Below are 62,230 nucleotides of genomic sequence, written 5' to 3' on the forward strand. Positions count from 1 at the left end.
TCTTAATTTGTCTTTCACATGAGCGGGTGAGAGGAACTGACGGTTGCCGGCTCACGCGCGGCTAATCAAAGACGCGAACGCTACCCTGCTGAACCACGCATGCGCGAGCCGGCGGGGCACGGCTATGAAAAGTCTCCAAGCCGCGGCGCCGGGACGGGACCCGACACCTAGAGTGGAGCACCCACGGGGCACATCTCAAAGAACAATCGTTACTTCACAGGATGAGTAACTTCTTTTTTGCAACTCATTTCTCCCTGTGCAAATAAAATGACAATAAGACCTCTCTGACTCAAGAGATAACTCATAATGGGTGCAGGACAGATGAGGGAGAAAGAGAAGGTGAGACAGAAAGCCAATATGAAAGACATCAGGCAGAATGTGAAGAAGCCGAGGTAGAACATGGGTGGTCCTGTCCTAAGACACATGACAAAGATCGGGTATCCTTATAATGTAATGGAAAGTAGAAATGATGATAAGAACAAGAGCATCAAGGATAAAGCTGGAGAGATGGAGTGGATGTCTGTGGAAAACCTTACTGGTCATAGCATATCCATCTGAGCATCCTTTTCTGCTGCACCATGACCAAGGGCTGCCTTGCAATGAGCAACATACGAATTTGAGGATGATTATGTGAAAAGGTCAACAGGCAATTCAGAGTCCCTCCCCTGCATTCACAGAACAACATGGAAACAACCTGAAAACAGGGCGGCGAAAAGGAAAAATGACATCTAGTATGTGGTGGTGTCTGCTTTTATTGCTGGCATTAAATTATGAAAATCTTATTTGGGCCCATTCCTTTGTCATATTCCATCAAAATTGTAGAATACAGTCTTCTGCGCAGTATTCTTTGATATCCTCCTCCTGGTTCAATACAGAATAATCTGCTGCAAACCCCTATGACAGCATAATAAAAAAACATGTCTTGATTTTTGGCAACTTACACAACACTCTTGTGAAATTTCAGATCATTTTAATGGATAAGAGGGAAACAGTCTCCTAAATCCTTTCTGGTATAGTCCTTTGTTTCCGTATTTTCTCAAATAAAATGTATTATTTTCTATTGCACCAGGCAGCCTAGGTGAAGTCATTATGCAACTCTTTCCAATTGGTTTTATTCTGAATCTTCTGGGTGTTTACCTAAGCTGTGGATGGTTTATCTTATCTGTGGGTTTGAAGTAGATTTTTGTAAATGGCTTTGTTTCCACATTATGTTCCACTTCTGTCCTAAAGACAGGGCAAAATTGTTCTTGAAAGTTGCAGGGAAAAAGCAATAGCTCTTGTTTTTCTACTGTGAATGAAGCAATAGTCTCATGAAATAGAACATATAGGCTGTGTCTACACTGGCAAGTTATTCTGGAAAATTAGCCGTTTTTCCGGAAAAACTTGCCAGCTGTCTACACTGGCCGCTTGAATTTCCGGAAAAACACTGATGATCTAATGTAAAATCATCAGTGCTTTTCCGGAAAAACTATGCTGCTCCCGTTTGGGCAAAAGTCTTTTTCCGGAAAACTGTTCCGGAAAAGGGCCAGTGTAGACAACACAGTAGTGTTTTCCGCAAAAAAGCTCCGATCGCGAAAATGACGATCAGGGCTTTTTTGTGGAAAAGCGCGTCTAGATTGGCCACGGACGCTTTTGCGGAAAAAGTGCTTTTGTGGAAAAGCGTCCTGCCAATCTAGACACGCTTTTCTGAAAATGCTTTTAACGGAAAAATTTTCCGTTAAAAGCATTTCCACAAAATCATGCCAGTGTAGACGTAGCCTATATACATAAATTAAATAGTGGAGCCAACCTCATGCTTAATCTATATGACTTGGGGGAGAGAGGGCAAATATGACTCCATGTCATCTTTACACTTCCTCTAAACCAGTGGTCACCAACCAGTAGACTGGGATCTACTGGTCGATCTGGGAGCCTGTGACAGGTGATCCTGACTGGTTTGGCCAAGAGACTATCATCAAGGGCAGGCACTTCAGCTGCCCCTCCCCACACTGCTGCGCTTCTCCTGCCCTTTGCCTTGGAGCTGTCCCCTCAGGAGCCTCCTGCTTGCTGTGCAGGGGAGTGAGAGGAGGGTGCTGATGTTAGGATACAGAATGGGAGAGGGAGCACCTTATCTCCACAGAGCAGAGAGGGGGCACAACAGGGCTTAGGATGGAGTTTGCTGGCTGCTTTTGGAACTGGTGCAGGGCCAGGGCAGGGGTGAGCCTGCCTTAGCCCCACTGTACCAACCCCAAGTAGCCACCTGAGGTAAGCAGGGCCCAGCTGGAGACCACATCCCAAATCCTACCCCAGTCACGAACCCTCCTCCTGCACCCCAAGGCCCTGCCCTTGCCCCAAGCACCCCTGCAGCCAATCACCCTCCCAAAGCCTGCACCTAAAACCCCCCTCTGGCACCTCAATGGCCTGCCCCAAGCTCAGCTCAGAGCCCCCCCTCACGCTCCAAATGACTTAATCCAAGACCAGAGCCTGCACCCCAACCCTCTGCCCCAGCTTGGTGATAGCGAAGAAGGATGGAGGAGGGAGTGAGCAGGGCAAAGGCCTCAGAGAAGGGGTACAAAGGAGGCGGGGCAAGAGCATTTGGGTGTGAGGTAGATCTCGGATTGCACTTCAATTCAAAAAGTGATCTTGTGCTTAAAAAGGTTGAAGATCACTGCTCTAAACTCACAGCATCTGGGGGCAAAACGAGCCCACAGGGCCAGTTGGAGAAACAGCTGGACTTTTATAACTTCTGCTGGCTAGAATAGTCCTCTGGGCTTTATACCACCCCAGAATTTACAGGCGGAATCTGCTGAGAATTCTTGTAAGGTCCTTTGCACTTGGTGCCACAGACTTGGAAAATCACTACCTCACTTGGATGCCATGAGGCTGAATTAATTGATGATTGTAAAATGCTTTAAAAGCCTTGGATAGAAAGTGCTACATTATTGAAAAAGACTAAGGGCCAGCTCTCCGCTGTGTTTAAGTTCTGCCTGCATGCAGCAAAATGCAGGGCCAGCCTGAAGCTGGTGATCACTCTGTAATCTTGAGCTGTATTCCTGGGTGCAAGTGTGTCATGGAATCTTCCTTAGTTAGACATTCTCCGTGTCCTACCTCAGAATGCTTCTGTAGTGGGCAGAGCCACCTCATCAGCCTTCTTCTGGCAGAGAGTTTCGTTCTACTAGGGGAACTCTTAATGGGGCATTTTCAGTCCTTCAAGTCTCCTTTGCACCATGTAGGTGTAAGCAGTGCAAAGTAGACTGAGCAAACTGAAGAATTTGGCCCTATTCCTCCATGATAGTTGTAACTTCTGCTTTTTCAGTTCTGGAATTCCCTACTCATAAAAAATAAACATGAGTTTATGGTTATCGACAGAGATCTTTAACCTGGAGGGACGGTGACCTTCCCTACTGTCCCCTGGGCTGCAGTTAACTCTGGTGGTTCCTCCAGCATTTGTATTTTCATTCAGGGACTGAACCCTAAGCCTAGTGAAGTCAGTAGAAAGACCCCACTGGCATCAACAGACCTTAGAATAGAGAATTGGGAAGGGGTAACTTTTTCTCTGGCTTTTCTTCATTTTCTTCTCCTACCCCACCCTGCTAGTAGTAACAGCAGTAGCTTCTTCTTCCAATTCTGTCTTTGAAACTCTGTTCTTATAAGTCAAACACCTTCTCTCCCATTCCAGGACCTCTACAGAGCCTAGACTTTCAGCGTTGCCAAATTGTATACTGAGTTGGAGAGATGGGCAAATAAACACAAAAGAAGGAGGGGGGCTGTGACGTCGTGGGGATGGTATTCACTCTGGTTGTTTTGTTATACAATGCGTGATTCCTACTGTTCTGCGCTGCTCTGTAGTGACTGTGTGTGTGTGTGTGTGTGTGCGCGTGTGTGTCTGGTGCCCAATGGGGGGTGGGATCTTTTTTGAGGACTCCTGTGGGAAGGCAGGTAGGGAATGTCCCTGGCCTTATGTCACCTGATCCGAGGGGAAATGCAACCAATGATAGTCAGATGATACCTTAGGCAGGACAAAGGAGAGGTGGGGCAGCCTGGAGAGCTGTGACCAGTTGCTGGGGAGCGGGATTTAGTTTTCGGCTGCCGTGCGGAGAATGGACAGGACTGTACTGAATGCTCCTGGTTCCTGTCACAAGAAGTCCGTGCTACGCTGTGTCCCTGTCCATGAATAAGCCTTCCGTTCTACTTGCTGGCTGAGAGTCACATCTGGCTATGGATGGGGGTGCAGGGCACGGTGACTCCCCCATGCTCCGTGACAGTGGCCAAACTAATTATCACTTGCAAACTAATCCTGAATGAGAACTCAAACATCCAGAGGTGAAAGACTCTGCATCAATTCCCTGGCTGTAAAGAAGACATGAAGAAACCAGACCTTTCACAGAGCAGGGAAGAGGAAGGAGGGTCCTTTTTGAACTGTAACAGCAGACAGGAACTCCAGATCGATCAGGCTCCTTGAGCAAAAATTACACACACCTAAACATATACATTTTGGAACCTTTAGTGGAAGGAAACTTCCACCACTGCTACCTGTCTTGTATCTGTAACTGAAGGAAACAAAAGACAGGATTATGCAGCACTTTAAAGGCTAACAGGATGGTTTATTAGGTGAGTTCTCTAATGTGGCAGTTTTCATGAGCACTACAATACACTTATTTTAACAATCAAACAATACAGAAATCGCAGATAGGATTTACTATAACTACCTTCTGGTATGTAAAAAACTTGACCAGCTTTATCAGAGTTCTGCTAAATTGAAGATCTGTGTTCCACAATGACATTCAATGCTGAAAACATGTGATTTGGATCATGGCCCAGTTCAACCGTATCCCAAAATACAAAAGATTTCCAACAGCCATTTGCTATAGGTGGTAAAATATCCTATTGTTAGTTACTAGAAATCAGGTTCTTGAGTGGATTTTTGACTGAAGCAGGATTGGGGTATGAAAACTATGACATGCCCAGCTACCAACACCAGCTTTAATTTGGAAAAATATACCACAGCAGGGCATCTATTTCTTTTTTATTTTTATTAATAAAACAATGGGCCAAACCCCCTCAATAATATGCAACAGATTATATATCATCTCTTAGCTTCAACAATTAGACAGTATACAAACCTCAATGGTCTGATCTTTGATTTCTTTTTTAGGTGCATTGTTTTTGTCCGTGTCCAGATGCTGTAGGTGTATGTTGAGGAATCTATCAAAAGAAGGTATCTGCAGGCTAAAAAGGAGCTATACTCAAAGCACATCAGTAGTTATAAGCTCAATACCTTTCGTCACCATGCAATTTTGACAGGTGCCCCGCCCCCTGACGTCACCTACACCTGCCCTCCTCATGACGTCAGGATGACGTCAGGCCCTGACGTCACCTCCACCCGCCCGCCCCCCCGACGTCACCAAGCGCCGCCCCCCCGACGTCACCAGGCGCCGCCCCCCCGACGTCACCAGGCGCCGCCCCCCTCCCCCCAATCGATGAGATTACCTATCCCCGCCCCTTTATACAGAGCGGGGTTTCAAGATGGCGGGGCCGTCATTTTTCCAGGGTTCGGGGGACCTCCTGCGAAAAGAAAAGAAAAGGGAGCTCTCGGGCGGCCCGTCTCGACCCGCGGGGGCCGAAAGAGGGAATGGCCGGAAGCCTTTAATAAAAGCAAAAAATCTTAGTGTACACACAGTAGCAAAAAAGCCCTAGCAGTTCCACACACCCCCACCCCAAATCAGGCAATAATAAAATAATAAAAGGAAAAAGAAAAAGCCCTAGCTGCAAAAAAAGAAAAGGGGAAAAAGCCTATTACACATACACACAGGAACAAAAAAGCCCTAGCAGTTCCACACACACCCACCCCCAATCAGGCAATAATAAAATAATAAAAGGAAAAAAAAAAAAAAAAAAAAAAAGAAAAAGCCCTAGCTGCAGAAAAAGAAAAGGGAAAAAAGCCATATATATATATATATATATACACACACACACACATACACACACACACAAGCAAAAAAGCCCTAACAGTTCCACACATCCACCCCAATCAGGCAAAAATAAATTAATAAAAAAACCTAGCAGCAAAAAAAGAATCTAGCAGTTCCACACACACCCAATCCCCAAGCAGGCAAACAGCAGCAAAAATAAAAGAAAAAAAGAAAAACCCTAACTGCAGAAAAAGAAAAGGGGAAAACCTATTACACACAGTAGCAAAAAAGCCCTCGCAGCTCCACACCCAACCACCCCCAAACAGGCAAACGGCAGCAAAAAAGAAAACCCCTAGCACGCCCCGGCACAATAAGCCCCCCCAAAAAGAACCCCCCCTAAAATACAAAAAGCCCTAGCAGTTCCACACATCCCCCCCCCCAAGCAGGCAAACGGCAGCAAGACAAACCCCCCCAGCACCCCAAAGAAAGAAAAGGGGTAAGAGTTGTCAGGGAAACAAGTCAACGTCACTCACCCAGCTCCCGCAGCAAAAGAAAGAAGCTACAGCTTGTGAGCCTCCTCGCCCCCAGGCGGGCGCATCAGCTGACCGGGAATGACCAATTACAAATGACTACGGTTTGACCAATGAGAGCCCATGTTCGGGTCAGCCAATTAGAGGGCCGGTAGGCTGGTTCACGGGCCAATCAAAACAAACCTTTACCCCCGCCCGGCACACCGACTTTTTTTAAAAATTAAAAAGCTTGTTTTGTACCATCAACCCCGTTTAAAGCGGTTGGTAATTTCCAGGCTGAGGAGAATAAAAGGCGAAGCCGGAACGCGGCTCTAAGCAAAAATAAGAAAGAGAAACACCCAGCGGCGGGTAAAGCCTTAGGCTGAAATGGGGCCGGGACAGCCGGAAGGTAACTCAGCAGCGGTGTAAAACGTTGTTCCTCAAGGACACAACAAAAGTAGGAAAAATAAAATAAACACGCAATTAAAAAAAGTATAAAGTTTACGCCAACGAGCTTTAAAAAAATCGGGGGTAAAGCAGCCCTCAAAAGAAAAAAAGGGGGGAAAGGAATAACCCAGCATAGCTTTCAGCAGCGGTAAAACAAACCCGTCACACAAAACCAAAGCCACATGCGTAACAAAAGTAGGGGAAAGAAAATAAACATGCGCTGAAAAACGACCCGTCACGCAAAAGCAAAAAACAGATGCCCAGCAAAAGGGGGGGGGGGGCTATAAACGGAACGTAACTTTCAGCAAACAAACTTATAAACGCCTTTTTTTTAAAAAAGGACATGAGCAACGGCTGTTTTTGTAACCCCCCCACCTGGTAACAAACAAAATCTTATACCCCCTATCACACACACAAGACACCCCGACTTTTTTTGTAAAAAATTTAGGGGTATAAAAAGAGAAATTTTGGGACCCTTTAGGATGGCTTAAAATTTTGACTATGGAAAGCAACACGATGGTAAGAGCTTTTTAATTTGCGCGGGCGACTACGCTTTGTATGCTTGGGGTTTAAAAGTTAATAACTGCTTCTACTGGGATATATTTTATGCCCGGTGTTGTTAGGACTTAAAAGCTAACAACTGCTTTTTAACAGGAGGACGCCTTTTTACTGGATCTGTCCGAGGCCGCCCTGGCCGCCTTATATTTTGGTAAGTTTGGGGTTTGTTGTGCAAAGTTACAGCGGCCGTCGGTAAAACCTAAGGAGAGGGGGTAGGCTTGTTTTAAAAATGTTACAGGCACGGATTGTAAAAATCAAAGAGCGTTTTTTGTTTGTTTGTTTTATTTAGATTCGGCAGGGGAGCAACCCGGCGCTTTATCTGCTATTCCTGACCAAGAGGCCGTGCGAGGTGGGGTGTGCGGGAAAGAAGGGGAGGGGGGATTACTTTGTGACAGATGGGGCCCCTTTACCGTTCCGCCCCTTTTTTTGGCTTGATTTTTAATGGCTAGTAAAGGGCCGGTGTTAAAGCAGGTTGTTTGTGTGTTGATAGATATCCCCGCGGCCCTTTTAGAAAAAGAAGAAAGGGTGCAGAGATCCCTGAAAAAGACCAAGAAAGCCGCTTTCAACGTAAAGGTCTGCTCGTAGCCCTTTTCAAACACCCCCTTTGTTTTAGAAATTCTCACGTGATCTCCTTTTTTAAAAAGGGGCTGCGCCGTTTTTATTTTAAAACTATCCCCGTAAATTGTTTTCCAGATGCTCAGAGCGTTAGCGGGCGTCACGTCGACGGGGCGTCTTTTTATGGTCCTGTGATAACTCCCATTGTACCCGTCTAGAAAGGCCTGCAACACGTTAACGTACCGAAAGGTGTTACGGGCGGTAAAATACCTCCACATCTTGGATTTCAGAGTCCTGTTAAACCTCTCCACCACCCCGGCCTTCACCTTGTTATTGGTAACAAAGTGGCGCACGCCGTATTGTTTTAGTAAAGTTTTTAAAGCCCGGTTTAAAAACTCTTTTCCTCTATCTGTTTGTAATTTTTGAGGCACGCGGCCTTGTTCAAAGACCGCTTTAAACGCCTTAGCTACTTCGGGCCCCGTTTTGTTTTTTAGCGACGCTGCCCAGGTGTGCTTAGACAAAATGTCTATCGCCGTTAAAATATATTTACGGCCGTCGTTGTGACCGGCGTAGGGGGTCATGTCGACCAAATCCGCTTGCCATTGCGCGTCCACGTTGGACACCACGGTTTTATTTCTTTTAAATTTAATTCTTGCCGGCTTGTGTAAAGCGTCAGCATCTTGGTCCGCGAGCCAGTCGGTGACCTGTTTTTTACTTAAAGCCACGTGCCGCCTTTTAGCGGCTTGATATAGGGGCGTCACACCCCCAAAACTACCAGCTTCCCCGGGAGAATAATACACCGCTTTTAGCCCGGAGGCCATGTCTAAACCCCCGCACCGCCACTCCGCTCGCTTTAATAAGCACACTGGCGTCGGGATGTTTCTCGTGAATACAACGTTTTTCTTTTGCTTTATTAAATACATAAGCCTTCGGCCTACACATCACGCTTTAATCAAAACACAACTTTTTTTTGAACCCCCTCAACCCCGCGACGCAACGCGTAAAAAGTGTCGGGGTTAATTTTGCCGATCCTTCTGCATGCCGAGCGGCCCGCCTTTATCATCACCTTTTTTGACAGGTTTATCAAATAGGTCGTGGGGTCTGCGCTCTCTGCTACCTCCCTGAGCGTTTTAATAACGTGTGCTACCATTTCGGAGGTTACGTTTAGCTTATCCCATTTGTGCCCTTCGGCCATAATAATGTACAAAACCCGCGTGACATCCAACTTAGTAGCGATACGTCTAAGTTGGTAAAACTCCTCCGAGCGGTTCCAAAACAAAATGTTAAAATTAAACGGATTGGGGTATTTTTCCCACACACGGCGCGCAGATTTCAAACATCACCTTTTTCAAACAATGGTAAAACACTTTTACTATCACGGCTTTAACGATATCGTCCATAACCAGCTCTCCCTCGTCCTGGCTGTTTTCTTCGTCGCTTTTTTTTTTTTCTCCTCCGTGCTCACGCAAAAGCAGCAAGTGCATATCACGGCTACCCCCGTCCGAGCCCTGCTCTCGTCATCCTCTGAAGAGGTCAGCTGTTACAAACAAACAAACACACCAAAAATTACATCTTTTTTTTTGCGACCCCCGTTTTACCGTAAAAATAAAGCCTTTTACCTCGATCACCCCATCGTCTGTGTCATACCCCGCGTCGGCTTCCTGTTATTAAACACGAGATTTAACTTTTGTTGTTTAGAGCCGTATTTTATTTCTTTTTAATAAAATAAATTTTGCTTTTACCGTCTCTCGCTCTTCTGCCTCTGCCCCCAAATCCGGGGAGTTTATCGGCCCCTCGGACGGCGGCGGGTAATTTTCCTTATCGCTCACCCCGGCCTCTGGCTCGGGACCCACGGCCCCGTATACTTTTTCTGTTTCCTCGGGACCCATTGCCGTGTCTGCGCTTTCTCCTTCTTTTACAGCAGTCCGTGTTTCGGGGGCCACGTCCTCGTACACGGCGTCGTCTTCTTCTTCCTCGGGGATCATCGCCTCGCGCGTGCTCTCTGCTTTTGGAGTGCTAACCTATAAAAATATAACATTAGTGTCGCGCGACCGCTTTTGTCCGCCTTTTGCTACAAAACCCCTCCCCGCCGAGCCGCTTACCGCTGTTTTCGGCTCTTCGTCCGCCGTAGACGTCCTAGGGTTTTCCTCCGCGCAGCTCTTCTTTTTCACGGGCGTCAAACCGCCCCACATTTTCGGCTCTCTGTCTATAGGAATGTTTATTTGAGCCAACGGCATAGCCTTCAGGGCGCCCCAAAAGCGCTCGGTTTCCTTAACGTCTGCAAAATCCTTTAGGCCGGCCATAGATCTGTTTTGGGGCCCGCCCGTAGGTCCGTGTCGTTTGGTTTTAAAACTAACCCGCTTTTATACACAATAAAAAACACAACTTCTATTGGTCCGGCCTCGAGGGCGGAGATAAAGTTCTATTGGCTCCGCCTAACAGATGGCTAGGCCTCTCCAGCCGCCCTCCGGTCATTCCCTCTTTCGGCCCCCGCGGGTCTCATCGATGGGGGGGGGGGGGCGGCGCTTGGTGATGTCAGGGGGAGGGCGGCGCTTGGTGATATCAGGGGGCGGGCGGGCAGAGGTGACGTTGTCAGGGGGCGGGCGGGCAGAGGTGACATCAGGGCCTGACGTCATCCTGACGTCATGAGGAGGGCGGGTGTAGGTGACGTCAGGGGGCGGAGCACCTGTCAAAATTGCATGGTGACGAAAGGTATCGAGCTTATAACTACTATCATAGCTCTTCTGGGCAGGGACTGTCATTGTTTAGTGGCAGGTATAAAGAGACCCCATTCCACAGGACTCCTCTGAGCACTAGTGCAATACTAATAACACCGTAATAATGACACATGCAGATTTTTCAACATCCTTTTCCTTTCCCCATCATACCTGCAATGCCAGCAAAGAGCATGATTTAAACCTCAATATTTATAGGAACACAAATACAAATCCTTGTTTTGGTATCAAATATACCGTTGGTACCTTAGACCAGAGATCTCCCACTCCCATCCCCTTGGCCAGTCCCTGATGGAGCAATTGTACAATCTGGCTGTGGACTCATAGGGTATGTCTACACTACAGCATTATTTCTAAATAGCTTATTTCAAAATAAGGCGTCTAGACAAAAAATGCATTTCGAAATAGCTTATCGCTATTTTGAAATAGCACGTCCACTGTGCTTCAGACAGTTCTCTAATATTGAGCATGGCCACATGAATCCTGACACCCCAGGCAGCTGCCCGTATGCAGCATGTGAGGACTAAGTGATGAGAATAGAATCCATAAAATGTAGGTGGACTCCCCGAGTTAAAACAGCCCCGTACTGAGTGACCGTAGTACCCGATCCAAACATAAGCCGTTCTGCCTTATCCCAGCTGCAGAAAAAAGGCAGCCAACTCATCACAACCTCAGAAGACCTTTTCGATTAGTGAAAGTGAAAACACAGGTCCAGTTTCTAAATAAAAGAGCCCCACCAGTGCAAAGTGTAATTTATAACAGCTGTGCATGCCATAAGCTTACATGGCTGCAGGCAGAGGTCCACGTCCTCATGCATTAGAGACCACTTGTGCAACACCCCCACGCCAGTCAAATTTACTCCAGGAATGGCTTGAACCATAGTCCATGGGGGAATTTGTAGAGATGAATTTTATTTTAAGGGGTGGGGAGGAGGAAGTGGGGGATACTCATCACTGTAATTAAAGTGCATCATGGGCCACAACCATGGAAAATAAAAATACAATAATCACCTACTGGAATGGGGGGCGTGGTTTGTTTTTCAAAGCAGCAGCCTCTGTGGAGGGATCCAGCCCGGAGAAGGAATCTGAAGGTGGCTCAAAGCCATCAGCAGCTACACGATCAGCACTGTAGCCCTCAACTTAGCTCCCTATTACTGAACGAGTGCACTTACACGGCTTGCTATTTTAGGTCCATTCAGCCAGACTGACGGCTGCTTTTTCATACGAAGAGGAAAGAGTTTTAGGAACCTTTAAACACCATGACATCAGAAGCCACATTTGGCATCAGGCAGAATGACTGGTTTCTGTTTCTCTCAAGCGCTGCTTGTTAATGGCTTGATGAGATGAGCTAGGGTAGTCTCTTGTCCCCTCCCATCGCTCCCCCGCAGCAAGCATACCACAGGGGTGGTGTTAACATTCCTCCTCCTATTAACAGGAAGCAGGGCTGGCTACATGGCAGCTGGGAAGCAGCCTCCCAGCCCAGATGCCTACAGCATGCTTAAATCCATGTGGATGTTGTGGCTCGGGGGCAGCTAAGGCCATTTGGCCCATCCCACCTCATGGGGCTGGGCATATGGCAACATTGCAATAGCCCCCACTGCTGTTGGGGACACTGCAGCTCGAGCTTTATAAGTACAAATCCTCTACCTGGGTCCTCTACTCCCTCCCAGCTGCAGTGTCAACCTACCCTTTGCTATCATGTGGAATGCAAGGACTAGAGAGCACTGGGGCCACCATTAAAGTCAATGGCAACAGTGTCCCTGAAAATAAAGGCTTCTTGAAGGACCTTCATCATCCCACTCAGATTCTGCAATGAAGGGAGCTGTTACGGCAAGAGCCGAAATGAGGGAAGTGAGACTTGCCTGCCCCTTCAACACTGGAAGAGCTCAGTAATCTCCCCTCTAAAGAGAGATTGGTGGTTTAATCAGTCCAAGTTTTGCCACTGCTCTAAGCTCCCTGGTCCTAACTAATTGGCACCCTTGGGCGACTGCCTAGCTTGCCCGTAGGGTTGCCAGATGGTTAAAAAAAGGGGGAGGTGTCAGGGAGTAGCCAGGGAAACTTGGTGGTAGGATTCGGGAGGTTGGGCCGAAATGCAGTTGTGGCCTACACCAAAGACCAGCTCTGTCGGCCGTCCCTTGAAGAGGGCAGCCCCGGCTGACCACCCGGCTTGCCTGCCCCTAAGATCAAGACCCAACTGGCTGCAGCCAATTTTGAACAGCTGGGCTACGTCTACACTGGCATGATTTTACGGAAATGCTTTTAATGGAAAAGTTTTCCGTTAAAAGCATTTTCGGAAAAGCGCGTCTAGATTGGCACGGACGCTTTTCCGCAAAAGTGCTTTTTGCGGAAAAGCGTCCGTGCCAATCTAGATGTGGTTGTGCGCAAAAGAGCCCCGATCGCCCTGTGCAGTCTACACTGGCCCTCTTGCGCGAATGATTTGCGCAAGAGGGCTTTTGCCTGAACGGGAGCAGCACAGTATTTCCGCAAGAACACTGATGATCTTACATGAGATCGTCAGTGTTCTTGTGGAAATTCAAGCAGCCAGTGTAGACAGCTGGCAAGTTTTTCCCGCAAAAGCAGCTGATTTTCCAGAAAAACTTGCCAGTCTAGACACAGCCCTGGAATGTTGCACTAATCTGGTGCATTTGCTCAAGAAGGTATTATTGCAGGTTGTGCCATGGATAGGATGGTCTTAGACCTCAGAATGCTTTATACTAGGGATGTAAGTGACTAGTCAACTATCTGATAAGCATAAGCTTATGGATAGTCAACTAGTCGCTCCCCCCCCATCTTGCTGCCTCTATCAGAAGCAGCAAGGGCAGTGGAGAGCAGGAGCCAGTTCTGGGGAGAGCGGGCTTAAAAGCCATTTCCCTCAGCCCCGTCTCCGCAGGTAGTAGGGGAAGCGGAGGGGTAGCTGATTCCCAGCTGATGCCCAGCCCCAGACACTGCATCTCTGCCAGCTCTTAATACATTTAGGAGGCAGAGCCGCAGTGGGGTTAATTCCTGGGGCCAGGAGCTAACCCCGCTGTGGCTCTGCACTCTCCCCTGCTTATCAACTAGTCGATTCTTTGATTTGACTAAATTTAACATCCCTACTTTATACCACCTCACAAGGTCCAATTGGGGGATCCAATGTGACTGACCCAGCCTGAGGAACAAAGAGAGTCAAGTCAGTGCTGCATGATCCATTCTTCTAGCATTAGTCACTTATACCCTGGTCTACACTAACAAGTTATTTCGTAACAAGTGGTGCATCCACACTACGAACCCTGTTAATGTGACATAATGGGACGGTTATTTCAAAGTCTGTATTCCTGCTTTCCTTGAGGAATAAAACTTACTTTAAAATTATTTATTTTATTTCGATAGTTATTTCGATATAGCAGCAGTGTGAATGCTCTGCTGCTGCTGCTGCTGCTATTTCAAAATAACTACTCCAGAGAGTAACGCAAAGTAATTACTCCCCGATGATTCCTGGGTCTCTAAATTGAGGTAGTGCATCCACAGTAATGGAACCTGCCTCTGATTAATTTCAAGGCTTCCCCACCACCCACCAGTGGGGATATGCTCTTTGATTTTGCTATTTTATTTCAAAATAAATAAATGCAACTTGTTTCATAGTGGAGACGTGCCCTATCACCTCAGCATTGTGCTTCTTAATTCCTAATCTCAGTTTTCAACAATAAAGTGAAGTTGGATTTGAGGAATGTGGGTTACTGTCATCCACTTTAGTTCCAGAATGAGGGACCCTTGAGATTGTGTCCTGCTGTAAACCTGAGGAATGAACATACCTGGGCTGTGTCTAGACTGGCCAGTTTCCCAGAAAATCAGCCGCTTTTCTGGAAAAAGCTTGCCAGCTTTCTACACTGGCCACTTGAATTTCCGCAAAAGCACTGACTTCCTACTGTAAGAAATCAGTGCTTTTTGCAGAAATACTATGCTGCTCCCGTTCGGGCAAAAATTTCTTTTGTGCAAAAAAGGGCCAGTGTAGACAGCTGAGATTTGTTTTGCGCAAAAAAGCCCCAGTCACGAAAATGGCGATCGGGCCTTTTTTGCGGAAAAGCGCATCTAGATTGGCACGGACGCTTTTCCGCAAAAGCGCATTGTTATAACGCAAACTCTGCGCCAATCTAGACGCTCTTTTCTGAAAATGCTTTTAACAGAAAACTTTTCCGTTAAAGCATTTCCGGAAAATCATGCCAGTCTAGACGTAGCCCTGAATATTTGAATTTTACTGACTAATGCCCTCAGCTACTGGACTTGATAGAGATTGTTCAGCTGACCTGTCCCCTATCAGGGACCTTATTTTCCCCCCACTGATTTTCATCATTAGCAAGGGCACAGTCACCTCCAGTTTCCAGTGCACCGATTCCATTTGCTCTATACTTTGCTAACAAACTACATTTCATTCATGTCTAGGTTATGGGAATGAAGAACAGTTGAAAGCTAGATTAATGGTGCCCTCTGCTGGCTACAGAGGACAACTAAAATCCCCAATAGTCTTTTGCCTGGCATTGGAAAGGGTCACACACTGGTGTGAACAATGCATGAAGCTAGGCAGCAGCCTTTCACAGCTGAAATAGCTGACACTGGATTAACTCAACAAGAGCAATTTCCTCCAGGATCTCAGTTTGTATCCTAATTATATCCACCATTAAGAACATCACAATCCTGCCAATTATACAATAAAATGAGCCAAATTCTGAATTGAAGCTGGTTCCCTCCTCAAAATGGATTTAAAAGGCTTTTGAGGTTTAAAACATTCCCTTTTCAGGTTAGTACAAGTGTTTAAACTGGGCCCAATCCACAGGTTAATTAACAATGCATGTTAATGCCATTATGGGTTTGTAATGGAAATGCAGACACCCTTGTAAGTACAAGAGGTCACACTTATTCTGTGGTAGCCCTGAACTCTCAACACCCCAACCAGCTCCGCTGATTAGCTTCCAGAGAAAAAGGATTTTTGCATTTCAAATCTCAGTTCTGCATAGTGAAATAATAGCCCCTTCCTTTGCACCAGACAGCTTAATTGGGTCACCTAGATAGAGCCAAGGCCTATTAGGTGCACGGAAACATGGAACCAGACAAAGGCTGTAAGTGACAAGGCAAAGGATACAGCTGATATGCGTAAGAGGAGGAAGATAAGGCTTGAGTGAAATAATACAAAATAGTGTGGTTCTGCTTACACCTTAAAAGAGAGACAGAACGTTTTTGCTGGAGACTTTTGATGCCCCAGACAGGGGAGCTCAGTTTTGGGAGCTACTCTGAAAGATAGCTAGAGATCACTTGATTGCCCACAATTTGCTACTGGAGTAAGAGGGCTAGTAGACCACATAACCCTACCATCTGATGATACACGCAGGGTCTTGGATCCCAGCCTTGATGGAATGTTGCACTAAAAGCACTTTGTTTTTCACAGAGTGGGCCTATAGTCTTAAAAATAAGAGAAGATGCTTTTATTCCAAAATGTAAAATATAAATCTCCAAACTTAGCAAATCATTTTTTCCAAACCCATGAATAAGTAACACTCTGCAGGCAAATGTTCTTATGTCTCTGCCAAGATCTAACAGTTGGTTAAGAATAAAAAAAAAAAAAAAAAAAAAAAAAAAAAAAAAAAAAATCACAATTCCAGACAAGTATCATCAGTTTTCGAGTGAAAGAAGTTACCATTCCTCCTGTTAATGGAGGACTTTGAGATGAATTTTTCCATAGTCCTCACAGGCAGGGAAGAAGCCCTGCAGGACACTTCTAGGAAGAGGTCCAGTAACCCAGACTGCTAGCAAGACTAGGAACGTCATTTCCCGTGAGATATCCTCATGCAGCACCTTCTGGGAAGGAGAAGGAGCTGCCATCTGTGGAGGAGAGCAGAGATGGGAAATTCTGCAAAGACAGAAGAGCTTTCACAGTCTGAGCTTTGTGAGGATACAACCCTCCATTTAACTTATCTGGTCCTTTCCCTTCCCCCATGCAGTTGGAGACCTGTTCAGAAAAGAACTTTAATTCTTCCGTGGAGTCCTAGGCTTAAAGGCATCCTGGCTGCAAAGGCCCTCTCCAAGAGGAATTGGATGACCAAGCCAGATCAGAACAATGATTAGAAGCTTTGTAGATTCCTTCAGTGTAGGGTTTATACCAGAAAAACATTTCTAGACAGCTACCCAATCCCCAACCAGTGAAAAATTACAAGGTCTCAGACTTCAACAATCTGGTCCTGCTATGAGTGTCAGGGACTGGATTTGATGACCTCTAGAAGTCCCTTCCAATTCTATGCTTCTATAAATGTAGTGCTCTTATCACCTAGTGCCGAAGCAATAGAATTTCCCTTTCCAGAATAAAAGCTTTCCAAGTTTAGAGAAGAAGAGAGGCATTCTCCCCCGCTCCTGTTTCCAGCATGTCCAGTAGCTCAGGTCCCCCTGAGAGCTACAACTCAGTGAAAAGTCAAGGCCAGGGGGTTGTCAGCTGTAGTGCTGGGTTTACAATGGTGCTGGTGGAGCTAGGGAGCCAGGCCCAAAAGGGATGTTAGCCTGCTACACTTGCACTGCACCCTTCCGGCTTCACCTTCCCATCACCTGCTCCTCTCAGCCTGACCACTCACTGGCCAAAGGCTCCTCTGTCCCCTCTTATTGGGGCCAGTCCCCCATGCACCTCTCGCTCTGGGCAGTCGCTGCTTCCTACCACTCGTGGGGCCCTATGTCTCCCTGGAGCAGAGCAGCCTGGGATGGTACAGAAGCCTGGTAAGTCTCAGCCAGGTGTGGGGGAGGGAGGGACAGTTATGGGAGGCTTGGCTGGATTAGAATGCTGGGCCCCTCCAGGCAAGCGGGTTATGAGGCAACCTACCAGGCAAGCAGGTTCCAGGGCCAGTGAGCATGGCCAGGAGGCAGGGCATGGGGGAGTGGGTTTCTAAGGCGGTCTGGGCTGTGAAGTGGCAGGGAAGGTGTTGGGGGCACTAGGGAGGTTGGGTATTTGAGATAGGGATGTGGGCCTGGGCAGGGATGAGATGCTGCAGGATGCTGTGCATTTCTGGGGGGAAGCTTAGTGGGTCTGTGGGTGCTGGTCTTAGGGAGTTGGAAGGTAGGGTTGGATGGGGCCAGCTTGTTGGTGTCGTTTGGGCCCATCCATGAGGGGAAGGAAGGGACATGCCACCAGCACAGGGCTGAGCAGGCCACTGTGCATCTGGCCACTGGCAGTTTGTGATGAGTGCCCTCACACTGGGTTGGGCTGAGCGGGGCTGTCCTTGCCTTGCCATGCCCCATTACCCCTGGCTGGGCCTTCACTCTAGGGACTGACCTCCCCACTCTATTGTCCCCATGTAGGCCCACAAGTATGTCTGGCACTGGGCACACAAGAGGTTAATCTGGCCCTGGTTAACTGGTGCACAGAGTCAGTGCACAAGTTCAGACCACAAATACTTACGCTGCTTTTATAAACACAAGAATGGCCACACCAGGTCAAATCAAAGGGCCATCTAGCCCAGCGTCCTGTCTGTTGACAGCGGCCAGTGCTAGGTGCCCCAGAGGGAACGAACAGAACAGGGAATCGCTAAGTGATCCCTCCCCGGTCTGACACCATTCCTACCCATCCTGGCTAATTAATAATAAAGCACAACCAAGACCCTTCAATCCAAGTCCATTCTACATGAGCCATTTGAACAAAATGATTCTATGCCCCCCCCCCCCCCCTGCACTTACCTCATGGCTCAGGACATGAAAGTCCTCACACTTCCCCTGATGACTGTCCTGCAGATGGGGCACCGTCTCAGACTAGGGGCACACTCCGCACACACCACCAGGTGGCCACAAGGGACAAAGACAATGGACACATCTTTGTCCATGCACACTTTGCACATCCTTTCCTCCTGCAACTGCCGCAGCTGCTCCTCAGTACTCTGTGGAAGCTCTGCAGGACGAGACACCCCCAGGTTGTGTTAGAGTAGGGTTATCGGAACACTTTCTTGAACTATGGCCTGGAAAGACCCTTTCAAGAGCTGGTCTGAGAGCCATCATTTTCCCTCTACTGCTCGAAAGCCCATCTGAAGGACATCCTGCACTAGGGAAGACTGATCCAGAGGAGAGGACATGTCCCGATTCCCCACAGGATCTGTAAAGCACAGCAAGGAGACACTTTAGTGGTCCCTTTATTTAGTGAACAGGCTACAAAAGTAGCCACTACCCTATGTGGCAGGATAGAGCAAGGGACTCTGATCAAGTTCTCTGCTCATTAGACTATTCTGCACAGAGAAATGGCCATTTTGTGTTCTAGATAAGCAAGATGAAGCTCCCTGTTTCATGAGGAAAGGCTTCTGAAATTTATATTTCCATCACAGCAATAAGCCAATATTTTTTGTTTTAAATGTATAGCCATTTGAATGCTACAATTTCTATATCCAATACCTCATTCCTTCTCCTAGCCAGTGCTGCAGACCCACAAGTGGCCCTGGAATAAAGGATGAAATCCTGGCCCTATTGAAGTCACTAAGGGAACGTCTACACTGCAACGCTATTGCGAAATAACTAGCGCTAATCTGAAATAACTTAATCCGTGTCTACAGCAGGCAGTTATTTTGAAATAGTGCCAAAATACTGTCAAGCTGGAGGACTTCTTACTCCTTGTACAATGACGGGTACAATGATGGTTACAGGAGTCAGAGTAAGGGAAGTTGAAGGAAGAGTGCTCCATTTCAAAATAAGAGCTGTGTAGATGCCCAATTTCAAAATAAGATACGCAATGGATATAGCTCAATTTGCGTAGCTTATTTTGAGTTAAGCCCTGCACCCTAGGAGAATTGCAATTAACTTTACTGAAGTCAGGATTTTACCCTAAGCATCTCAGGTGCTCAGACCGAACTTTCACTCAAATTACCATTAAACAGAATTTACAAAAAGCATGGAAGGAATATTAACCTGCATACTTCAGATGCTGATAGTGGGAAGGAACAAAAAGCAGGTCCCTATAGATCAGCTAGGTCCCTTCAGCTACATCTAAAGCAGCTGGTCTAATCCATCAGAGAGGACATTGCATTAGCACAATCAGCTCTGGCATGACAATTCCTAGCTTTCAGACAATTACTCCTTTTTGCCATTAGGCAAGAGCTCTATTTTCACTGGCTTTTTTTTTTTTTTTTTTTTTTAATAAAACTGATTAAAAACAGCATTTCACATACTAAAACAGACGACTCTGAACAAAAAGGCTGGGGGAAGGGGGCGGGGGGGGAAGAGGAGAAATTAGCAGGAAATCTCCCCCTATGATCCAATCCATCCCATTCAAGAAAGGGCCTTCCATGTGATTCTGAAACAAGCAGTCCCATCCTAAAGGGCAGGCTCTCCAAGGCTATGTCTATGCAGCAGCGTTATTTTGGAATAACGCAGTCCGTGTCTACACACAAGCAGTTATTCTGACGATGTTGAGCTGGAGGACTGCTTTCTCCAACTCCTGTAACCTTCATTGTATGAGGAGTAAGGGAAGTCGGGGAGGGGCAGGGGAGAAGAGGGCATTCTCTCAAAATAACTGCTGTGTAGACAGCACCAAAAAAGTCAAAATAAACTATTTCAATTTAAGTTACACAATTAGCATAGCTTGAGTTGTGTAGCTTATTTCAAGTTCAGCCCTGCTGTGTAGATGTGCCCCAAAGGTCCTCCTTGTGAGACAGGCAGATTGAACAGCTGCACTCTTCTTAATAGAAGGCCCCATCCTTGAGTTGGAACAGTATGAAATTCACATTGCAGCTACTTAACAGTTGGCTTCAGTTTCTCTGCTAAATCCTACCCAGAACCACTCGTAGACAATTGTAAATGAGTTACGTCCCCAAGTGCCTTTCATTCTCAGTTAAGGGTTTAATGTATCCTCTTAGACTTCAAACCCACTGGCATATCCTTACCAAGAGCAGCTCACATTAATTTTGTGCAAGATTAAAGGGATTGGAGTTGTTCCAGTTACTCAGCAGTTTAGTCCCTAATGTTTTCTGAATCTTTAAGAGGTTACTTTCTGCAGTTTGGCAATACCTGGATACATTTATCTAATTGGAGGGCTTTTCCAGAAGAACTGCAGTTCTGTCTCCTCCTTCCTAAATACATGAGGATGTTCCCTGTGACCTATGTCCTGTAACCCTTCTTATGCATGTCCATTTTGAGGCATATTTTACTCCCAGAGGAAGATCACAAGGAAATAGAGTAACAAGCATGTGCATAATACTTTTATAACAAAAAAGGAGCTGATCTTTCAGTAAATTGTGTGCAAAATAAAGTGTGAATGCTTCATGACAAGCAGGACACCAGAGATCTAGGAACCACAGAGCAGTCAGCTTCCCTAATAAATAAATATTGCCTATCTCCTAGAACTGGAAGGGACCTTGAAAGGTCATTGAGTCCAGTCCCCTGCCTTCACAGCAGGACCAAGTACCATTCCTGACAAATTTTTGCACCAAATCCCTAAATGGCCTCTAGAAGGATTGAACTCACAACCCTAGGTTTAGCAGGCCAATGCTCAAAGCACTGAGCTATCCCTTCCCCCTCAGAAAGCTGACTACACAATTTAAAGCACTTGTTTCATATCTAGCTTAGCTAAAGAAGTCCAGTTTCACGCCACATCTTCATAACAGTTTGAAAGAACACATGCGAAAAGGTAGAATGAAAAGTCACGAGTGCTGCATTAGAATGCCCCTGGAGGTACCTCAAAGTTAGTTTAAAACAAGACTGACAGTTAATATCAAGTACCACAGTGGTGGGTATTCCATTGCCTGCTACACGCGGATATGGAAACTGTTTGCTCTACAAGGCAGGGCTGCAATTCCCCGGCTTGAGTACATATCTTTGTCACAGCTCAAGGAAAGCGACTGCAAGTGTAAGTGATAGTCCAGCTGCAGCAGCATGGATAGCAGCAGACACAGCTGGGCTGTGCTAAGCACATACCCATCTGAAACAGGTGGGTTGGTACTCAGCATCTCATACCCATGCCTCTGATGTGTGTGTTCTAGTCCTCACACGGTGAATGAACGTATGTTCACATGGGCTGGAGAAATCACCCCTCACTGTAGAGTTACATCATTTCAGATTCATGGAGAAACCAGGGAATCTCTTATTCAAGGTCTCAACTCCTGCAGAGGGTGTGGAACCACCTGAATTTGATCCCTTTTCCTTCCAAAGCGTGAGCTTCGGATACGCTTCTTTCTGGCCTCCCCCACCACCTGCCTTCATTTTCTTCTCCACAGAAACCAGGTGTCACAAAGACAGGCCTATAGAAAATCCTGTCTGCTTAGCACACCCATGGCATAGCATACAGTAATTCCTCATTTAACACATTTTCACAATAGCATGATTTTTTTTTTTTTTTTAGGAACTTTTTTTGAATTACACGACCATCCCCGGAATAACATGATTTCCCCAGCTGGCCAGTTGCTGGCAGCTGCCCAGGGCTTCCCCTGCCTCTCTGCAAAGTGACGGAGGGTTCGCTGCACCATTCCCCGCTGACTCCCCCTCGCCGGACTCACCGTTCCCCATTGACTCCCCCTTCTGCCCCTTCTCCTCCGCCCCAGCTTGCAGGCTGATGGCTGGGTTTCCCCAGCCGGCCTGTAGCCAGTGGCTGCGTGGGGCTTCCCCCACTTCCCTGCAAAGTGGCGGAGGGTTCAGCGCTCGCTGCGCCGTTCCCCACTGACACCCCCCCCCCCCGCCGGATGCAGTGCAGATCCCGACAGACCCGCCACAGGGGCATACTCCCAACCTAGCCTCCCCACCCCTGTTCTCACCTTCCCTTTCCCAGAGCCAAACACCTCCCCTCCCTGCTGTAACCCAGTCCCTTTTCTCCCGCAACCTTATGTCCCGGTCCCAAGAGACACCACCACTTGAAACGCAACCCTCCACCTTTTCCATTATTTTCAATGGGAAAAATTGACTCCGCATAACACGTTTTCACTTAACACGATCTTTTTCTGAAACATATCTATAGTGTTAAATGAGGAATTACTGTATATAACTGAGACAATCAGTGGAAAAATCCCCAGAAAGAGCCTGTTCTAACCTAATCTCACATTTACATGCTGCTACCACTACTCCCAAAGCCTGTAAAAAGGTAGCTTTCTTCCCTTACTCAAAGCTTAGAAATGCAGTAAATTTATATCCCCAACTTCCAAAGGTCTGTATTGAGGATCTAGCCACAAGCACCATTTCCAGAAACAGCTTGCTTTAAGAACTCTCCCCCCTCCCCAATCAACCTCAAAAGGCACAGAACCACCACTGGCAAGCTCTCCTATTGGCAGATCTACTTTTAAAAGTGCTAATTGCAGGTGCTGAGGACACAGGCAATAGGAGCCTGAAGAAATGGAGTTGAGCACCCAAGATTCTGAATGCTAACTAGGTATCTGTATAATCGGGCTTAGTCATTTGGTTGCTTAGGTAACGAGCCTTAACGGATTCTAGTTCACTGGCCATTCTGAGAAGTTAAGAATAATTTGGGGCAATATGAAATGTTTTGTAGGAAAACAAAATTTCATCAAATTTAAGTAACTGGAATAATAATAAAAAAAATCAAAACATTAACACAAGTATCATAATTAAATGTTACAATTTTTTTTTCTTCAAAGTGAGAGAGGTTCCTGCCCCTGAATTTACCAAATGGTCTTGGTTTAAACACATTTGCTAGATGTTTTGACCAACCTGGATCTGTATTTTTTGGCAAAATAAGTTTGGCTGAAAAGTCTCATGCCGCTTTAGCGGGCACTTCCACCAGCAAAGGTCACCTTTGTTTCAGGTCCCAGGGGAAGTTTCCTTAAGAACTCTGGAAGCGGTTTCACACATCAAAAATGCAAGCATCTCAGAAAGGGGTTCAGCCTGCAAACACTAGACTATGCAGAAGGCCAGAGTAAAGCCACAGCACTTTCATAAAAACCCCAACACAAAAATAAAACATGCATCTCCACACAAACCTTGAGGTGCAGGGGGATCTTGTTCAGCCTGTTGCCAGGAGGCACCCTGAAAACATCATAAGACAAAACAATCACACAAGGGAAGGAACTCCTTAAACCTCCTCCTCCACTGCACCAAAAGAGGCATAAAATTCACTGACTACCGGAGAGTTGTAGTAAGCATCCTGAACGCGGCTCACAAATTCTCTGCCCCTTGACCGCAGCAGAAACTCACATCTGTGGAGAAAGACAAATACACGGTGAGGGACAGTAGAACTGGTGTGGAATTCGACATCACGAGGATGCTAACCAGGCTCCCCAATGATGCAGCTTGTATCTAGCAACATACTTGTACAAAGCATAAATGGCATCTTTGCCACGGTAGGCAGTCCCTCCCTGTTGGGCAAAACCCTTCCTGTTCCAAATAGAAAGGATGGTGATTTGAGGCTCCTGCTATGGAGAAAGTCAGATCAGACCACATTCTAGACATTTGTGATTGGCTTCTGCCAAAGAGCTTCTCAGATACCTGGAGCACAGGGGAAATGGGTCTAGTGGCCTCTTGTCTAAGAGCCTCCATGCCAGGACTAAGTGTACAATACCCAGGGCTGTCCTTGCCCATAGGCAGGCTATGCACCTGCATCGGGCACCCAAAAGTCTAAGACCTAGTGGTGCCCCAGTGTCCCACCTGCCTCTTCCTAGCCCTGTTCTGTGGCTCTGCTTCCAATGGAGAGGATCTAGTAACTTAAAAGTGAGAAAGCCTGTTACGAACAGAACACTGACCCTGTGAAAGCTACTCAAGTGGTCATGAAGCCATTTAGCAAGCATTTGCTATTTGCGGTCAGATTGTCACTTTAAAAATAAGGCCCTGTAGACTAGCACAGTAAAACAAATTTAAAATTTTATTAGTGTTGAAGATTATAAAAAAAGTTACATCTCTTAAAAAACCTCAACCCCTCTCCTCTCAGCTGCCGTCAGCTTAATAGTACTGTGTATGGCCCTATAAATCCGAAAGACGTCCCTGACAATATCCTACTATTTACACAGGAAGGCCAATCTCAGTGGAAAGCACGTGCTGCTCCAATACCAGTAAGAGACAAGGGCAGTGTTAAAATCTTTAGGAATCAATGGTAGAGATTGATTCACCATAGGCAAAACTACAGAAGCAGAGTTCTGAGCTTTGCAGGTCAGGCTTGGTTTTGGTTGGGAAAAAAAAAAAAAAAAAAAAAAAAAAGCGCATTAGATTTGTAGACACACATGCTGTGTGTTTATGTAAGGCCAAGCCCTGCGTCTCTCCATTTGGTTGGGACCTCTCAGATCTAACATAAGGGTATCAAAAAAACACCACCATCACCACCTCCTACTCCTGAGTGGGGGGAGAGAAGACTGCAACACTAACACAGCTTGTTAAATTGGGATCTGCTGGGATAGGTCTCAGGAATTACCAAGAGACTGAAATTCACTGTTGTTCCTGCTTTGACTACAAGCTGGTGTTTCTTAAAATTTATTGTGGAAATAGCAATCTGGTGGCTTATAGCCTTTCATGTAGGCTTACCAGATAGCAGCACTTATCAGACAGTGATAGGGCTGTATTTGAACGGATAACAGATTACTTTGTAGCATTATCTAATTAAACCTCACCTGGGATAGGAGGTGTGTCTGTGTAGCAAGGCTCATTCAGTAAAACATGGACTAATGATTTGTAGGCCAGCCAGAGTGAGTATTAGTATATTGTAAGTTACCTTGGAAACCATTTGGCATGTTCCCTCCAGGGGTCATCTCCAAGCTCCCAGTTCCTCAAGCTGCCATCACAGTAAACACGCCTCACAGTGTCTCCTTGACCTGAAAAGTGCATTAAGAGATGACCGGATGTCAGGTATGAGCAGCTAGTTATACTAACCCAGGGGCAATTTGATGCCACTATGAGGAGAGCTGGTGGAAGTGCAGGATATTTACTGGTTACCATAACTGGATACCATACAACACATCCCATGATGCCTCTGTCCCTGTTCAGAGACAGGGAGTCAGGTCAGAGCACCAATTCCAAATTAGTGCAATGTAGGCAAGCCAGCTAGAACTCTTATTAGGGTTCCAGTGTTGGGTCAATGGATTCTCTGCACATCCCCTTTGTGGGCTCCCAAGTATGCCATAGGGCCACTCCCACTGCACACACTCTGTTTCTTCAGCCAGCCAAGTGCTACCCCACAGGAGACCACCAACTTGAAGGCCAGTGAAACGGGTGCTCACCATACTCCCTAGCAATAGCAGTCCTCATTATAGAGGTCCCAAGCCATCCAGTCCAGGGAAGAAATAAAAATTCAGTGGGTTGACCGTTAGCTTTATTCAAAACCATGCACTGTAGCAGGCATGCTATCTAGGAAGTTGTACCTTCCCAGTCAGCAAGTTACATATGGACCCCACTAAGAATTACTGGAAGGTCTATCCACCTGCAGACATAGGACCCTTTAAAGATTTTCAATACAGCTGGTCCAAATCTGGGCTTTCAGAATCTTTGAATGCTCTAAAACAAGGGAACTCTTTGGATCAGCTAGACTGGCGACGCTCTGGAATTAACCAGCCCAGTGACCTCTGGATTTGCCATGCTGTTGGATTGTTTTCCTGATGGATCCCCATTCTCAGTATTATGTTTTCAACAGCTGGTCTGCAGGTAGAAAAAATTCCAAAGCAAATCTGACAAAAGGATCCTAGCTGCAACCTCTCCTTTCTGGCTCATTCTGGTTTCCTGAACTGGCTGTTCTTTTGTCTTTTTTTTTTTTTTTTTAATTAAAGTAACAGAGCCCAAACATGGAAAAAAGATATCGCAAGGCATTTCAGCTCAACTGAAACAGGTACATGTATTCCCAGCCCTATTTACATTCAAGGTAGAGTTTATTTATTTATTTTTTAACCGGAGCTACAGCAAAACCCAATTCATGTGATTTTGGTAAGACTCTCAGGCAATACATATGCACGGAAGCTAACCAGTCCTTTCAGCTAACAGTCATGTAATGAATGCAGGGCATCATCCAGATAGCCTTGCTGTCAGAGAGCTTTGGGATAGAAATTGCTCTCTCACCCCCATTTTCCCTAAGTCACATTTCCATTTTATTTAGGCAGACTCTTATGCAGGGGCGGGAAACCTTTTTTGGGCTGGGGGCCACTGACCCACAAAGACCCAGACTCTCACTGATATGTCCCTCCCCCCCCCCGAAAAAAAGACAGACAATTCCCCTCAAACACCAGAGCCTGGGGGGAGGGGGATCCCCAGGCTAGTAGATTGTGTGCTCCAGCCCCACACAGGAACAGCAGGGTGTGGAGGGAGGGGGGGGAAGGGGATGGAGCACCAGTGCAGGATCTCCAATGCTGGGGGGGGGGGAAAAGGGAGGAGCCCCAAGCCTCAGGGGCTTTTATCCAGGCAAACCAGGGGCTGTATCCTGCCCTTAGGTTCCCCATCCCTGCTCTAGGGGAAAGAGCACAGGACTGGTGCTCAAAACTATTCTGAGCTCTAGCTTGCTCTATGATCCTACTCCAGTTACTCCACTCCATATATTAGCTTGTTAAAATCGGCAATATGGGAACACTGCCTACTTCTGTCCCTGGGGAAAGGGATCAGCTGGGAGGTGTAATATGGGCATGCAGTTCTTGGACGGCACTGTACACGGGCCAATCAGTATACCAGTAATGTCCCCGCACCCCCACTTTTCTGAAATTAGTTATGAGCAGTGTTCTCTGTAAGCTGTGAACTTGTGGAGCACTCAGGAGAGATTCACATACCACCCAGCTGATTAGCAAAGTGCCCACTACTAGCATTTTGTTTTCTATGGGTGGTGTGCATTTGCACATGCCTGGGTGCACAGAAAATTGTTGTGCATGTGGATGAAAAAAATCCATATATGGAAAAAAGTTAGAGGAAATATCGGTTGAGCTAGTACACAGGAAATGTCACCTCGGGTTGCTCAGTCCAGGACCAGTTATAAGATGTACCTCCTCACACCATTTCTTGTGAAGTATACGGCAAAGCCTTCACGAAAATGAAGGAACATCATTAAGCTATATTCATGTTGGGGGTGGGGTAACACAAGTACTGTTCATATAGTTACACTATAGAAGGGAAAAACATATCCCAGTTCTAGGGATTTTATCGATGCTATGCAAAGAAGACCACCACAAATTATTCAAGGCCTAGAAAACATGACCTATGAAGGAAGGCTGAAAGAACTGGGCCTGTTTAGTCTAGAAAAGACGACAGAGGGGACATCATAGATATTTGAAAACTGCTAAAAGAGTGTTACAAAGAGGAGGGAGAAAAATTGTTCTCCTTGGCCTCTGAGGATAGGACAAGAAGCAATGGGCTTAAACTGCAGCAAGGGAGGTTGAGGCTGGACATTAGGAAAAGTTTCTCAACTGTCAGGGTGGGCAAACACTGGAATAAATTGCCCAGGGAGGTTGTGGAATCTCCATCTCTGGAGATATTTAAGAGCAGGTTGGACAGACATCTTGCAGGGATGATCTAGATCAGGGCTACTCAACTTTGGAAGCCCTGGGGGCCAGAATGATACTCACAGTACATGCCAAAGGCCGCAACTTGAGTGTGGTTGTATAGACATGCAAATATATATGCAAATAGCTTCTCTCACACTGACAGGCATGAATACAGAATACTTCCCACAATGTCACAGTGCACTTCCTTCCTGGGGGCTAGAAACCCCGACACCTTATACCGATCTGTTCCAGCCAGCCCATCCACTTGCGACTTTCAGTGCTCACCCCGCCTGGGAGACGCCTTGCCATTGTGGAGCGTGTTCCCAGTGGAGACCACGTTGAAAGGATCCCATCCACGGGCCACATGCTGAGCTCCAGGTAAACCCAAACCACACCACGGGCTGTAAACAAACAGGCCGTGGATTGAGTAGCCCTGATCTAGATGGTGCTTGGTCCTGCCACGAGGGCAGGTGACTGGACTTGATGCCCTTTCAAGGTCCCTTCCAGTGCTAGTGTTCTATAAATCAGAATAGCAGCTCACTGGATCAACCTCTACAGAGCTACAGGTTCAACACAGCGTGAGGGAGGCATGGAGATAGAAATGCAACGCTTGCATGTGTAGACAGATTCAATAAACTGTCTCAGAGCAAGCCAAGGAATTTTAAGACATCTCCAACCATGTGCAGCTGTAGCTTGTAGCTATTAGGAACAGATTGCGTGGGGGGAAGCTCACACAATTCTGCCAGAAGAGCATGAGTCCTTCCACTGGCAATGCCTGTATGTAGGAGACAAGAATAGCATTAAAAGACAAAGTAAAATTTAAAGTTTTAGCATTAACTCAATTTACTAACTGAGCAGATTTTAAAGGGATTCCGCAGAGGAAAAGCTCAAACTCATTAGATTTCTGTTCATGATTCAGAATTATGGGCCATTGGGCTCTATCTAGCTTTCCAAGCGAGAGTTCTCTATTGAAAAGCATGACATTAGCTGGGATCGACAGAGTCCCAATCTTCAGAAGAGGGGACACCTACAGACAGCTAAGGGTCTTAAATGAAAAAATATAAAACAACTCCACCCTGTCCCCTCCATATTACAACCAGTCCCCAAATTACAAACAGGTTACGGACCAAACAGTTGGCCGTAACTCAAACTGTTCCTAAGTCGGACCCCATTGAGTTACATTGCAACCATGCTGTTACAAACGCGACCTGTGCTTACGAACTCGGGGACCGCCTTTACGACTGCTTAATGCGAGGTTTGGTCATAAGTACGAATGGTCATACATCAACCGTTCATAACTCGGGGACCGGCTGTATATTTACCTGAACTGTTTGCATGTCATGACTCCGGTTAGATTTCACATTTAAACCAGATACTAAAGGTGTATGGAACAAACAATCGCAAATGGTGCGCACAGCAAGTCTACAGTCACGGCCTCTCACTGTTCCCATGATCTTCATTGGTCTGTCATACTCCTCATTACTCCTGGTCTTAAATTTGAAGTAAGCTCTTCAGGGGAGAGAGTTTCCATTACAAGTCTGGGCTGAACTTGGAGAGAGCCTTCATCAGTGTTTAGAGCGCTCCTCTATGCCCGGCTCTGATGCAGTACAGGTTGTACCTCCCTTAACTGGGACTCCCTGGTCCGGCATGGACCACAGATGTTCCTGGACCGAAGAGTCTAGGAACAGGGAGGTCTGGTGGCAGGCAGGAGGATGGTGGGGAGCACCAGAAACCCTGTGTTGGCAGTGGGGGAAGGGGACAGGCAGCACAGCGGCAAGTTCTGGCCTCAGCAGCAGCCACCATGGAGCTCTGTCCCCAGCAACAGTAAGGGAGCTCTGTCCCCAACCCTGGCTGCACAGCTCCGGCCCCTGCCATGGACCAGGCAACTGCTGAGCTCTGCCCCAGGGCTGGAGATCTGGCTGTTGCACTCCACCCTGGCAGCAGGGGGGCCGGAGGCATCTAGGGAGCCCTGGGGCAGCAGTGGAGGCAGGCTGGAGCCCTAACTCACTGGTAGCATGGGCCAAGAAGGGAGGGGCATGGAGGAATACTTGAGGGTGGGGTTGAGTGCCATTGCCAGCCCCACAGACAGGGCTTGAGGAGATCCTGAGACCTCCATTCCCAACTCACCTTGCGAGACACTGATCTGCAGGCTAGGTGGCAACTGCCAGTGCAGCCACACTGATTTCTGCTCCAGAAGCTTCCTCGCCTCCCCCCGCCCCAACTCATCTCACATCCTTCTCCCCCGCCCTGAAGACATGAAGTGGGAAGGGCAAGTATTGTGCAATGTCAACACACAAAGCAAAATGTCCTTAAAGCCAAAGTAATCAGTTTCAAGCAACTATTTTGCCCTTTGATTTACCAAAGGAAATATCATTGTGCATGTGCAGTGAAATTAACGTGTATCAACACTTACCAAAAAAAGTGTCTAATCCTGCCAAGCCTACCTGTATAGAAGAAGCCAGCTCTGGCCAGATGCTCAGGATACAGATCTGTGTACGGTGGCCAGTTCTCAAGAGTAGTTAGTCGCACTGCTTCTGTTTCCCTCTCCGGGTATTCTGGTTGACTGGGGAGGGCTGTGTCTTCCACATCCATCCTCTGCAGGAGGCTGAGGATCTTTCCATTCACATAGTCCAAGATTTTCTCAAAGAGGGTCATCCGCTGGTTGCCAATGACTTCACCACAGATGAACTTACAGGTAGGGAAAAATGTCCTGTGCTCTCGCATGGGCTCATTCTCAGCCTCCCATCTCCACAAGATACCACCACAGCAGAAGCACTGCACTCTGTCATCAGGACTCAAGAAGAAAAAGCCAGCTTTAGCCAGGTCTGTGGTAGAGACGGGTGAGCTCTCTGGCCACTGCTGGAAAGTCCTCAGTCTTTTCTCCTCACTCCGCATGTCGGCCTTTGACAGCTGAAAATGCCTTGGCCCAGACCCACTCTCGTATGAGAGAAAGCTGGCCTCCATGTCTCAGCACTAAGAGGGGGAAAAAAAAATACACAAGACACTCCCTCAGTGACCAGCTGTATTTCCCGATGTCAGGCAGCACTCCAACTGCCAGCTGCATTCTCATCCCCACAACTCATCCTGCTACACGTTCTGGAAAGCTCATGGTCTCAACTAAGCCAAGCATGTTCCTGAACTGCAGTCAAAACAGATCTGGATTTTCTATGCCCTGCTGCTGCTTTTTCCTTCCCTCCAGACACTAGCAGGGATTGAGGAAAAAGGGAAAAGACCAGCAGTTTCTCCCTTGCTTTTCAAGCTGCCAAGAAGCCTAAGTATTTTTGCTTTTCTTGTAAACCAAAGCAAGACCTAGTCAATGCACTTGGATAAGGTCTCTCAGTTTTCAGTCTGACCTGAGCGGTGAACCTCAGTTGTTCCCTGGTCTTTAACAAAAGTATAAAAAGAATTTAATTCCTGTGTGCTATTCCTTTTATTTCAAAGAAAGCCTATAGTTGCATATTCTATGAGTAGGCTTCTCTTTCCATCATGTGCAAGCATTAGTATGGCAGTCTGTGGCCAGGAGCTCGATTAGCAGCTTGTGCCTTCATTCCTACCCATCTCATTTCACAGAACACCCCACACCTCCAGCAGAGCCAGCACAGAAGTAACCCAAAATGTTGATGCCTGCTTTCCTACATGGGTTTCCTTAAGTCACAGGTAATGGTGGTCACAGTTTGTGGCCTTCAGTCTTCTTTTGATACAGAACTAGTGAAACTAAAGAAAGTGTTAGTTTTCCAGGCCTCCTCCCCTACTCCAACTGAATTAATATTCCAAATGTGTGAGCAGTTCTGCAAAGCGACCGCCACTTCCGTTTTTGCCAGCAAAAGGCAGCACTGGGCCTAAATCTTCCCTCACACAGGTGAGAGCCAAGAGTGACTCTGCAAAAGGTAAGCAAATTATTCAGAAGTAGGGATCTCCATATACTTGGCAAACAGCCGTCATCGAGAGAGCCTCTTTTAATAGAAGCATACCTCAGAAAACCTGTCAGCGTTCACGTCACTAATTCACAACAAGCAAGTATTGACCCCCTGTTGGCTATTAGTGGGGTCTTGTAGTGTAAGTGGATAGCTCTCAATACAGTAAACGATCATAAATTAAGATAAAAATTGATTTTTTAAAAACAAGAGACTTTGCATTATAAAGACATTTACTGTCAAGATGTGGCCAGCCATCACCTTGATCACTTTATTGCATGGTACACCCCTTTGGAAGCCTGAGGAGAATTAATCAGCAATTAGCACATAGTACAGAATGGGGACTGCAATTAGTACCTTGCTAATAGCACCAAGAGACCAATGACAGAGGTGACATGGAGTCCTAGCAACCCTAGTAAAAAGCCCTGGAGAAGACAGTTGCAGCACATGGGAGACTGTGTGTGGAAAAGCTTATTCTGGGATTGCCTGTGAGATACAAGTCTCACAAGACTGAAATCACCATTACTAAGAGTCCAGTATTTCATGGGCACTCACTTCTCATTGAGCAGCTGCGGCTGTCTGTCAATAGACCCTGCTCAGCCACACTTCTTCTACAGAAAGGCAGGCAGAGAAAACGCTGTATTTAGCAGGGTAGCTAGAATTTCTTTCTATAGCAAGACAAGCCAAAGTGGTGGAGAGAAAGGCCCTGAAAAGCCTATGCTAGAAAAAGTATATTTGTGCTTCATACACCAAACCATTGGTTTGAGAACAGGCCCATTGGTATAAGAGAAACCCAGATAAAGCAGCGAGAATCTAGGAGATTGAGGGGGATTAGCAGAGCAGCTAAGAGTACCTGAAGTCTGCTTTAACCTACATACCAGATTTCACTCTGGGCTAGTTCTGCAATTCCAGCACTATTTGAGTCCTGGGAGCTGTCAAAGCAAAGTCACAGTTAATGTTACACGTAAGCAGGCATTGTTCTCTGCTAAGGAGATATCACCAGTTATTGTCACTTACGTACCATGTATTGGAACACATTTACCCAGCTGAGGCAAGGACACAATAGCAGAGCTAGACTTTGATTTTACACTAGGACAAGTGTAAGACCCTCCAGTTCACACCCACCTGGTCATAAAACACAGCCACCTACCTCTTCTTTACACACACACATTCACCTCTGTTGAAATCAAATATTGAGTCTGCCAGGGAGTCTTAAATAAGGAGCTTTCATAGAAACTGAATTCCTAGAGAACCGATTAAGATTTCAATAACATTTCACAAGTCAAAATCACTACTTCCCACTAGCCAAGACACACCACCATGGGGCATCAGGAGCATAGACTGAGTTACCACATCATCTTCTCCCAAAACACTTAACTCTGGGCCATTGACAGCTAAAGCTAGACACCCTATTCATTAGCAGGCCTATTCCAAAGGGGGACTTTAGACAGAGCACAAATACCACCTTCTAAATCTACTCAGCAGAATATTAATGGCCAAATAAGAATATAACTAACCAGCCACTAATTCTCAGCCTGTAGAATGTTTCTAAGATCCAAGACCATCCTAAAGAAGCTAGTTTGTCAGCTCAGTCCTATTTAAAGCTACTAGGGCCCATTGCTTTGGGCTGAACTGCGACAGCTGAGCTTTGTTTCTCTTTTTTTCTATATAATTGCCCATCTGGTGGGTGTGGGATGTCTTGTAAGATGAGAGTGACTTCACCTGTTGGGAAAATGCCTGTGGCTTCTTTCTCTTGATTGGCTAGTTCACCTTTTATCTTCCTCTGGGCTTATGCGAATATTCATCTGTCTCCTAACAGTCTTTCAGTACATAAATGTTCAGGCTACTAGAAAAGACCTCACCCCATGTGTTGCTATTGGGAGACTCCTCATTTGTGCCCACAGGAGTCATCCCTTCCCCCATACTTCTGAAATTTACCCCTCAAGACCATTGCTACTGTAAGTGGTGACAGACTAGCAGACACAGAAATTCTCTGCAGAGAAGGATGTAGCGAGGGATGTTTCATGTTGTGTGCTGGAGGATTTCTTGGAGATTCATCCTTAGCCCCTGCAGCACACAGGAGATCAATTAGGAGCTAGCAGACAGACTGCAGTTCCACATCCCAATACTGTATATTTCTTTATAAAAATTCAAAAAGCTATTGAAAAATTGGAGATGCACAAATAGTGACCCAAACTATGATGCAAATTGCTTAGCAGCAATGAATATTTATATTGTGGTAGCATCCTACCTTAACTGGGGCTGCCTTATTTAGGGAGGCTACCCCTTGATTATGATGCTTTGATGGGTCTTATTCATGTGTGCAAAGTTAGGTAAAGGTTTGCAGGATCTAAGCCATCACCCCTCTGTGCCTCCATCTGTAAAATGGGAATAAAAACTTTCCTTCATCAGAGGGGATGTGGGGACATAATTACCACCTCGAGTGAGGCTCCCGTAGGCTGTTCTAGAGCCCCAAAGTGGGTGGAAATGACATTTACATCCATTTTAAGGCTACTTTATGATGCCACAGTGGTGTGAAAGGTGTAATGTAACTAAAGTCAGGCCTAGTGAATAGGTCAGATGCATCAGTGACGGGTAGAACTTTTATTCCAAAACCATTTTGTTGGGAGATTCTGGACTGCTACGTGGTGGGTCACCGTGAAAGATTTTAGAATGTCAGTACGTGGTGGTCGCATAACTGGGTAGCTTTGTACATGTGGATGTTCTGTTCACTTTGTATTGGTAATCCTTCTCTGGATTGCTATGATTCTGAAGCAAATCAGTTTCACTTTCTTTTAATAGATGTTGGTATCCTATCATATATATTGTGTTTTTCTGTCATCCATTTTGAGCCTTCTTCTCGTTTTCAACAAAATATATTGGAAAATAAGCACATAATGGGAAACATAAAAGGAAGAGGACTTGCTCAAAGGGGTTTGCATGGTTTAATTCAGCTATATTTTAGCAGAAGTGAATGATTTTCATTTTCCCAATATCCCTGAAGTCTGAAAAAACTCCCTCTCTCTTTCTTTGTCCTGTGGTGAAGGAATGATTTTAAGGTTGCTCTTGAATGGAACAAGGTTTTTGAAAACTTGTCTCTCTCCTTCCACATTTTTCATTTGGGAAAACGCAATGTACTACTAGTCATCTTAAAGCAGAAATTTTTGGATCATGCACTGCCCTTCATTAACCCCAAATAGGCAGACATTTTTTCAACCCCCTTCTCTCCACACAAGACTATAAAAGCTTGTGTGCTTGTGTGCTTTTTAAATTGAAATGCCAGCATAACCACGTTGTCTTATTTTTTAAAATGTACATTAAAATACTGATGGTGAAAACTTAGACATGCTACAAACAGTAGAGGGCAGTGCATATTTACAAAATGGTTCTGAGAATCTTGTGGATGGTGGTGCTGGTTTGTTTGTTTTTTAAATCTTTCCTAAATATATATACACAATTGCCCACTAGCTTCTGTACCTCACAAGAATATGTGGATTTTGTAGAACATCAATTAAAAACATAAGACACCTGCAAAAGCCATTTGGATACGTTCCCAATTACAAGGAATATTTTGAGGAGCTATTGAAGAGTTATAGTTAAGTGCATATCAATAAATAATAATCATAATGATTAATTGTGGTTTGCTTTTATGAATTATCTTTTACTCAAGGATCGTAGGGATGTAAAAGTGTAACCATTTAAATGGTTAACTGAGAAGCATCAGCTTATCAGTTTCCCTTGCAGTTACATGCCCGTTCCCCAGAAGGAGGCCTTGTTTCCATTACTGTACATGCTGGCTCCCCGGGAGGAAGCACCCCTCCCAGAGAGGCGTGGTTGTGGGTTCAGCGATATAAAAGACACTTCCCTGTGAGCAGGGCTGGCAACCCCTGCCAGGCCTGCTCCTGGAGAGCCCACAGCACATGTAACTGTGTAACCACTAGGATTTTTAGTGGTTAAACTTTTAAACAACTTTTTACATCCCTAAACGTGCTTGGGGAGACTTGGCAAATATTACTATCTGCATTTTACAGACAGGGAAGTGGAAGAACAGTGAAGTTAAGTAACTTGCTCCAGTTCACGCAGGAGCTTGGGCATAGTGAAGCATTGGCCCAGCCTCCTGATTTTTAGGCCACACCTTTAATTATCAGGCCTGTTAAAAAGGGGGAAGCTGTAGAAGGCTTTAAAGGAACTGAGAACTAGAATGGAAGAGCCATAAGAGGAGGTAACTTTTAATGCAAATATTTGCTATAATACAACCGCCTTAATTCTGTTTTACCAATGTAAATACCCAATGGCCTCATCCCATATTTTAGTCAAATGTAATCACAAAGACGTCTCACATTATTAAGACTTCACTACTTTTACAAAATAAATTGCAATGCATTTATTAGTCATGTAAAAAGTATGAATAGTAATATTTAAAACTAAACCACAATTGCCCTAAGATGGTGGAAAAGATATGCCATTTCCTTTTTTTTAATTTTTTTTTATTTTGTATTTACATTTGATGATTCAGCCATGATTCAGGAAGGCTCTCCCTCACCACGCCATGGAGTCAGCCTCTCCTATTGGAGCTGTTCCGCTTTGTACAAATAATTAAATAATTGTGGTGCCAGAGGGAACGTGACAGACGCCATGGGTTTGTCTACACCCCAATAAAACATCAGGGACTGCCCAGTTCACCTGATTTGGGCTCATGGAGCTATACAGTTGTTCTGAGGACTGTTCCCTTTGTGGGGGTCTCAAAGTCTGTGCCCAAATGTCAGCACTGCACTTTTATAATTCTACAACCCCAGCCTGAGTCAGCTAGATGGGTCAGATGCAGGATTTTTATGGCAGTGTAGACATACCCTGACTTTGTCACCCAATAAGTGAGGCACCTGGCACAAGCAATACATGGTAGCACCCAGGAGATGCACTGCTCCCCTGTGCTCTGCCAAAATTTTGATTCCTAAATGGGGTACTCCCTCATGCCCTCTCCTTGTTCCTCTGGGTAGCCCTCCCGGCATCTCCCCTTACAGGCACCACTCTGGGAGATAGTGCTTCAAGTCCCTATTTTGGATCAGAGAGAGCAGGGACTTGAAGCTGGGTTTCTCACATGGCAGGTTTTGGTTTTGTTCCTGTGTGGAATGAAAACTAATGTTGAAACCTCAAACGAACACCCTCATCACTGGCTTATCGATAATTCCGTCTCTGACATTTGTCTTGTTTTGACTGGAATTTCTGGTCTGGTCTGGAGAAACCTGGAGGTTTTCATTGAAACGGAGACATTTTGGCCAAATAAAGTTTTGATTCTGACTAATGGAATTTTCCACCAGAAAAACATTTCACTGAAAAATGACTTGCCAACAGTGTTCATGAGAACTGGGATTTGTACTTAGGGTGGGAACATGATGGAAGGAGATATGGGAAAACCCTGGAGTGCAACTTTTAACTAGACTGGGACAATGTGGTAGGTCATGAAATTTGGGGTTTTAGAAGAAGGAGCACTAATTAAAGCTTTTTGTTGTCGCTGTTCCCATTTATGAGTGTCACTTTCCTGCCTGCTGGCCTTATCCACATTCAGCTCCCTTCAGTTCTGAATGGCCAGCTGATTGTCATCCTGGAGCAGAACAACACCCAGGCTCCCCTTTCCTTTGGGAGCTGAGGACACCATCTCTCTCTCATCAGTAAAATCTTTGATGGTGCCTGCCTCTTGGCAGCACCCATCGGAGCTTACCAGCTAGCACTGATAGACCAAAAAGCGTCACTGTCTGACAGGAAATTCCAAAGTGTTCATGCAAGAGTCCACTGTGAGAAGGCAGTGCCTTCCAATCTAGCGAATAGTAACAAGGTGCGTTGAAGTGACTGTATGTTCACTGACCACCAAATTGCTTCTTCAGGCTGAGGGGCAAAAAAAAAATCTTGCTTTGATTTCTATTCCCCCTCCCAAAGGTTCTTTTATTTTTTTGTCCCATCACAATGCATGTTAATACATGTGAAGAGCACTTCTCCTTCCCAGTCAATATTTGCATTCAGGACTTTCCACCTGCTTAAAGTCTTCCCACAGTCTGATAATTGATCATAATTTGTAATTAATCACTGGATTTTTCAAAAATAAAATATAATAAAATAAACAATAAAAATAAGCAAAGCCAACGTGTGCTCAAAAATTAATTATGAATCAATTGTCCAGTGAAAGAACTTTACAAATATGAATTAATTAAGCCTGCCAAACATACTGTGAGTTGGTTATATGGTATCATAACCATTGCATATATGATGTAAGCTAAAGTACAGAGATGTGGTTTTGAGACTTACCAAGGAGTCCTAACTCTCAGTCTCTTCGCTTAAGAGTGCCTCCTGAATACTCTATTAAACTTAGGTAATGCTATAAACTGCCCTTTACTGTACTAACTGAACACCTCACCATTTTAAAAGTATTTTTTCTATTGTAATATTTACAATAATGTTGATTCAGCGTGCCATGTTAGGCCACACCTGGGGAACACAGTCTCTATTAAAGGAGAAGTTTGAAAAGCACAGCAAATATCTGAACTCCTGCTACAGGAAGTGTCTTCAGAATCTTACTGTGGTTTTGAAGAACGGGAAGCTAACTTATTTAGTCCCGATGAATAAAACAGACTCAATAATCATATTCGGAACACTTGGAATCACTAAGCATGCTTAGAATTCAAATAGAAGAGGAAGTGTGACTGGATGCCTATCACATTGCAATTACAGTCAGCCTCTTGTGGAACTGTAAAGAATTATAGTATGAGTCCTGGTCTTCCACTTCCTATTTTGGAAAGAAAAATAGTCAACCCCTCCTCCCCCGCCAAGGAGTGAAGAGAAATTTGGGGCATGAAGGGACTTTGGAAACATCTGTACTTACTTTATCTTTCTGTTGTGAGTAATTTTTCTACTGGTTCACCTGTCTACTGTATATGAACAATTAAGTTGGCAATTTGCTAGAAATCATTGTTACTTAACTTAAGCATGGTGACTGTGTAAAAACAACTGAGTTACTGCTGTGTTGTTGTATGATTGCTGTACACCATTTAGAATGTGTATAACATTGCTAAACTGTTTGACACAATAAATTTGGCCTGGTTCCTTTGATCCTGATCTGATGTTGTGGTCTTTGGGGTCTATTGTACCAGCTATCTGCACAGAGCTAGTACAATATACAGAGGGGAGAAGCACGCAGCTGAATGAATAACATCATTGGACAGAGCAAGATACCTGTCAGGACACCACGCTGGTGACTTCTGACAATGACAGAAGGTTCCACAGCAGTCAAGACTTGGACAACTGGGATGATAGTTAGGAATAGCAGTGGGGAATGGCATTTGGGAAGGACAGTTAAAGAGTGAAGCTGGAAACTGGGCAGCTGCGAATTACCCTTTCCCTCCCTGCCCTCTCTCAATAGGACTGTGCTGACTTCTGCCAGAAGAAAATTAACAAGACCCCTTTTGACCTCCCACCTTCGTCCTTATTTCCTCCTCTTTGATTTTTTCCCCTCCCAACAATCACCTACTTTGTTCTGCCTTTGACATTGGGGTGTCTCACCTGCTCCAATGACAACCTGATGGAGAAGAAATAAGAGTGAAAATTGTGTCTGTAAAAGCAATGTATTCAAATATGGATCCACAAATAGTAGCATGTCTTGTTCATCAGCATATAGTTACTACATGGTGTTGCCATTTTTGAGTTACTGCAATATCCCAATAAGAACATAAGAACGGCCATAATTGGTCAGACCAAACACCCATCCAGCCCAGTATCCTGTCTTCTGACACTGGCCAATGCCAGATGCCCCAGAGGGAGAGAACAGAACAGGGAATCTTCAAGCCATCCCTCTCCTGTCACCCATTCCCAGCCTCTGACAGAGGATAGGGACATCATTCCTATACATCACGGCCAATAGCCGTTGATGGACCAAACCTCCATGAATTTATCTAGTTCTTTCTTGAAACCTGTTAAAGTCCTGGTCTTCACAACCTCCTCTGGCAAGGAGTTCCACAGGTTGACTGTGCACAGAAAAATTTCCTTTTGTTTGCTTTACATTCTTAAGCTACTGACACATCCTAACAATCATCTCTCCACCTTGTTGCAGTTTTTTCTATGATTATTTAACCATAGTTTCAGAATTGGGAATTTTAGAAAGGGGAATCCTAGAATCACATGGCACTTAAGAAAAGCAACCCTCTACATAGACTTATTGGGGAATTGAACCCAGTACCGCTTGCTCCCAAAACCAAAGTCATGCCCTTAGACCAACAAGCCATGCTAGAAACAGGAGATTGGTTACAACTGAGCAGTTGGTGAGGAAAAGAGGAAAACTACAAAGAGTAAAGTGAAGGTGGCAGAACTCCCAAGGCTGCTGGAGACAGGGAAGAGTCAGGGCTCAGAAGTTAACAGAAAGAGCATGGAGATGGTGTGAGAAAACTAGCATGTGTGAGAAAAAAACATTTTAGGGAAGTAAAAGAGAAAGGAAGTAAGAGGGTAAAGAGGGCTAAACAAAAAACCAAAAACAAAGGAGAAATCACCTGAAGCAGGGAGCAAGTGAGAGCACAGAAAGAAAATCAGACACTAAGGCTACGTCTAGACTGGCATGATTTTCCGCAAATGCTTTTAACGGAAAAGCTTTCCGTTAAAAGCATTTGCGGAAAAGAGCATCTAGATTGGCACGGACGCTTTTCCGCAAAAAACCCCAATCGCCATTTTCGCAATCAGAGCTTTTTTGCGCAAAACAAATCTGAGCTGTCTACACTGGCCCTTTTGCCCAAAAGCTTTGCGCAAAAGGACTTTTGCCCGAACGGGAGCAGCATAGTATTTCCGCAAGAAGCACTGATTTCAGACACTAGGAAGTCAGTGTTCTTGAGGAAATTCAAGCGGCCAGTGTAGACAGCTGGCAAGTTTTTCCGCAAAAGCACGTGCTTTTGTGGAAAAACTTGCCAGTCTAGACACAGCCTAAGGCTATGTCTACACTACAGGGTTTTTCTGGGATGTAGACTGGGATACCCAGGGAATGTGTCTACTCTTCCACTTTTTTTTGCAGAAGAGCAGATGCGCTCTTTCAGAAGCCCTGTCTTCCTCCTCCCATGAGGAAGAAGGGTTCTTCCAAAAGATGGGCCAAATTTCAGAAAAGCCTCTTCTGAAAAAACTATCGGAAAAAGGTGCGCAATTTCTGTACCTTTTTCCAATAGATCACCGTAGTGTAGACATAGCCTAAGAAATCCAGCAAAATGGATGAGAGCACTCCTAGTTACCTCTCAGCACCAAAGGAGCATCCACACTGCACCTTTAGCTCGAAATAAGTTGTGCAATTTGAACTACTCAAATTGCATATCTTATTTCGATCTAATTTTGAAATAGCTTATTTCAAAAATTTCAAAATAAACCGCTATTCCAAAACATCCCTTAATCCTCATGGAACGAGGGTTACAGGGACATTGGAAAGACACGCCCGTTATTTCAAAAATTATTTCAAAATAATGGGCTTGCTCAAAAAACGTGGAAAAGTTATTTCGGGATACCGACAGTATCCTGCAATAGTGGCGCTGTCTAGACGTATCCTTAAAGTGCAAGGAGAAACATTCTGACATGCCTTTCCTTTCAATATAAGGATAAAGGGCTAGATTATGTCTGCACGGGGCTGGCTGCACAAAGATGACAAACAGGGTGAAATCCTGGTTGGATTAACATTAAAAAGTAATGCCAATAGAGCCAGTTCACCCGCAGAATTGTCCCCACCCCCTTCCTAAAGGGCTAAGCATAATTACAGTCTTTGTTCTCCCTGAGCACAAGAACTGCTCTTGGGTATTGCAGCTCCTAGAAGAGAGTGAGAAGAGTGAGTATGGGATACAATGGCTTAATGACACAAATGGACTGTAAAAATGTGTGTTTCAGACTTCCCTATCCCAGAACAATCCTTCCAGAGGTAAAGTGCACCTGAATCAATCGCTCCCCTTAGCTCTTGGATAAGGATGTTAAGAGGCAGATAATCCACTAATCGTGTAGTCAATAACATTCTTATCGACTACACAATTAGTCGATAAGGGAAGGCTGCTGCAGTTTAAATTTAGTAGGAGCCGGGCTGCCTGAATGCCCAGCTTTTACTACATTTAAACTGCAGAGCCACAGTAGAGGTAGGTCCTGGACCTGCCACGAGCCACTACTGAGCCAGACTTGCTCAGTCCCAGCTTGTGCTGGGTTCAGCAGCTCCTGTCTGCTACCTCCCAGAGCCTGAAGGCGTGTGGCCACTGCCAGGGCAAGTGTCCAACCCCCAGCATCCCTGCGGCACAGCTAGGGCCTGGGCAGGAGGCCTGGGACAGAGATGCAGTGTGTGATGTCTCCTGCCATAGAGGGGTCACATGTTTTCCTTTAACCATCTCCATTTTCCTTATTCATTTAAAAATCGTATTGCATTTTAATCAATTGTATTTGCTTTGAACTCAATGCAATGACCAATGGCTCAAGTCAGCGTCCAGTGCACAGAGAGTAGCAGCCTTCAACTTCCTGAAGGGAGGTTCTAAAGAGGCTGAAGAGAGGCTGTTCTCAGTGGTGACGGAGGGCAGAACAAAGAGCAATGGTCTCAAGTTACAGTGGGGGAGGTCCAGGTTGGATATTAGGAAAAACTATTTCTCTAGGAGGGTGGTGAAGCAGCAGAATGGGTTATCTAGGGAGGTGGTGGAATCTCCATCCCTAGAGGTTTTTAAGTCTCGGCTTGACAAAGCCCTGGCTGGGTTGATTTAGTTGGGATTGGTCCTGCCTTGGGCAGGGGGCTGGACTTGATGACCTCCTGAGGTCTCTTCCAGCCCTATGATTCTATAAGTACCCCAGAGTGGGGATGCCTTAGCCCCTGCCCTAGGGGAGCACATAAAAGGTGGGAGTTGAGCCCCCCAGGAATCCTGGGCCCAGACTTGTTGGGGTTTCAAGGACTCTGACACACAGAGTCAGAGAGGTCTCCGGGTAAAGGAAGCAGAATCTAGGACTGGGATCCTTTCGCTGGCCCATTTCACTGGGCTGGAGTGGAAGCCAGGAAAGTTCCCCTCAATAGTGGGACCATTCTCCCGCTTATACTTACATGAATCCTCCCTCAAGAGGATGGAGGTTCCAAACTGCAGAAGGGGATGCAGTAACTTATTACCTGTCAGCCTGTACCTTCAGGGCAGTGGAAGTATCTGACGTTGCTTAGCTGGCCCCCTTTCCCTGCCTCTTATAGTCTATGGAGCCACACTGTCATTGAATACTATGGGGCTCTCTCAATAGATCTGGAGCTGAGACAAAGGTGCCACAAAGAAGCTGTGACTTTTTAGAAGAAAAGGGAACTCCATGCTATCCCACCACAATTAAATCAGTGGCCCTTTAGCGAGATCGAGAGAAAAAAAAACACATTGTTTTTTATTTTATTCATTTTCACTTAAAACACATGGCACTGCTACTCCAAACATTTGTTTAAAAAAAAGTACCTGATGCCACTCTTTAAAGAAAAAAAAAAAAGCTGCCATCAGCTGGTGACTAATGTTAGTGCTACCATTCAGCCATTAATTTTTGTTAAGGAAGGATTTGTCAGGCATTGTTATCAATCTAATGGAGCTCATCCTGCTTTCTCAGTGGTGGAAAATCAGCCATCAAGGACCACAGAACTGGCAGTTTTCTAATTAAATTGTGCTATCGCTTGGAACTGGTTTATTTTTTTACGGTGGCAAGCCCAGCAGTCTGAATGATATTTGGGTGACGGGTACAGAGGGACATTCTTGCATTACTTATGTTCACAACTCATTTCTCCCTGTGCAAATAAAATGACAATAAGACCTCTCTGACTCAAGAGATAACTCATAATGGGTGCAGGACAGATGAGGGAGAAAGAGAAGGTGAGACAGAAAGCCAATATGAAAGACATCAGACAGAATGTGAAGAAGCCGAGGTAGAACATGGGTGGCCCTGTCCTAAGACACATGACAAAGATGGGGTATCCTTATAATGTAATGGAAAGTAGAAGTGATGATAAGAACAAGAGCATCAAGGATAAAGCTGGAGAGATAGAGTGGATGTCTGTGGAAAACCTTACTGGTCATAGCATATCCATCTGAGCATCCTTTGCTGCTGCACCATGACCAAGGGCTGCCTTGCAATGAGCAACATACGAGTTTGAGGATGATTATGTGAAAAGGTCAACAGGCAAATCAGAGTCCCTCCCCTGCATTCACAGAACAACATGGAAACAACCTGAAAACAGGGCGGCGAAAAGGAAAAATGACATCTAGTATGTGGTGGTGTCTGCTTTTATTGCTGGCATTAAATTATGAAAATCTTATTTGGGCCCATTCCTTTGTCATATTCTATCAAAATTGTAGAATACAGTCTTCTGCGCAGTATTCTTTGATATCATCCTCCTGGTTCAATACAGAATAATCTGCTGCAAACCCCTATGACAGCATAATAAAAAAACATGTCTTGATTTTTGGCAACTTACACAACATTCTTGTGAAATTTCAGATCATTTTAATGGATAAGAGGGAAACAGTCTCCTAAATCCTTTCTGGTATAGTCCTTTGTTTCCGTATTTTCTCAAATAAAATGTATTATTTTCTATTGCACCAGGCAGCCTAGGTGAAGTCATTATGCAACTCTTTCCAATTGGTTTTATTCTGAATCTTCTGGGTGTTTACCTAAGCTGTGGATGGTTTATCTTATCTGTGGGTTTGAAGTAGATTTTTGTAAATGGCTTTGTTTCCACATTATGTTCCACTTCTGTCCTAAAGACAGGGCAAAACTGTTCTTGAAAGTTGCAGGGAAAAAGCAATAGCTCTTGTTTTTCTACTGTGAATGAAGCAATAGTCTCATGAAATAGAACATATAGGCTGTGTCTACACTGGCAAGTTATTCTGGAAAATTAGCCGCTTTTCCGGAAAAACTTGCCAGCTGTCTACACTGGCCGCTTGAATTTCCGGAAAAACACTGATGATCTAATATAAAATCATCAGTGCTTTTCCGGAAAAACTATGCTGCTCCCGTTTGGGCAAAAGTCTTTTTCCGGAAAACTGTTCTGGAAAAGGGCCAGTGTAGACAACACAGTAGTGTTTTCCGCAAAAAAGCTCCGATCGCGAAAATGACGATCAGGGCTTTTTTGCGGAAAAGCGCGTCTAGATTGGCCACGGACGCTTTTGCAGAAAAAGTGCTTTTGTGGAAAAGCGTCCTGCCAATCTAGACACGCTTTTCTGAAAATGCTTTTAACGGAAAAATTTTCCGTTAAAAGCATTTCCACAAAATCATGCCAGTGTAGACGTAGCCTATATACATAAATTAAATAGTGGAGCCAACCTCATGCTTAATCTATATGACTTGGGGGAGAGAGGGCAAATATGACTCCATGTCATCTTTACACTTCCTCTAAACCAGTGGTCACCAACCAGTAGACTGGGATCTACTGGTCGATCTCGGAGCCTGTGACAGGTGATCCTGACTGGTTTGGCCAAGAGACTATCATCAAGGGCAGGCACTTCAGCTGCCCCTCCCCACACTGCTGCGCTTCTCCTGCCCTTTGCCTTGGAGCTGTCCCCTCAGGAGCCTCCTGCTTGCTGTGCAGGGGAGTGAGAGGAGGGTGCTGATGTTAAGGTGCTCCCTCTCCCATTCTGTATCCTATCTCCACAGAGCAGAGAGGGGGCACAACAGTTTGCTGGCTGCTTTTGGGAGTGGTGCAGGGCCAGGGCATGGGTGAGCCTGCCTTAGCCCCACTGTACCAACCCCAAGGAGCCACCTGAGGTAAGCAGGGCCCAGCTGGAGACCACATCCCAAATCCTACCCCAGTCATGAACCCTCCTCCTGCACCCCAAGGCCCTGCCCTTGCCCCAAGCAGCCCTGCAGCCAATCACCCTCCCAAAGCCTGCACCTAGAACCCCCCTCTGGCACCTCAATGGCCTGCCCCAAGCTCAGCTCAGAGCCCCCCCTCACGCTCCAAATGACTTAATTCAAGACCAGAGCCTGCACCCCAACCCTCTGCCCCAGCTTGGTGATAGCGAAGAAGGATGGGGGAGGGAGGGAGGAGGGAGTGAGCAGGGCAAAGGCCTCAGAGAAGGGGTACAAAGGAGGCGGGGCAAGAGCATTTGGGTGTGAGGTAGATCTCGGATTGCACTTCAATTCAAAAAGTGATCTTGTGCTTAAAAAGGTTGAAGATCACTGCTCTAAACTCACAGCATCTGGGGGCAAAACGAGCCCACAGGGCCAGTTGGAGAAACAGCTGGACTTTTATAACTTCTGCTGGCTAGAATAGTCCTCTGGGCTTTATACCACCCCAGAATTTACAGGGGGAATCTGCTGAGAATTCTTGTAAGGTCCTTTGCACTTGGTGCCACAGACTTGGAAAATCACTACCTCACTTGGATGCCATGAGGCTGAATTAATTGATGATTGTAAAATGCTTTAAAAGCCTTGGATAGAAAGTGCTACATTATTGAAAAAGACTAAGGGCCAGCTCTCCGCTGTGTTTAAGTTCTGCCTGCATGCAGCAAAATGCAGGGCCAGCCTGAAGCTGGTGATCACTCTGTAATCTTGAGCTGTATTCCTGGGTGCAAGTGTGTCATGGAATCTTCCTTAGTTAGACATTCTCCGTGTCCTATCTCAGAATGCTTCTGTACTGGGCAGAGCCACCTCATCAGCCTTCTTCTGGCAGAGAGTTTCGTTCTACTAGGGGAACTCTTAATGGGGCATTTTCAGTCCTTCAAGTCTCCTTTGCACCATGTACGTGTAAGCAGTGCAAAGTAGACTGAGCAAACTGAAGAATTTGGCCCTATTCCTCCATGATAGTTGTAACTTCTGCTTTTTCAGTTCTGGAATTCCCTACTCATAAAAAATAAACATGAGTTTATGGTTATCGACAGAGATCTTTAACCTGGAGGGACGGTGACCTTCCCTACTGTCCCCTGGGCTGCAGTTAACTCTGGTGGTTCCTCCAGCATTTGTATTTTCATTCAGGGACTGAACCCTAAGCCTAGTGAAGTCAGTAGAAAGACCCCACTGGCATCAACAGACCTTAGAATAGAGAATTGGGAAGGGGTAACTTTTTCTCTGGCTTTTCTTCATTTTCTTCTCCTACCCCACCCTGCTAGTAGTAACAGCAGTAGCTTCTTCTTCCAATTCTGTCTTTGAAACTCTGTTCTTATAAGTCAAACACCTTCTCTCCCATTCCAGGACCTCTACAGAGCCTAGACTTTCAGCGTTGCCAAATTGTATACTGAGTTGGAGAGATGGGCAAATAAACACAAAAGAAGGAGGGGGGCTGTGACGTCGTGGGGATGGTATTCACTCTGGTTGTTTTGTTATACAATGCGTGATTCCTACTGTTCTGCGCTGCTCTGTAGTGACTGTGTGTGTGTGTGCGTGTGTGTCTGGTGCCCAATGGGGGGTGGGATCTTTTTTGAGGACTCCTGTGGGAAGGCAGGTAGGGAATGTCCCTGGCCTTATGTCACCTGATCCGAGGGGAAATGCAACCAATGATAGTCAGATAACACCTTAGGCAGGACAAAGAAGAGGTGGGGCAGCCTGGAGAGCTGTGACCAATTGCTGGGGAGCGGGATTTAGTTTTCGGCTGCCGTGCGGAGAATGGGCAGGACTGTACTGAATACTTCTGGTTCCTGTCACAAGAAGTCCGTGCTACGCTGTGTCCCTGTCCATGAATAAGCCTTCCGTTCTACTTGCTGGCTGAGAGTCACATCTGGCTATGGATGGGGGTGCAGGGCACGGTGACTCCCCCATGCTCCGTGACAGTGGCCAAACTAATTATCACTTGCAAACTAATCCTGAATGAGAACTCAAACATCCAGAGGTGAAAGACTCTGCATCAATTCCCTGGCTGTAAAGAAGACATGAAGAAACCAGACCTTTCACAGAGCAGGGAAGAGGAAGGAGGGTCCTTTTTCAACTGTAACAGCAGACAGGAACTCCAGATCGATCAGGCTCCTTGAGCAAAAATTACACACACCTAAACATATACATTTTGGAACCTTTAATGGAAGGAAACTTCCACCACTGCTACCTGTCTTGTATCTGTAACTGAAGGAAACAAAAGACAGGATTATGCAGCACTTTAAAGGCTAACAGGATGGTTTATTAGGTGAGTTCTCTAATGTGGCAGTTTTCATGAGCACTACAATACACTTATTTTAACAATCAAACAATACAGAAATCGCAGATAGGATTTACTATAACTACCTTCTGGTATATAAAAAACTTGACCAGCTTTATCAGAGTTCTGCTAAATTGAAGATCTGTGTTCCACAATGACATTCAATGCTGAAAACATGCGATTTGGATCATGGCCCAGTTCAACCGTATCCCAAAATACAAAAGATTTCCAACAGCCATTTGCTATAGGTGGTAAAATATCCTATTGTTAGTTACTAGAAATCAGGTTCTTGAGTGGATTTTTGACTGAAGCAGGATTGGGGTATGAAAACTATGACATGCCCAGCTACCAACATCAGCTTTAATTTGGAAAAATATACCACAGCAGGGCATCTATTTCTTTTTTATTTTTATTAATAAAACAATGGGCCAAACCCCCTCAATAATATGCAACAGATTATATATCATCTCTTAGCTTCAACAATTAGACAGTATACAAACCTCAATGGTCTGATCTTTGATTTCTTTTTTAGGTGCATTGTTTTTGTCCGTGTCCAGATGCTGTAGGTGTATGTTGAGGAATCTATCAAAAGAAGGTATCTGCAGGCTAAAAAGGAGCTATACTCAAAGCACATCAGTAGTTATAAGCTCGATACCTTTCGTCACCATGCAATTTTGACAGGTGCCCCTCCCCCTGACGTCACCTACACCCGCCCTCCTCATGACGTTAGGATGACGTCAGGCCCTGACGTCACCTCTGTCCGCCCGCCCCCTGATGACGTCACCTCTGCCCGCCCGCCCCGACATCACCAAGCGCCGCCCTCCTGCCCCCTGACATCACCAAGCGCCGCCCCCCCCATCGATGAGATTACCTATCCTCGCCCCTTTATACAGAGCGGGGTTTCAAGATGGCGGGGCCGTCATTTTTCCGGGGTTATTTCGAAATAACGGAATGTCCATAGAGGCCTAAAAGGAATTAGGCTGGGGGGCGGGAAGGGGCTCCAAACCCTGCCCCTTCCCACCATTGCCCAGTCCTCCCCCCACCATGGCACCCCTGCTCCCAACCCCATGGCTTTGGGGATGACCGGTGGGTTCTGGCACCGTGCCATGGCAGCGATCACACCCCCATGCTTCCTCCAGTGGCAGGAGATGTGGGGAAGTGGAGCACACTGGGTGGGTGTACTCAGTCCTCTGCATTCTACTTCCTCAGCAGCCGTGCAGTGCCAGGATCACCCCAGTCATTCCCAAAGCTGCATGTTTGGGGGACAGGGTGCCATGAGGGGAAGCGGGTGCAGCAATAGTGGAGCGGAGCTTGGGAGCCGGTAATGGACAGCCCCTCATCCCAGGCCCGTTGACAGTGCAGAAATGGATTGTGCAATTGTTCCAGTCAGGACTGGCCTGTGGGCTGGGAGTTTGAGGTCCCTGCCTTAGACCATTCACATTATAGCAACACAACAGTTTAAAAGCTGGTTAACCCTCTGAGGCAAGGAATATTTTTCTGTTCTAGCACAATGGTTGTGGTCTGCTAGGGTTCCTAAGCACTACCCCAATGCAAGGAAGAAATAGTAATAATTCCTACCAATTCTGGCTGTTAAACACCCCACCCATTTCTGAAATACTATATCTGCTAACAAGTTGGAATTCACATGCCAGAATTAAATGGGGACAGCTTTCATTAAGTTGGACTTCTCATTAACGAAATGTCAGGACTCTCTCTAGAATTGCATGGATTCAAATCTGACATAATTCCAACTTTGCATATAAAAGCTGGCACATGGTTCTACACTACTATTTCATTTCCTTACTTTTAATCAGCAGTGCCCACAGAAAAATGATTAGATAAGAATCCCTGATAAGCAATAGTGTGAGATACTGGCCCTACTGAAACCCAAAAGTTTTCCTATTGATTTCAAGGTAGCCAGGATTTCACTAATAGTTTTCCCAAACTAGCCAAGCAAATATTATGGGAAAATAAAATCCATTAATCAGATCTAAAATCAGCAAAACAGTGCTGACGACTGCCAATACAAACATTTCTGTAAAGCAGTAAAAAGGTTAAGATATTTTAACCCACAATATCACTTGGTAGCCATATTCCATAGGAACTATGAAAATGTTATGCAGTTGATCAAACTCATAAGAGCAGGGGCAGAAATCTTTCAGCTCTTTGCTATGGTTACAGAAATTCTTGCTGATGGATGATTTAGGCAAGATTGGCCACAGACCTCATATCCTTAAGAGAAAATTGTAAACTTCACTTTTTCCCCAGAGCAACAATAACCTCAAAAGAAAACAGAAGGAAAAAGACAGAAGACAAAATGGGGAGAGAGAAAAGAAGAGAAAGAAAGCTGCTGCTTATGGATTAAAAAGCTCTAATTGGAGGTGTGATTCTGGTAAGTAAAATGCAAAAAGAGACACAAGAGAGACAAGGCAGGGGAGATAATATCTTGCATCAGTTTCTGCTGGTGAAAGGTAAAAGCTTTTGAGCTTTGTAACTTCCACCAAAAGAAGTAGGTCCAATAAAAGATATTATCACACCTACCTTGTCTCTCATATCCTGCAAGTAAAAAGGCTACACCACTGAAAAACAAAGCAAAACAAAAAAAACAAACAAATAACACCCCCAGACATGAATACAGTGAACCAGTGGATTTGATCCCAGCCTGTGCTGGCTGATTTAACTGGCATTAAGGGATGCAGACTAGAATCCCATAGACTGCAGAGGAATGTATGTGTGTGGGAGGAGAGACCTGCCCATGTGCCCCAGAGCAGAACAGAACAGGTTGTACTTAGGGGTGCCAGCCTGTATGCAGAAATTTCTGTGGACGGTGCCTTTTTTGCAAATGTGGACCACAATTTTTTAAATATAAAAAGTTCAAAATAGTCATGCAATGAGTGTGCATAAGAGAGGTTAATTAAAAATTTGAGTGAAAACAATGATTGGTAATATGTGTTACCCTAGAAAAGAGGGCTGTATTATAGTTTAGTTCAGTGGGCTCCATTTTGAAAGAGACAGTTTTTTTTCTCTACACGATGGAGGTTTTTCCCGCTCAAACTGTTGATTTGCACACGGCACTACCTTGTGCACCCCTCTCAAGCAGGCTGTGCACCCGTTACTATCTGGTGCACTCAGCACCAAAAGAGGTGCACTCAGCACCAAAACCCCTGCACACAGCCCCTAGGAAGCTGCACTCAACCCCTAAGTTCATTGGCATTCTTACCTAGGTTCATTAGCATATTTTTCCTGCCTCTGGGCCAATAAGAGCCCTGAGGTATCAGGGGCTTGGGTCCTTGGATATTCTCCAGCCTGGGATTTTTTTTTGTTGTTGTTGCTCCTTGTACTGTTTGCCTGAAGCTTGGATACCATCTATGTAATCAGAGGCCTGGACTTTTGAACTGTGCTACCCTTGTGTGGTAAATACCCACAAGGTTTTCCTGTCTGCACTGGTCACTGGAACCGGGACTCTCTTTTCCTGTCATCTTTATTGGATTACTCACCTACTGGAGCAGACGGTGTTGTCGAAGGACAGATCAGACTGTGTCCAGAGGGAATTCCTTTCCAGATCGAGGATCCATATCGGGGTCGTCTCTTCACAGAGGACTCACTACCGTGGGATCTCCCGGCTTGTCCTCCCAAGAGGCTTACAAATAGCCCGAGGGTTGAAGGTCGCAGGCATCGATCGCCTCAGGCTTTGTATATGCCTTATGTATCTAGGGAACTGTCCTATCTCCTTTCTTTGGGTTAGGGAGGGTTGGTTTGTTGAAAATTACTGTTAACTGTATATCTGTTCCATTATTTACTCAAAATACATGGTTTGGCCCTAAATTGTGTATGCCTGATTTGTGGCTAAAGATCCACCGGTGATTAGATACGGCTTTCAGGACGGATCTCTCTTCTGTGTAGGGACTCCCTCTCCCCTTTTATATCCACTCCGTCGGCCATTTTGATTTAATTGTTTGTCCACGTCCCTAGGGCAACAGATTGGCAACCGCGGCAGGACCTGAGGAGGATTTATTTAGTCCTTGTCAGGCCCTGAAAAGGCCCACCTACATTTATATAGGTGGGGCCAAAGGAACAGATATACAGCGGGGGTTTCTGTCAGACCGATCCGTTGCGGACGTTCCCTACCCATTCTGCCCCCATTGGGGTACGGAGAATGTAAAAGGTTTATGGTTCTCCAAGAGCCACAGGTTCCCAACCCTGTGGGCTGTAGCCATAGCTTGGCTGTCCCCGGTATCAGGTCGCGAAGCAAATTTTGGTTCTCTGGAGCGGTTGGTCTGCTGCCAGAGCCGCCCGATTTTAAACCCCTTTTGCGGTTTTTCTCTATACGCGCCAGTTAGCTTCCTGATACCAACTGTACTTCATTTTATTATTATTTGGGGAAAATTTTGTAGTGAGGACCACAGGCAGGCGTGATACCATTCAGCCAAGCCTGTAACCTGGTCCCTCAGTTTCTCCTAGCCCGGGTTGATTGGTAAGCGACCCGTTACAGAAGATGACATCTGCCCAGCAGTTCGGTGTTGACGGCTGGAGACCAGTCAACAATAAAAATCCATTGGAACTGGCTGTTAATGATTTTGGTCGTGGGTCAAATCTTTGGGTGGAAGGAGTGTTTAAGGGAGAAAACGCATTTGATCAACTATGTGTTCTTTGGGAAAAATATATTAGCACACGGACATCTCTTGAATTATGCCTGGAACCTTGCCAAAAATCGCAGTGGGAAAGTATTCCTCTTTAAGGTACGAGCCCATAGGAAAAATCAAGCAGAAATTTCTCAATTAAACAACTATGTTGATCAATTAGCGAAAAGAGCAGCTACTCTACCTTCCGATCAAATATGGAAGTCATCCCCTGTGCCCATATCTTTAATTAAGTCCACTGAAGCATCAGACATGCTAGATTTGCGACAGTTACAGTCTAAAGACCGAGAAGTTGAAAACCTAGCCCAACAAGGAAAATACAAGAATTCCACAGTTTTCAACTGAAAAGGTGGAAGGGTAGTGAATTCACTCAGATACAACCATCAACTACTGCTGCTTCGGATGTGCCAAAATCTCCATAGAGAAAACTTCCAAGACACCTTGATTTGTATATAATACTTGTTTATGTTTGTTTTACTTACAGGAATATGAAGTTATCTACGTTGATTATCTTATTTACTATCTGGTATTCAGAAAACGGATTAGAATTTGGAGAAAATGATATATTGAAATGTACCATCATCGATAGACCTTTACGGTTTTGGAACATTCCAAGAACTTCCATGATGATTGTCAACCCAGTGAAATGAAACCTTCGGGTGACGGAAGTTTTCAAATCACAGAACGTTTTCCTGTATGGATACGAATGGGATGGTAAATGTTATCACCAAATTACTGATGTGAATACGGGATATAAGGAATTAGTTTTTGTTGCCCCAAAACCACAAAGAGAGCAAGTAGTCATCGTTACTAAGAATTGGATGGCCATGAGTCTAAGACCGAATGGAAAATGTGATTGGAACATGGAATTGGATCCAACTTGTCATCTAAAAACCCCTCTCCGCTGTATAATAAACTGCAATAAACAGTTAGAAGGATGGACAGCAACCAAGTGCGTTTTCCTAGATGTATTGAGTCCTGTTATAATAAAACCTGGACCCCATGTGGCGATTATAAAACTCACACATCAGGAAGGAACAGTAAAGAGTATCCCAGTCACGATCCTCGGGCCACAAGAAAGAACACAGGAGATGCAAATTCCATGTGAGATTCCGTGACAATCCGCACAGATCTCCACACATCAGAGTTCTCCATTCTGCCAGTTAGAAGACATCGATCAAATGGTAGGATATGGTTGTGTCGGAAGTTTTAAGATTAATGCTACCAAATCCGGGATGTGGGTAATCCAAGGTCCATACGGAGTGAAATATCAGTTAAACTTAACTGTAGCCCATCCGCCTGTTACTAAATTCATGGGTCCATATGTTATCAAAAGAGACGTCTCCAGAATGGTCCTAGTAGAACCTAAATACAGTGTTAAGCATATTAACATTCCTCTACATCTGTCAACAGTCGGGATCAATCCAAAGTGCAGAGCGTTCGTTGGTCCTATGTTAGTAGGATGGAATAAATGGGTCCAAGTGATGAATACGTCTCCCATCCATTCTTGAGGCAGAAGAGCAAAAAGAGATGGAATAGTGAAAATTATGGGAGGCATAGGATCCAGTTTAGGACTCATTACTACAGCAAATCAATTGAATATGGCCCGAAGGATGTCTACACTGTCTACTAGCTTGTCAGACATGACTCATCCACTCAATAAAGCACTATTATCATTGAATAAGATTCAATTAGACGTCACTAAAGTGCTACCAGTATGGTTAGATATACAGGAACAAGACCATCATACTATAATAGGCGTAATTGGATCGCTACAAGCCAACCTATCTTTGGCCATAACCTGTGTGCAAATACAAGCAGTGTTACTTGATCTCGCCAAAGACATCATACGTGATAGTTTATCAGGGAAGGTACCTGTGGAAATAACCAACTTACTAGAAGGGCACGTCAATGATTTCGAAAGAACACATACGGAATGGTGGTCCGTATTAGATTCACAATACAATCCCGAACAAGATGTGTTACAACTAGTGATTCTGACCATCCATGAAGCAATAGAAGAAAGAATTTATCCCATTATCCCATTAGGTTTGTTCCTTAATCACACCATCATGCTCCCAATACATGATCGCGTATGGGTTTTACTTCCAAGACGACAATATCCAGACTGTAAATCTACAAGCCTGCGTCGAACAAAAAGGCCTTGACTATACATGCACCACTGGATTGTGGGAAGAGACCCATCTATGTTTAAATTCAGAAGAAGGGGAATGTCACTATGACTTGCACCCCTCTACCACGGAGGTAAACCATTCTGTCATAGTACAAACCAGTGAAGGATGTATATGTGTGCGCAGTTTGTGTCCCACCTTCACTGTAAACCACTTTTATATTGTAAATGCCTCTGTAAAAGCTAATTTGTGTATATGTGGCGTATTTCATGTGCAGGGATGTGATGTCAAGTTGTCCTTATTTGAACCATCTCACGAGGATATCACTATAGACATTCGTATGGTGCGAATAATCGAGCCCATACACATTGGTCCCGACCTTAACATCGTTCAATCCCTATTACATCACGAAAAATTAATTGGCATGGTCAAAGAAGTGGAAGACATAGGGTCAAAATTAGGGATAGTAATACAACACACTGTTCAAGGTATCAAAAACATTGGGAAAGCTATACAAGAGAATAGCCAAGCCAAATGGTGGGAGATAGATTTAAGTAATATATCTGTTTAATCTTTTCTTAGTCATCCGTTAATTCTGTGTATTATTATACAAGGATATCTCATCTTACATGTTTATATTTTAACATGTTGTATCTGTAAAAAATCTCAGGATGCGCACCAGCACAAGTTATATAAGTTTAACCTGCCTACACCAGAGGTGTAAACTATTTTGTAAATATAGTTTAATTGTTGTTAAATGGTGTTGAATCATGATAGTCTTGGTCCATCCTGTGTATGTACACCGACTATCAAGGAGGGGATATGTTACCCTAGAAAAGGGGGCTGTATTATAGTTTAGTTCAGTGGGCTCCATTTTGAAAGAGACAGTTTTTTTTCTCTACATGATGGAGGTTTTTCCCGCTCAAACTGTTGATCTGCACACAGCACTACCTTGTGCACCCCTCTCAAGCAGGCTGTGCACCCGTTACTATCTGGTGCACTCAGCACCAAAAGAGGTGCACTCAGCACCAAAACCACTGCACACAGCCCCTAGGAAGCTGCACTCAACCCTTAAGTTCATTGGCATACTTACCTAGGTTCATTACCATATTTTTCCTGCCTCTGGGCCAATAAGAGCCCTGAGGTATCAGGGGCTTGGGTCCTTGGATATTCCCCAGCCTGGGATTGTTTTTTTTTTTGTTGCTTCTTGTACTGTTTGCCTGAAGCTTGGATACCATCTATGTAATCAGAGGCCTGGACTTTTGAACTGTGCTACTCTTGTGTGGTAAATACCCACAAGGTTTTCCTGTCTGCACTGGTCACTGGAACTGGGACTCTCTTTTCCTGTTATCTTTATTGGATTACTCACCTACTGGAGCAGACGGTGTTGTCGAAGGACAGATCAGACTGTGTCCAGAGGGAATTCCTTTCCAGATCGAGGATCCATATCGGGGTCGTCTCTTCACAGAGGACTCACTACCGTGGGATCTCCCGGCTTGTCCTCCCCAGAGGCTTACAAATAGCCCGAGGGTTGAAGGTCGCAGGCATCGATCGCCTCAGGCTTTGTATATGCCTTATGTATCTAGGGAACTGTCCTATCTCCTTTCTTCGGGTTAGGGAGGGTTGGTTTGTTGAAAATTACTGTTAACTGTATATCTGTTCCATTATTTACTCAAAATACATGGTTTGGCCCTAAATTGTGTATGCCTGATTTGTGGCTAAAGATCCACCGGTGATTAGATACGGATCTCTCTTCTGTGTAGGGACTCCCTCTCCCCTTTTATATCCACTCAGTCGGCCATTTTGATTTAATTGTTTGTCCACGTCCCTAGGGCAACACATGATTTTGTTATAATATACTAAAAATGAATACAGTCATTAAAGTTTCATAAAAATTACCTTCTGGAATCATGGTGGGCAGTGCAGCCGCCATGGCACCCCGCTCTGTCAGTTGTCCTGGCCTGCTGCTGCTCTACCTGCTCAGCAAGGCCAGAGCCAGGTGGTTGTGGGCGGGGCTTCCAGCCAGCAGGGCCAGGCCCGGACTGCTCCTTGTGGATAGGGGCTGCCGTTTCTCTGGTCATACCATGCTGCCACCAGCACCGCCTGCCCATCCCCCTGCAACACAGCTCTCTCCCATCCCCCTAACACAGTGGTTCTTAAACATGTTGGCCCGTGGCCCACCTGACTCAATGCAAACCTTTCTGCAGACCACCAGTTGCTAATGGAAACTCGCGGTTAATTACATAATTACACCCGAGCCATTTTGCTAGTGCTGCAGCTAGGGAGAACGGTTTAAATTAAGGAAAAATGTAAGAAACAAGAATAGACTAGTAGCACCTTAAAGACTAACAAAACATGTAGATGTAGCTTTCATGGGCACAGCCCTCTTCTTCAGATGACAGGAGTGTTAGAAGTCCAGATCCAAGAATAAATAAGGGAAGGAGGGACAGGGAGGGGGGAAAAGGAAAAAAAGAGAAAGAAAAGGAGGGGAGGAAGAAAAAAGAGAGACAGTGAGTAGATAAGCTTCAAGGGGTAGCTGAGATAGTCTGTAACAGGAAAAACTTAAAAAATAACAAATAGACTAGTAGCATCTTAATTTAATCAGTAAGAAAGAAAATATTAATTTAAATTATTAAACAGACCAAGCTTTAACTTTCTCATGTTAGTTTACCAAACTTCATTTTAAATAAAGTAAATGTTAATTTATGTCCAACACAAAAGGTTCCCATGTTTTCTTTATTTATGGCAGGGGTGGGGAGTCTTTTTTGGGATAGGGGCCACTGACCCACAGAAAAATTAGTTGGGGACAACACAAATGGGAAGCAATAAAAAAAAAACTTCCAAAAACTCCCAACCCTCACTGATGTGGCCCCCTACTAAGACACTTCAGTTCCCTGGTGCTCCAGTCCCATCAGGGGAGGGAGCAGGACTGAAGTTCAGGGCTTCCCATAGGCCAGATTTACTCTTCTAGGATTCCAGGGTTAGTGGAATTTGTGGACCCCCCTAGGCTCTGGGGTTGGGACAAAAATGGCAGGTTCAGTGTGCAGGGCTGCTAATGAGAGGAATGAAGGTGCAGGATCTGAGTGGGAGGTGGATTACAGGAGGGGGTGAGGGTGCAAGGTCTGGGCGGGGGTGAAATGCAGGAGGAAATTAAGGGTGCGAGTTCTGGATAGGAAGTAGGGTACAGGAACAGGCTGAGAGCAGGGGGTCTGGCCAGGGGAAGGGGACAAGAACAAGGAAGATGCAGTGTGTGGCCAGGAGGGAGGGTACAGGAGAAAGGGTGGGTGCAGGAGTGGGCTGGGAGTAGTATGTCTGGCCAGGGGGAGGGTGAAGAAACAGTGGTGCGGGGGCAGAAAGGTGTGTGTGTGTGAGAGAGACGTGGCGGGGAGCACCTATTTGTCTTCAGGCCCTGCGCTGGTCTCACGTACTGCCTACCGCTAGTCCCATTGGCCAGATTCTGGTCATTGGGAGCAGCAGGGAAAGCCTCCAGGCAGCGCGTCCAGGCAAAGCTTGGCAGGCGTCACAGGGCGCATGTTGCAGGCGGCGACTCTTTAAAGAGGCATGTAAACTGAGATGCTGGTATTTGGTTGCCCTGGAGCACCTGCACTCCTCCATGATGGTGGTGAACCCTCAGGAGCGGCCCCACGTCTCCCAGCTACTTGATCAGCTGGAGGGGCTGCAGCCAGCTGCAAGGGGCCAGGCCACCACCCAGATCTGATCCGGAGGCCCTGCGTAACTGAGGCAAGACCAGGACTGTGTGTGAAGGCTGGAACTGCTTTTAAAATGGAGCTGGAGATTAAATGCAAAACAAGGGCTGTGGGGTAAAGTCTTGCCAGTGACTGGCTGGCACATGCCATCTGCTTCAGGACCACACTGGGCATCCACCCTGCTGCCAAGAACTCAGACAGACTTGGCCTGGCCCTGCTGAGGGCACAAACCCTGAGTCCCAGGGTGCCCCTGCCAGGAACACCTGCCCTGGGCTTTGGTGCCCTGTCCTGGTGCTCCACTTTGGCTGGGGAGGCAGAAGGGATTAGCACTTCACCTGTCTCCAGCAGTTACGGCATCAGCATCTCCTTGGCCCTGGAAAGGGATGTTGCCTTCTGCTCCTCAGCCAGAGATGGTGGGTGTCCCCTGGGTCTATGCTGCCCCCCTGGTTAACAGCTGCAGCTGCGTTTTTGGGCAGCTTTTTTTCCACCTTCTGCTGGAAGGGAGGTGGGCTCAGCCTGTGGCCTTCCCCCACGTGGGGTCAGTCTGGATTTTCTGTCCAATGTGTGCGGAGGAAGAAACCCAGGAGTTCCTGCAGAGCGCAGTGTGCCAGCCACTGCTCAGTCTCCAGCATCTCGCATACCACAGACCATTACCAGCTCCGGTAGCAACAGTACCCCGTGTGGAGGGGGAGAGGAAGCGCATCTTCCTCGTGAGCCTGATTGCGCAGCAAGGCTTGGGGCTTTCTCTCCACCCCCACCCCCAGCAGGAAGCCGGCGCTGGTGCTCCAACCTCATGAGGAAGGACAAGGCTGCAGTGCCAGCACAGGATCTCTGCTACGGGAGAAAGGAGGAAAGACTGAGCTCCAGCCACACACCACCTGCAAGCAGCTGTGGAGCCCCCCTACCAACTTGGGGGCACTTAAAAGCCACAGCCCAGACCCACGTGGTGGGGGCATGGAACTCCACGTGTTATACTGAATCTCGCCTCGCCACGTGGACTTCAGCTGGTCTCCTGAACATAAGAACGGCTGTATTGGGTCAGACCAAAGGTCCATCCAGCCCAGTACCCTGTCTGCCGACAGTGGCCAAAGCCAGGTGCCCCAGAAGGAGTGAAACGAACGGGTAATGATCAAATGATCTCTCTCCTGCCATCCATCTCCACTTTCTGAGAAACAGGCTAGAGACACCATTCCTTATCCATACTGGCTAATAGCCATTAATGGACTTAACCTCCATGAATTTATCTAGTTCTTTTAAACCCTGTTATAGTCCCAACCTTCACAACCTCCTCAGGCAAGGAATTCCACAGATTGACTATGCGTTGTGTGAAGAAGAACTTCCTTTTATTTGTTTTAAACCTGCTGCCCATTAGTTTCATTTGGTGGCTGCTAGTTCTTATATTATGGAAACAAGTAAATAACTTTTCCTTATTCACTTTCTCCACACCACTCATGATTTTATAGACCTCTATCATATTCCCCCTTAGTCTCCTCTTTTCCAAACTGAAAAGTCCCAGTCTCTTTAATCTCTCCTCAGATGGTACCCGTTCCAAACCCCTAATCATTTTAGTTGCCCTTCTCTGAACCTTTTCTAATGCCAGTATATCTTTTTTGAGATGAGGAGACCACATCTGTATGCAGTATTCCAGATGTGGGCATACCATGGATTTATGTAAGGGTAATAATATATTCTACATCTTATTTGCTATCCCTTTTTTAATGGTTCATAACAACCTGTTTGCTTTTTTGACTGCCGCTGCACACTGCATGGACGTCTTCAGAGAACTATCCACGATGACTACAAGATCTCTTTCCTGATTAGTTGTAGCTAAATTAGCCTCCATCATATTATTTGTATAGTTGGGGTTATTTTTCCCAATGTGCATTACTTTAACTTTATCCACATTAAATTTCATTTGCCATTTTGTTGCCCAGTCACTTAGTTTGGTGAGATCTTTTTGAAGTTATTCACAGTCTGCTTTGGTCTTAATTACCTTGAGCAGTTTAGTATTATTGACAAACTTTGCCACCTCACTGTTTACCCATTCTCCAGATCATTTATGAATATGTTGAATAGGATCGGTCCTAGGACTGACCCTTAGGGAACACCACTAGTTACCCCTCTCCATTCTGAAAATTTACCATTTATTCCTACCCTTTGTTTCCTGTCTTTCAACCAGTTCTCAGTCCATGAAAGGATCTTTCCTCTTATCCCATGAGAACTTAATTTACGTAAGAGCCTTTGGTGAGGGACCTTGTCAAAGGCTTTCTGGAAATCTAAATACACTATAGCTACTGGGTCCCCCTTGTCCACGTTTGTTGACCCCTTCAAAGAACTAATAGATTAGTAAGACATGATTTCCCTTTACAGAAACCATGTTAACTTTTGCCCCCAAAATTATGTTCTTCTATGTATCCGACAATTTTATTCTTTACTATTACCGTAGCTAATAGTGCCACAATTTCACATTTGAGTTCTTTCAGAACTCTTGGGTGAATGCCATCTGGTTCCGGTGACTTGTTACTGTTAAGTTTATCAATTAATTCCAAAACCTCCTCTAATGACATTTCAATGTGTGACAAGTCCTCAGATTTGTCACCTACAAAGTTTTGGGAATCTCGCTAACATCCTCAGCCGTGAAGACTGAAGCAAAGAATTCATTTAGTTTATCTGCAATGACTTTATCGTCTTCAAGTGCTCCTTTTGTATCTTGATCGTCCAGGGGCCCAACTGGTTGTTTAGCAGGCTTCCTGCTTCTGATGTACTTAGAAAACATTTTATTACCTTTTGAGTTTTTGGCTAGCTGTTCTTCAAACTCCTTTTTGGCTTTTATTACATTTTTACACTTGATTTGACAGTGTTTATGCTCTTTTCTATTTACCTCACTAGAATTTGACTTCCACTTTTTAAAAGATGTCTTTTTCTCTCACTGCTTCTTTTACATGGTTGTTAAGCCACTGTGGCTCTTTTTTAGTTCTTCTACTATGTTTTTTAATTTGGGGTATACATTTAAGTTGGGCCTCTATTATGGTGTCTTTGAAAAGTGTGCATGCAGCTTGCAGGGATTTTACTTTAGTCACTGTACCTTCTAATTTCTGTTTAGCTAACCTCATTTTTGCATAGTTCCCCTTTTTTAAATTAAATGCCACAGTGTTGGGCTGCTGAGGTGTTCTTCCCACCACAGGAATGTTATCTGTTGTTATATCATGGTCACTATTTTCAAGTGGTCCTGTTAAGAGTTACCTCTTGGACCAGATCCTGCAGGCCACTGAGGACTAAATCGAGAATTGCCTCTCCCCTTGTGAGTTCCTGTACCAGCTGCTCTAAGAAGCAGTTGTTTAAGGTATCAAGAAATTTTGTTTCTGCATCTGGTCCTGAGGTGACATGTACCCAGTCAACATGGGGATAGTTAAAATCCCCCACTATTATTGAGTTTTTTGATAGCCTCTCTAATCTCCCTTAGCATTTCACAGTCACTATCACTGTCCTGGTCAGGTGTCCGATAATAGATCCCTACTGTTCTTGGAGCAGGGAATTACTATCCATAGCGATTCTGCGGGGAGGGGGGCATAGCTAGGGTTTGGGGGCCGCCTCTGGCCCTGGCTGGGGGCTACACTGCAGAGTCAGCAGCCTTCTCTACAGACACACGCTGGCGTGGGCGAG

General features: G+C 45.5%; 2 protein-coding genes and 3 long non-coding RNA genes across 9 annotated transcripts; 1 reads left to right on the forward strand and 4 right to left on the reverse strand.

The window, feature by feature from the left end:
- Positions 1-734: 734 nt before the first annotated feature.
- LOC149523449 (uncharacterized) lies at positions 735-5,417 on the reverse strand. Of its 2 annotated transcripts, none has more exons than XR_016347020.1 (2): positions 5,103-5,417; positions 735-4,529 (listed from the first exon to the last, which is right to left on the reverse strand). It is a non-coding gene; the product is annotated as an uncharacterized LOC149523449 (long non-coding RNA). The 2 variants fall into 2 exon arrangements; XR_016347019.1 differs by having other exon boundaries at positions 735-4,844.
- Positions 5,418-6,470: 1,053 nt separating this feature from the next.
- On the forward strand, positions 6,471-8,862 carry LOC149523450 (uncharacterized). 2 transcript variants are annotated; one of them, XR_016347018.1, is made up of 5 exons: positions 6,471-6,809; positions 7,502-7,556; positions 7,695-7,754; positions 7,896-7,978; positions 8,099-8,862. It is a non-coding gene; the product is annotated as an uncharacterized LOC149523450 (long non-coding RNA). The 2 variants fall into 2 exon arrangements; XR_016347017.1 differs by lacking the exon at positions 6,471-6,809 and adding an exon at positions 6,820-7,366.
- Positions 8,863-9,335: 473 nt separating this feature from the next.
- LOC149523451 (uncharacterized) lies at positions 9,336-10,035 on the reverse strand. Its single transcript, XM_089769644.1, has 3 exons — positions 9,703-10,035; positions 9,580-9,621; positions 9,336-9,497 (listed from the first exon to the last, which is right to left on the reverse strand). Exons 1-3 carry the CDS (start codon positions 9,943-9,945, stop codon positions 9,336-9,338), a joined length of 447 nt encoding a protein of 148 aa, XP_089625770.1. The 5' UTR covers positions 9,946-10,035.
- Positions 10,036-16,135: 6,100 nt separating this feature from the next.
- Positions 16,136-33,623, reverse strand: LOC149523452 (baculoviral IAP repeat-containing protein 7-B-like). 3 transcript variants are annotated; one of them, XM_089769646.1, is made up of 7 exons: positions 33,495-33,623; positions 30,508-31,036; positions 25,324-25,423; positions 23,749-23,821; positions 23,606-23,651; positions 18,381-18,588; positions 16,136-16,575 (listed from the first exon to the last, which is right to left on the reverse strand). In XM_089769646.1, exons 2-6 carry the CDS (start codon positions 31,025-31,027, stop codon positions 18,389-18,391), a joined length of 939 nt encoding a protein of 312 aa, XP_089625772.1. In that variant the 5' UTR covers positions 31,028-31,036; positions 33,495-33,623; the 3' UTR covers positions 16,136-16,575; positions 18,381-18,388. The 3 variants fall into 3 exon arrangements, with proteins under 3 accessions (XP_089625772.1, XP_089625771.1, XP_089625773.1); XM_089769645.1 differs by having other exon boundaries at positions 23,746-23,821; XM_089769647.1 differs by lacking the exons at positions 16,136-16,575; positions 18,381-18,588 and adding an exon at positions 18,677-18,789 and having other exon boundaries at positions 23,746-23,821.
- A 10,610-nt stretch (positions 33,624-44,233) lies between these two features.
- Positions 44,234-48,820, reverse strand: LOC142818834 (uncharacterized). The gene is made up of 3 exons (XR_016347021.1): positions 48,589-48,820; positions 47,844-48,015; positions 44,234-44,393 (listed from the first exon to the last, which is right to left on the reverse strand). It is a non-coding gene; the product is annotated as an uncharacterized LOC142818834 (long non-coding RNA).
- Positions 48,821-62,230: the final 13,410 nt, after the last annotated feature.

Source organism: Pelodiscus sinensis, chromosome 17 (assembly GCF_052426305.1).
Source record: "Pelodiscus sinensis isolate ZL-2025 chromosome 17, ASM5242630v1, whole genome shotgun sequence".
Lineage (NCBI taxonomy): Eukaryota > Metazoa > Chordata > Testudines > Trionychidae > Pelodiscus > Pelodiscus sinensis.

Coding starts and splice junctions, on each gene's coding strand:
- LOC149523451 (XM_089769644.1), bottom strand. CDS start 9,945: ATGATCCCCGAGGAAGAAGAAGACGACGCCGTGTACGAGGACGTGGCC. Junction 9,622..9,702: donor AGGCAGAAGAGCGAGAGACG/GTAAAAGCAAAA, acceptor GTTTAATAACAG/GAAGCCGACGCGGGGTATGA. Junction 9,498..9,579: donor CAGACGATGGGGTGATCGAG/GTAAAAGGCTTT, acceptor TGTTTGTAACAG/CTGACCTCTTCAGAGGATGA.
- LOC149523452 (XM_089769645.1), bottom strand. CDS start 31,027: ATGGAGGCCAGCTTTCTCTCATACGAGAGTGGGTCTGGGCCAAGGCAT. Junction 23,652..23,745: donor CTTACTACAACTCTCCGGTA/GTCAGTGAATTT, acceptor TGATGTTTTCAG/GGTGCCTCCTGGCAACAGGC. Junction 18,589..23,605: donor AGATCCCCCTGCACCTCAAG/GTTTGTGTGGAG, acceptor CTCGTCCTGCAG/AGCTTCCACAGAGTACTGAG.